Source organism: Fulmarus glacialis, unplaced genomic scaffold (assembly GCF_000690835.1).
Source record: "Fulmarus glacialis isolate BGI_N327 unplaced genomic scaffold, ASM69083v1 scaffold11573, whole genome shotgun sequence".
Taxonomy (NCBI): Eukaryota; Metazoa; Chordata; class Aves; order Procellariiformes; family Procellariidae; genus Fulmarus; species Fulmarus glacialis.
Genome location: NW_009201064.1, coordinates 1 through 70,825, shown reverse-complemented (window position 1 = coordinate 70,825; position 70,825 = coordinate 1). Strand labels below are relative to the sequence as shown.

Here is a 70,825-nt window from a genome sequence, read left to right as displayed (position 1 = left end):
TAACTTTCTTCTCCCATGTATCTACATAAAACCCTTGCCTCTATTCATGCCCCTTATCTCCCTCCATTTCCTCTTCTCCTGCTTCCTAGCACTTATTCCCCAGCCCTATCTGTATTTGCTCTTGCTCTTTTTACCCCACACCCTGCAATAGCAATGCACTGACACTGGGCTTTTCACTGGTGCCAGGAAAAGCTGGGCACCTTGCTCCAATGGCATTTTGGATACGTAGTTGCCCTCAGGCTCCTTTGAAATAAAAAGTTAGGCTTAGCGGATCAATGACAGCCCTGCAAATGCTGCTGGACAGAAAGCCAGGCCCTTCCTACAGCAGTACCAGAATGGTAAAGCAAAAAAAGTCTTGCTTGTCTACAGCTCTTGGCAAAGCAAATGTCAAAGCCCTGATACTCTCAGCATTTAAAGCCACTGTCTTTGTTATAATTTATGAAACATGTTTGTCCTGGCTCCTGGTCCTGTTTGTACATGCAGGCATGTGGAATTGGCTGGCTTTTGCTTACCTGGGCTTCCTTGGGCATAGAGACATCTCCCAAGGTCTTGAACTGGAACAGGTTGGAGCCTGGTACTCTGTATTAACATACGGATCTGAAGGAAGCAGAGATTTGTTGCTTTTGACACCCAGTCCCACTTGAGTCATTTGGGCAATTAGAGAAAGTCTCTTTGTTTTTGTTTTTGTAACTAGGTCAAAGCAAATCCCCTTTCATGCTCCCACTCTGCGTGTGATGAATGATCTGCTCCAGGGCAGTTGTTTTGTTTTTCTTTTCTGTCTTTTTTTTCCTAACATCCACAAAAGAATTCTCATAGTAGAGAGAGAACTTGGTTCTTCCAGCAGAAGAGAGGGGGGCCTGCCAAGGTAAACATACTGGCACAAGACGCAGTGGTTTGTCATACATTGTTCTAAACAGGCTCAGGTTTTCATTTCGTTTTCTTTTTCCTGCTAGTACGTTTACTCCCGCAAAGCAACGTCTATTTTGTGCAAAGGGCCAGAACAGGCTGATGAATGACTTGATCATGGTGTTATGAACTTAAGTAGCACATGGACCTGGATCTGACCCACAGCAGGAAAAACAGATTTCTTCCCCAAATCATTGCAAAATGATCCCTCCACAAAGAGCAAGGAACTTACTTCCAGCTCAAATGACCCCCAAGACAAGTGACTAGTTTCCACTGTGACTAGTTTTAGTGACAGAAAACTGTTCTCAAGTGATACTGGAGCATCATAAGGTTAAATACTTGCCCTTGTTAAACAATTACAGTAAGGAGAGAATCCAGCCTGGCCTGTGAAAGCTGGGCTGCAAATTCTGCAGGAGCCTACCTTGATCAGTTTATTGCCTGTATGTTCCCACTCCATTTGACACTATAAAATGTGTGAAGTTGTGTCTGGCTAGAATGGTGTTACAAACAATCCCCAAAAATCCAGGGTCAAGGAGGAGCACATTGGCACCTTCTATCGTTTTTCCTTACTTTTCCTACTTGAGAACAAACAGACAAGACGTACAGTCTCCTGCTACTTGCCATGACTGCTGCTGGGAAGCAGACTGGCCCTGGCAGAGATACAGAGGCAGCCATCTCAATGAAAGCAGTTGTGCTCAGGAGCTTTTCTGATGCCATCCCCAACCCCTTTCCAGGGCAGGGTCTAATTTGAGAAGCTTTGTCCTGTGCAGACACATCCACCTGTGTATCTACGGGAGCTGCAGCTTTAATGCAGCTGCGTGGGAATGAGCTAACCTCAATTACGGTATCTTTCATGGCAAGGATGCTAGTTTGAGTTTGACAGCCACCAAAAGCTTGCTGCTGTACGATGACTACTTTGTGGTTAGAGTGAAGTAGGTTAGGAAGGACAGTGCAGTTCTAACATTACAAAAACTCATCTTCATTTTTGGATAGCAAAGGCTGAAAAGGGCCCTAGAGCCTCAGACCCAGGTCTGAACGCTGCTCTTCACATGGGAAATTACTACCAAGGGAGATCTCTGCGCTCAGGGTTGAGAAGGAGCCAAAGAATTAAAGAATAACATCAAGGCAGACGTTTGACCATTCCATTGTAAAAGAATTAAGAGCTGAACACAACAAAAATCGTACAACATTTAGATTAAAAAGAAAACAATTTAGTAGCTGGCAAAATAGAGAGTCTGCATCACATCAGTCAGGACTTTGAGTTGAAAAATTTTTCAAATCAAAGATTTGAAGTAAATAGCTATTATTATTATTTGAAATAAATAGCTATTAACTATTTATTTGCTGTAAATAGCTTTGAAATAGTGCATTAAAAAAAACCTACAGCTTTTCTTTCTTAAACAGCAGCTATTTTTAAAAAGTGTTCCAAAAGGTTTGTCTTTCATAAGTCTTGGAGGCCTGAGCTAACTAAGCCATTACAACCAAACAGGATGCATTACACTTATTTCAATTGTATGTAATAAACAACAAACAAAAAATTAAGCTGGAGACAGTCCACAGCAGCTAGCTTAGCGTTGTTCTTCAAAAGGTCTAATTTCCTACTTACTCCTTCAGGCCAGAATTTTTAACTTCCCTGTGACACTCACCCACCAGTCTCTCCCCTTCGCTTCCAGCTAGGCAGAAAATACTGGTTGCTCTCAACAGAATGATGTTTGTGTCCATCCATTATATTGTGACTCCATGCCAAGTGCTGCATTTTGTAGCTCTCTTTTTTGGATGCTGCCACAAATATTTGGACAGCATCTGTTTTGAAATTTCAGACTGGAGAGGGGGGAAGCTGCTTTGGGTGCAGCTTGGATGTTGGGTACATATGCACAGCATATTAATGCTAAAAACACAACCATGCGTTCTGACTGCTGTCAACTTTAATTGTATTTTTCCATTTGTTAAGGCCAGATATTATGTCTTCAGAGCTGAGGAAAACTGAGAGGAACTCCATGATTGTTCTGGGGCAAAATACAAAGAATGAAAACATATGGCCTTTCTGATAACCCAAGTCAAATGGAACAAGGTAAAATAAGTAAAGCAGCATGTGTTTCTTTGTGGGTTGGGGGGCGGGGGGGGTGTTTGCCTCTTCTTAGCACAGAAAGGAGACAGTCTTGTTCCTTTATCCAGACACGCTCCAACATGCAAAGACAGGAACAGGTCTGATTTTTGAAGTTCGAATTATATGGATTTATGCCAGCTGAGGACTGGCCCATGTACCTTCATTTTAACAGTCCCCCACTTGTTTTTTTTTAAAAACCCCAAAATTTAAAGGCAGCTGTAGTCATATAGGTTACATCATGCAGCCTTTTTACAAAAAGTACAGCAGCAAATTCATTTATCTGCAGTCAGTCAAAAGACTCCCAAATAATAGGCCAACCAGATGTCTTAGGAAAGAGACAATCTGCCCATAATCAAGACTAAAAGAGAACCAGGCTCAGCCTCATCTTCCACCTTCCCAACTCAGCGCACGGGTTAAATGCAGAGAAACCCTTTCTAATCTCTCACATTCACTGCATGTTTCTGTTTCAGAAAGGCAAAGTGGGAACACCAATGGACACAAAACCAAGAACCCCGTGGTTACTTTGTGCAACCTGCATCCTACAGTTGTCAACAGAGCAACTCCGATATGATTAGGGAAGGGGGAGGTTGAGAAGGGTCTGTGGACAGATGCGTGCTCAGCTATGTACGGCTTCGCTCCTGAATTACAAAAGTCCAGCCACAGATGAAAATTGCTGTTAGCATCTTGGCAACATAATCAACAGAGAATTTTAAGTAAGATTTGGAAATTCTTCCTCCTCTCTGGGTTAGGAACAGAATTACCTGAAACACTGAGGCTTTTAAATTATCATTGCTTTCTGGGGACCTTCTCCAGCTGAAATAAACTTCAGCTTTATGGGAACAGCAGCATCTAGAAGAGTGCCAGGGACTCCTTGCCTGGCGCAGAAGTGGCTGTTGGAAGGACAGCCTCCTCCCTCTGGGGGGGCTGAGTTGCAGTCTCTGCTTGTTCCCAACACAGCTCCTCCTTTCAGAGCAGCATCTGGCCAGCTGTGCCATTTTACTGGAATCCAACAGGAAAAGCAAGTCAGTAAAGCCAAGCCTTCCTACAAGGCCACTCCTGAATCCACCACTAGCTTCTAATCTTGTGGGTCTGCTCCTTCTGCAGAGGCCCCTCAACTCCAATGCTACCCTACGCAGAAGTTGGCATCGTGCAGGTTCACTGCAGAGACCAGAGCGAGGGGCACTGCGGGAATCAGCCTTTCGAGAGACTGGAGGGTGCACCCGAGGCAACACCTCAGCTTCACCAGGCAGCCCCGCTCTTGTGCTATCAATCTTTTGGCGGGGAACCAGGCTTGAATTCCTACTTTTAAGTTACAAGTTAAGTCCTCTGGCTGTGCAGGTGGGGTGGTCATGCTGCTGTATGGCTCAGCCTGTGCTCTCTCTGCTGGGAAAAAGCAAGAGGGAGAGCAGAGCTGCAAGGAAGAGTTATTCAAATACATACATCCTTTATAAGCTGCTGCTTTTTTGGGCCACATTAACAACTGTGTAACACTATGGCCATGTTTGGTGGCTGGCTTACTGCCACATGTCCACTGATTCCAGACTCAAGGGACAGGCAGCGCATGCTTCTGAAGGTCTCGTGGTTGCAGTGGTCTCTGCACACCAGCTCTTACTGGTACTAGCACAGTAATTAATGCACATGGAGAAAAGATTCAAATAAACCAACTTTGCCTCTTGTTAAAAGATTATTCTACCCCCTAAATTACAATATAATTGCAAGTCAAACAATTGCTGTTTAAAAAACCCTCCCCAACCCAAACTTGCCTGGGAACCAAGATTTCAGAAGCTGGCAGGAATGGATCAACTTCAGCAGGTTTAGCCTTTCAGTAACAGATGCTTCCCCCTTGCTCACCCAGATCAGCTGGAGCCCTTGGAGTCCTCAAAACCAGAGCAGGATCCTTTCTGAGATTCAAAGCACCCCAGCTATGCTGTCCCAGGGCAGCTGTAGTTTGCAGGGGGGAGCAAAGGCAGCAGCCCAGGCCTGGTTCTCCAAGTACTCAGAAGGGTTGTTACTGTTGTTACTTAGCACCTGAAAAAAAAACCCCAAACCCAATTAAAAAAAAAAGTCCGTGCTGACTCAAAGTTAGCACCCCAAAATAGGTGCTGTGTTTAATGTTTCAGTTGTAGCTGCTGCTGCAGGACTTGGTTATTCACTGTGTATCTTGCTAGCTTCATCCAAAGCTAGAAAGACTTAAAACTTGATTATTCTGTGAATAGTCTGTATATCTCCATAAATACAGGGGACTAAAATCCTGCATTAACTTACACCCTCCATTATCCCTCCAGCTTTACAGAGACTGTAAAGAATGTGAATCAGTGCAACTGAATTTAAAGTGTTTTAAGACGTAGCATTATGAACTGGTATTCCCCACCATCAACCACCTCCATTCACATTGTAGGTTTTGTTTTTTTTTTTTTTTTAAACTAAAATGAACTAGCACTCTTTTTTATTACAGCATTATATGAAATATATTCATGTATTTTCAGAAATAAAATATATTTATAACATGTAACATACTGTATAGTTCTCCACTCCAGGATGCATTGTAATACAAGCATAAGAAATTTAATAAAGGCATCACTATTAGGATAATGGTTTTCAGATATTTTATTAATGAACACCTGGGTTGTAGTATAACAACTTACACACCTTTAAGGTTTCAGGTGAGCATAGCTGGTTAAGAAAGGAATTGTTACCTCCAAGCTTTTAAAGAACTTTAGCTCTGGCAAAGAAGCAAGTTTGTTCTTTTGAGGCTTGTGCTGTTCTTGAAGATCCAGAGAGTGAGGAGAGCCTTTGGAAAGTTCAGATAGGGCCAAGTGTGGATGTTCATTTTGAGCAGCCCTGTGTTAGGTGCTGTGGCGGGGCTCTGCTTCCAAAGCTGCAGAGCAGGCAGACAGGGCAGGGCAGCACACACCATTTCCAGAGGAAAGGGTGAAGGCACTGGGGACAAAGTACGCTGATGCTCAGCATCGGGGTTTCTTTCTGAAAATCTGGGTTCATAAGCAGCACCGCACAACAGCCTCAACTGACAGGTGCCGGCTGGCCTCAGAGCTGCTTTTCCTCAGCTTCTGCTTCATTCACAGCCCACTCTGTGGCATCATCCTGGACAGAGCAGCTTTCCTTCACCTGCAGGAGTCTAAGCCAATGTCTACAGCAACCCACAGCACCAGCTGCATAACCAGGCAGTACACAGTGAAGCTAAAGAGGGTGCTGACACAAGAAGTCACATGCAGTTACTCAAAAGAAGGGAGAAAAGTCAGTGAGACCCAACTAAAGAAAGTAGAGGCCTAGGAAAAAAAAAAAAGCCAGAAATCCGCCTGTGAAGGTAGAAGGAAAAGAGTACATTTCTGCAGGAGGGGAAACTGCAGAACAAAGCAGCAATGAAAGCCACTAACACCCCAGGGGAGAAGGAGAACAGGCTAGGAAGAGGGGGACAATGCACCAGAGGACGAAGCCTCCACGTTGCCTAGCTCTCACCCTGTGCCAGTGCTTCACACAGACAACTCGCATCCCACTGCTGCTCGTGCCCTTCCCCTCCTCCTGCTAGGGACCAAGTAGCAAGCCTTAAGCACAGAAGACTTCCCCCAGAGTGGATAAGGGAATTAAGTTCACTTCTCTGCTCACCCACCTCCGCTTATCACTACATGTGCCCTACGCTAAGCAGCAGGTCCATTACAGCAAGATCCAGCTCTGCACCAGAAGGGATGGCCCCCGCTGGGGAATCTACCTGATCCCAGAGACTACATGCCCAGAGCTCTCTGCCACTTCGGGACAGTTCAAGCAACCCCACGGAGGGCAGCAGGGAGCAGCAGGGCAGGGACGCTCCTCTGCTAGCCCCTTCAGCCTCCACACAGGCATCAACTCTCTAAGCAAATATTTTTGACTTCCTTACTGAGGCACGGGAAGACTCCAGCAGCAGCCAGGAAGGTGTTTAGACCTTGGCTAGCACACACAGTTAAGGGCAGTGCCAGAGCACCCTGCCTGGTGTACTGAAGAGGTGTGGTCTATATTACTCCTGTAATTGCCCAGTTAATTAACATTAGACAGCTGCTAAAGACTTCTCAAAAGGCACATTATGAGTTTACACTCTGCTTTCCCAGACAGAGCTCCACCTGTACCAAGGCCATTTAGTTGCCAGAGGCACTCCCTAAAGGAGGAGGCTCTTTGACCTATCTCCAAGCTGATGATTTCTCCAGCCTGTGATCTCCTTCACCCTCCCACCATACGACTTGGAGGAGTCTTATCTTCTCCTGATTAGATTTTAAAAGCAAGCAAGACTAAGAGCACTGGTTATCCTGGAAGTAGTAGGGAAGAGCAGTTCTGCTAGAAAAATAAAAACATTGTAAGATGATTCCTGCAATTTTTTGTTGGAGTAAGAAAGGAATTAAAAAGCAGTTCCCACCACCTGTTAACACCTTCCAATCACACGGTATTGGCAGAAGCCAATTAAATGGAACAATATCTGCTACCTCAAGCAAGATATTGTTCAGTTCTTTGCTTCCATGTATATAAGAGCTGCTCTTCCCTTTTAAAGGCCCCTAAGCAGCATGATTAAGACTAGTCCCCTACTACAGGGGGAATTTCTAATCAAGCCAGGGCAGGGGGGAAGAAAAAAATATTTTTCCTTCCCCTCAAGTGTACTTGCTCAAGGACTACTCCATCAGCTGTAAGTGTGAGTGCAACCACCAGAGCTCCCCCAGCCTGGGTAGGAAGGGGGGTGGTGGAGTCCCTTTCCCACTCCACCATGAGAAGAGGTTTGCTGGACTGTTTTTTGCCCAGGACCTCAGGAAGCACCACACTGAACTGTTCCTGATGCTCAGGAACAGCAAGTTTTATTTCTCATCTCAAAAAGGTACATCCATGGCACTGTTATGCCAACAGTGGTGTCAAATTAGCTTTAATCTGAGAAGACGACTTTGAAGACTCTTAATTGTCTGCTCTCACATGAAGGTTTAAGATTAATCTTTAAATCAAGTTTGATTTTTTTTTCCTTAAGTTCAAACCAACTAGGCTCTTTGATTTTTTTTTCAGTTGGAATGAAGTTTCCCTGATGTCATCCTCCAGAAAAAAAAAAATCCCACCTGCCCTTTTTTGTTTCCAGAGCAAGAGAGGCAGGTTCACATACAGCATCATTAGGAAGGCCCATTTGTGTAGTGCTTTGCCATCCCTGCCTCTGAGTCCTGCCACATGAGCACAGCCCTGACTTAGTGAGCTCAGGGGCAAGTGGGCAATTCCCAGCTCCTCTGTGAATACCAGCTCTGCATCCCCAAAGGAGAAGCAGCGGCAGGATTTGTTTTTAATTAATTTTGCTGCTTCTACCCTATGTTTGAGAGGAGCCAGGATAACTACTTTTGAAGGCCACCTTAGCCACTGACAGAAATGCAGACACCACCCAGCATCACTCATGTCTCAGTCTGCAGTTTCCCAGCAGCCCAGGCCATGACAAGGGCTCCCTCTCAACAGCAGCAGACAGTTAACACTAATCCCAGAGCAGAGTAATAGCCAGAAAAGTGAGATGGATTCAGACAAACAGCATTTGGAAAGCGCTGTCGCAGCCATCAGGATAATTTTTGTCTTGCAAACAAAGGCTTACAGCCAGGGTCCCCGAGACACACTCCTGTTCAACCCTGTGTGCTCTGGGCACGGGAGAAGGAGTCCCACAGCCCAAGTGGGTTTGACAGCCACTTTATTGCAATACATTGGTTTCATGCATTACAGGCATCTTCTTTTGCCACAGCACAGCAGCCACCAGCACCAAGCACAGAGCTGCCCCGGTTGCCACAGCAGCAAACCCCAGAGCCCAGGGGGCTGCAGCATGCACAGCGGCACCTGTGGGGGGAGAGAGGCCCCAGTTAACACTCCCCCAGTAAGGCACAGGGATGTGCCTTAGGGGCTCAGTCTTTCCGCAGGAAAGACTTAGACCAACCCCCTTTCCCAGCCTGGCTACGCTGGGCTGGCACACTTACCAAGGCCATCCTTGGCTGTGTCCCATCTTAGCTCATCCTGGAGGAAAATCACAGGGCCTTTGCTAGAGACCTGGGAGGCACCATCCTGAAGAGGATGTTCAGCACTCCTTTTGCCCCCTACAGAGCAATATGAAGGTTTTAGGTGAGAAGATGTATATCCCTAAAGGTCAGCAAACTTTGTCCAGGTCAGCTTCTCAACACATGAGAAGCTCTGAAGGCCAAGCTTTTCATGTGAAACACAGAATTAAGAGCCTATGAAGACCTCTGCCTTTTAGGAAGGGCCCTTGCCCTTATGCCACAGGAAAGGAGCAGGAAATGCCTTGTCAAGCTGTCCATGGCTCAGAGGAACTAGTCCATAAACTACATGTCCTCCTACCCCCAGCTTGGAGGCTAGACCTTTGTTGCCCCTTTGGATGGGGAAGCAGGAAAGCTAGGATACTTACTGGCTCTAGCAGGACAAGTGGTGGTGCAGGACTCCTGTACAGACCGGTGGCACACAGAAGCACTGCAGTGCAGGTACACCTAGAAAGAATGGGACACAGCCTGGAATCACTCAAGCAGTATCTGTAGACAGGCGATATCCTGGTGTGGTGCATTGACCCTAGCCAGCAACTAAGCCACTTCCTCACTCCCCCTACCCTGCCCCAGCAGGGTGGGGAGAGAATGGGAAGAGCAAAACCAAGAAAACCCATGGCTGGACAGATAAAGACAGTTTGATAAGTGAAGGAGAGAGGGAGAGGGAAGAACAAAACCAAAGCACAAGTGATGCAAAGGCAAGTCACCCACCCTGATCCCACAAGCAGAATGATGCCCAGCCAGTCTCTGAGCATCAGCCACATTGGAAGACAAAATCCTTCAGTGTTTATTGCTGAGCATGACATCACATAGCATAGAATAACCCTTTGGCCTATTTGGGTCAGCTATCCCAGCTATGCTGCCTTCCAGCTTCTAGCCTACCCCATGCCTACTCACTTGGGGTTGAGAAAGAACAGAGCAAGGAGAAAAAGCCTTCATGATGTGCAAGCACTATTCAGCAAATAGCTAGAACATTGGTGTGTTATCAATGCTGTTTTAGCCACAAATCCAAAACCACAGCACCATAAGGGGTGCTGCGAGTATAGTTAACTCCATCCCACCCAGACCCAGTGCACCTGCTCTCAGAAGGGAGAAGGCAGAAAGATTGCTTTGGCCTGCTTCGCATACAGGCTGTAGCCTTGGAGCCCTCTGCTGCCTGCTGCAAGGCAGCTTTGATACCTTTGCCACACACCTTCAAAGTCAGTCAGATCTGGCATTACAGCACTTCTCCCTGACACCTGGGACAGAGCTGTCCAAGCAACACTACACTGTGACCTCTGCTAGGTACAGCTGGGACCAGTTTTGAGTATTAATTGATCCCAGGAGCACTAAGCAAACAGTATAAGGTATGATGAACTTCATGTGACTTAACTGCTCATGAGATTCAGAACCCAGATACTTCCCAGGTACCAAAAGCTATTTCCAAATCATTTTCACCAAGACATTTAGTTTAGAGAATATTGATTAGCATAGTTAGAGCACACACCCTAAGTTAGTTCAACAGAACAACTTAGGCAGAAGCTAGCACTTGCTTAAGTAGACCTACCCTTTCAGTAGTCTCATTTTCTGTCACATCCCTCCAGTGATGCATCTTACCTCTACCACATTTGTCTCAGGGAATAAAGAGTTTCTTGCATCAACCTCTCCCCGCCTGTTTCAGGAGGGGGCTTTCCTTGTCTTTGGACTAGCCCCCCTCCCCGAAGAAGGCCAAGAGTCTCACAGTTATGAAGTGTTTCTTATTGCTCACACATGGTACTTGTCTTCACTAGGAAGCTAGGCAACCAGGACAGGATCTTACCAGCCCAGAGAGCATCTCTTGGGAAGTGGAGTCCACAAAGGTGAACGTGTAGAGGGTAAAACGCTGGTAATGAGAGGGGAACAGTAGTCCTGAGGCAAGGCCCAGAGGCACCAGCTGTGTCTGATAGTTGTCCCCAGCATAAGGGCACCTGAGAAGGAGAGGCCAGCAGTGAAAAAAGTGTAAGTCATTCCCCTGACCTAAAGCTATTTACAAGTCACTTACCCATCCACCAAAACAGGCCACTGAAGCTGTTGCTGGGGATTGATACTTGGTGTGGCCCAGCAGTGGTGCAGGACCAAAACCAGGTCTGGGTCTGTTCTCTGAAGGATCTTGACTTCTGCATAAACGGGGTCTCTCAAAGTCTTCACAACAGGATAGTCACTGTCAGTATAGTAGGAAGTATAGCTTCCGTCTGGGACAGAAGAAACCCAAGAGGCATTTTAGAGCAGGAACAAACAGAAAGAGGCAACCTGAGAGCATCCTTTATAGCCATGTCAGTAAGTTCTCACCATGGCAGGGAAGAAGCAGTGCCGGGTTCACCCATCAACACTCTCTTATTACTCAGCAGAGACCAGAGCCCTGCACCGATGCTCGAGCAAGTCCTGCAAACCTCTCATACCTGAGGCAACACGCAGCTCCAAGGACAGAGGACCTGGCTGGGACACAGCAGGGAGCGGTGGCAGTGTGAAGACCTGAACACTCAAGGGAATGAAGCTCCCAGTAACGGAGTAACTACAGCGGACATGTAACCTGGTGGGACAGGAAAACCCCAAATCAGGGAGATAAGAAGGGTCACTCTGATATCTCCTTTCTCTAAGATGGCAACGTAATATCTGCGTTAATTAGTCATATCCCCAGTCTTTCCTCCAACACTTCCTTTTAACAAGTACTTGAAATTCTCTTCAGAGTTCAGATTTGAGTCTGCGGAGCGTCACTGACCAGCACCAGCTTTATTCCCACTAACTAGAGACATACCAGTCCTCAGCTTACTCCAGTGCCCTGTTGTGAATTCAGAGCTTGTGACAAACAAATTTCTCTAGTGACATTGAACACAATGGCACCCAGCAATACCAGCCCCAGGGTATTACCTGAAAGTGCTATCCCTAGTGACAGAGCCAAGGCTCCCGGTCTTCACATTCCTGGATGCCACCAACTCATTCTCATATATGGCCTGGTCTCCAGTCACCTGGAATGACAGACCAGGCACTGTCACTGCAGTAAAGTCAAACTGGATTAATGCCAGGCTGGAGAACAGCATTTGGCCTCTGGAAATCTGTAGGGTGCTCATTAAATAGCCAAAGCCACGTCAGGTTATTCCAGGTCTGCAAGCTCCTGCTATTCCAGCCTAGTGCCAGCTGCAGCTCTTACCTGAAAAGTGGTGCCACAGGCAGAGAGCGGGAACTGGTACACAACAAAGGCATTGTTTTTCACAACAGGGACACAGCCAGTACTGTGTCCACTGGCCAGTTGCACAGAGTCCAGGATAACAGGTGGCAGGGTCACATCCCGAGAGACAGCAATGGAAAACTGGCCATCTGGTGTGCAATGAGCTGTCACTGGAGAAAAAGATATAATCAGTCTCGAGCTCAGGGAGAAAAAGGAGGAAAAGGAGGCTCAAACACCGCAGCAAAGACAAGGCCAGCAAGTCCTGCAAGTTCTCCTGCCTGTAACTCCCAAAGCGAGTGCTAAGCACAGCAAGACAAGTGCAACCAGCTCTAACAGCAACACTGATTCTGGCCAGAAACCCAGGTCTGTTGCAATACACATGAAAGGGCTGGACACTTCAATGGGACAGAGTACTTTTGACAGCCAAAAACATAGCCCTAAGCCACCTGCAGGACTGGTACACACCAATCCTGCTCTGCCAGGGAAGTGAGGAATCCCAGTTTGCAGCTCCTCCAGGAGGCAGGGAGGACAGTTGCTCACACTTACCTGTGTTACCAAAGTAACAAGGCTTCACCCTGTCCCTAGGGTCATAGCAGCAGCCTCGCACTTTACAGTCTCCCTGGCTGATAGGCAAGGAGGCACATGGCAGCCGGTCTTGGCTGAGGACAACAGAACAGACACTACTGCTTGGAGCATCCAGGGCTGGAAGAAAACAGCAGGAGTTTGCAGCTAAAGCACAAGAGCAGGGGGGACAAAGACACAGAGGACACTGGTGGAAGGTGTCCTGGTGACTCTGCATACAAATCAAGTGAAGTTAGACTCAGGTGAGGGTCAAACACATAGCCCGGAGCTGGCATGGAAGCCTGCTCAGAAGGGACCTGCATTTCCCTGGACTCCCCCTGAACCCATGTACAGGAGACTGGACTGCATGGGATCTGTCAAGATAAAGTGTTCAGGATCAGCTCTGGTAATTAGGAAAATCATTGTACCTAGTCTCTGGCTCAATCCCTGAACTTGCAGTGATTCATGCAGTCAGAATATGGCTAGGAGGCACACAGAATATTCATCTGCTGACCTTGCAAAGGAGGCACAAGTCCCCAGCAAGCTGGTGGCTCTGTGTCCAAACCCTTCTCCAGGGAGTCTTCTGCATAGCAATAAGTCCCCTCTCCCAGCCTCCAGACCGACTAGGAATAGCCATCCAAAAGGAAGGGCATTCATCGCCACAAGATACAAGCAGGGTTTCCCAAGGAGCTGTCAGAGTCTTACCAGGAAGATCCACAGGGCACCTGAGCAGCTTCTCTTCATGAAGAGCCTTTTGTCCAGCAGCATCTGTTCCTTCAAGCCCAACCAGCATGAGGTAATTGCCATCCTGGGGGAGAGCCACACCAGTCAGGGCAGCCAGAGCAGCAGTAGCCACAGTCCCAGCAGAACCCCTAAGGTCACTCACCCATTCAAAGACATAACAGCCAGTATAGGAGACTGACACTTTCCTGGAGCCATCTGGAGTCCCAGTTACCAAGAGCCCACAATCAGAGTCATTCTGCAGAGCATGTGCCTTCCCCTCAGTTTTTTTGGGGCTTCAGCATCCCACATTGAAGATGGGGTCCACTACAATCCTACCTTTCTGTAGGAAACAAGGTCCTAGCCAGTATTAGGGTCTGAGCCAGCACGGGTGTGTGAGGGAACCCAGCAGGCAAGGCCATTTAGATCCAGGCACAGCACTCCACCAAAACCCTTGACTGCTAGGTCATATAAACAGCCCCCTAGTTACACAAGATGCACTGAAGCTGTTAGACAACACTTCACATCAAAACCTGCCCCCTTCTCCTCATTCCAGGCATACCTCTGCACTGTGCAAAGATACAGCAGTAAGAAAGCCTCTTGACACCACCCTCACTTACCCCAAGTAGTCAGCACAAAGGAAGCATTCCCTTCCCAACCTGGAGGTAAGGTGAGCTGCAGGCTTTCTTGGCCACAAGCCAGCAGGGTGGGATCAGAAAAAACACTACTCTGAACCCCCACAACCAAAGCAAGGGGACAAAGAAACCCCCACAAGAGCATAGCTCCAAATGCAGTCCTAGACTGCCCTGCAACACCCATCCTGCTCTCTTGCTAAGGACCATAAAGCAGCTGCTCTTAGCCTACCCCTTTTAAATTGTGGAGCCAGCTGGGATCAGAAATTCCTGAGGTGTCCAGGTGGACCCAGCCCAGCAGTTTAACACCTCCCATTGCCCTCACCTGGCTCTGAACCCATCACAGTCTGCTTGCACCCTTTAAAGAAAACCACAGGGCAGGAGCTGAACTTATGTCAAGAGATGGGTCTGTATTCATATCACTAAGCTGAGAGGAGCTCATCTGTGCAATTTAGTGTAGAGCCCCAGGAGGGTCTTCAAACTCTTTTTTCTCACCCTGAGTTCTTCCCACCCCTGGCCCACCCAGGAGATCCACCTGCTTTTCCCCATGTACCCTACTGCTGCTCTAATTGCTCATTACATGGCATGAGTGCAAGAAGCAGCGTGACAATGCTCTTTTGCTCTTTTAAAGGTGCCACCGCTTCAAATGCCAGACACAGGGCATATATAAGCACAGAAATAGCCTTCCACATGAAATGTGATGGAGCTCAGGAGGCTTTGCACGCCTCAACTTGGTGTTTGTACTTGTACAGTACTTGGACCAGTAGTGTTTAATATCTTCATCAATGACATAGACAGTGGGATCAAGTGCACCCTCAGCAAGTTTGCAAATGACACCAAACTGAGTGGTGCGGTCGACATGCCTGAGGGACGGGATGCCATCCAGAGGGACCTGGACAAGCTCGAGAAGTGGGCCCCTGTCAACCTCATGAGGTTCAAAAAGGCCAAGTGCAGGGTCCTGCACCTGGGTCAGGGCAACCCCCGGTATCAATACAGGCTGGGGCACGAAGGGATTGAGAGCAGCCCTGCCGAGAAGGATCATACGCTGTAAGGGACCCCCACCCCCAAAAGCTGACAGGTGGGCCCCTAGGATGGGCCTGAAACACAGATAAGGGGAGCCTCTGTGATCCCAGAGAAAGCTCTGCCTGCCAGCACCCATCGCCTGCCTGTAACTGCAACGTGTCTCATGTAGAGTCTTCTCCCTAGCCACACATCAGGCCACAGCACCCACACTGAGTAAAAGCCTTATTGTCCATCCTTCCATACAGATGTTTCTGCATTCATGCAATGGAGGTGTGAATTTCTTTACACTGTTGCAGAGGTGATGTACATATAGTTTGTGCATGCCCTTTTGTGCCCTACTTTTTGCAGCGGGAGCACTGGCATAGCCTGTGCCATCATGTTCTTTTGTAATCTGCTTATTTCTTTGGGACTAGATCGTCACACACATCCCAGCACGGTGTGTGGGTTAGATGAGTAGGATTTCTAATCTTGACCCTTAATAATGCACTTCCATTGGTAGCCACCCACACTTCTGCTCTCAGCAGACCCTCCAGCTCCTGGATGTCTGCACAGCACCATGCAGCAGGCAGCAGCTTGCCCCTCCAGCCAGCCCTCATCAACAGGCATGATCAGTAGCCGAGTCCAAGGGAGGTGTTTCCTCTGCTTTTCCACCTTAGCCCACAGCATGTCTTTCCTCTACAGCTGTACAGGACGCCGTGATCCCAGCCAGCTGGGTGAAGAACGTCACTGTGCCTACCCTGCACACTGCTTATCTCATGCACCAACCAGGAGGGCTGTTCCACAAAGTACAGACCTTTTCAGCTGCTCTGCACAGCAGGGACTGAAGCAAATGGATCTCGACATGCTGCCTGCGTGGCTGCTGTTTGAGCAGCGCTCATGAACCAAATGTGCTCGTCCCAGCGCCTGCCGGGGCACTGGGCAGCCACAGTGGAGAGGCACCCGGGGAAAACATTTGGACTTTGGCAGGGAGGGAGCCTTCATCTCTGTAGAAGCTGAGTGTTGTGCCAAGACAGCTTACCCAACTCTCACAGCCACTGTGTGACTGCTGAATGCTTCATTTGATTGTGTTACCTGCTGATAATTGGGCAAACAATAACAAATAAACAAAGTACTTTGGAGCTATAGAGAGATAGTTTTCATTACACTCTAACACACCAATACTTTTTTTATGTTGACAGGAAAAATATCTACAGGTCCTTGAAGAATAACTCTATGTGAAACAACACCGGGAGTGCTGTAGATCCACCAAGCAATACCCATGCTGAGGACGGTTTCAGGTAAGCGCCCTTTCCTAATTTCTACACACACGTGACAGCTGTATTAGATGATGTGGAGACAGGAGGCAAGTGAAATGAGCCTGAAATTCATGGAGATGAAATGCTTTGTTTGGAAGAAGTTGTTATAGGCAGCGGAAAGCAGCCTGGCTGAGAGCAAACAGGCAAGTCTCTCTTCCTCGCAAATCTCTTCTTCATCCATTCAATAGTTCTAACGCATTACAATGACCCAGCTTTAAGCACCAATTTAGCTAGCACCCAAGACCACCACAAACAGGACATGCAGAGGATGAAGACAGGTGAGGCAAATGTCTCTGTAGGCCACTAGCCTGAAGCTGATCGTGACCCCAGCAAACTAAAACCTTCCTGGGATGTCCATCAAGAAAATCTTCTCCTCCTAACAATTTTGAGCCTGGGAGACTGGGGCAGACATAGCGGCAGTGCAGGGGTTGCCCTGGCTGTAGAAAGCTCTCTAGAGACCTGTGGGAATAAAAGGCTGTATTAAACACCACCACCAAGAAGAGCCGGGAAGAGGAGTACAAAATGTCCTGTGCATTGTGGGACTGCCTCCGATGAGATCGCTCTGTGTCTGGCCTGTACCATGCACCGTATGCGGTACAAAATGGCAGTGCATGGAGGAGTGACTCAGTCAAAACACTCCTCCACAGAAGCTGAACAGCATTTGCAGACAGCAGGGATATCCCTACCAAGCGTCCCGAGCATGAGGGGTGCTGGCTGCACAGTGGGCAGAAGTCGCATTTTGCAATGCCACCTTCTGAACTGAGGTCCAAAAAGAGAAGGTGCAGGCAGCAAGCCTGCAGGAGATTCTACACAACGATGACAGATTTTCTTCAAGCTTGTGCTTTATTTTAGAAAAAAAGAGGCAAAGCTACAACACTGGTAGCCTTTTCTTTGAATATCCTTAATACGTGCCTCCAATGAACTTAAAACCAAAGTTCCTGGGGAAGATGGAGAGGAGGGGATTTCATTCTGGCCTTCCTGGACTTTCACATGGACGGAGAGGACAGACCAGCCCTGCCTACTCTTAGCGTCTGCAAACAGAAGCAAGTATTCAGAAAACTCTTGGACACTACTGTGACTTGAAAAGGCCCATAGCTTCCTGCAGGGAAAGGTCTGAGTGACTAGTCTGATGGGTCTTCCTCCCTTGTAAATGTGTGTCTGCCAGGGTGGTGGGAATATTTGGAATATAATGATTTTATCCTGATAAAAATGAGAAATCTTGAAAGTATTCCTAGTTCCAGGGCTTTTGCCCAAAGTATGTCTCAAACTGTAAGGCAGAGCTGAGAAGTGAGCCCTTGTCCCCAGGAACGAGGGAACTCTACAGGGAAGGTGGTAAGGTCATGAACGCTGGCAGCAGAGAGACCTCTCTGCTGTAGCAGTGCAAACTCCCACAAACTCCACTTTCACCAGGTGGAAATCCCTAGAGCTATATGAACTTCCATGAACTACCCTGGCAACACCTAGGCTGATGCAGGTGTTTAGGCCAGCAGATCAGCAACTAGCACAAACTTGTTGGCAATTCAGTTTTTCCACCGAAGTATAAAGTACGGGTCTTTAAGAAGTGAAATGAGATTAAAAAAGAACAACTAGCAAATTATCGCGCCTATGCGAGAGAGCGAGGATGACTTAAGAACTCATAGGGAAGCTACAGAAACTTTTGCAAGGGATGGAGACCTTCACTGGCACCTCTGAGCAAAGGGGAAACTCACATTAACACACTGCTGCACAGCAAACCCAGCACACTCCAACCAAGCACCTGGTTCACCCAGGCCCCTCACTAATTCCCACATCCCCCATCCTCGCAACATCTTCTGCTCAGTTGGATGAGATCTGTCTGCCTGCGAAAGTGTCACAGCTCAGGACAGAAAGAGGCATATGGTCAGACTGAGCAAGCTGAGCACAGGCAGTGCCACAGCCCTGAGGGTCCTTTCTGCCTGTGATTGCCACTGCTGTTGGAACCTCACACGTACACAGCCCCTGGAGGAATCTTGGGCAGGAAGCCTCCAGGTCTTTTTGAAGTCCTCACAACACACCAGGCATGCTCTGCAGTGTCCTAGAGCACCTCTGGCCCTTCCAGGGGAACAATTCCTCATATCGGAGTCAGACATCGACAAAACAGGAACTCGTGCGTGCCAGCTTCCAGCAGTAGGTTGACTGGGCTTCTTTGGTCATTGCAAGTGCAAGGACCAGTTGCCAGGTTGCACTAACCTATACCCAGCCTCTCACAAGTGCAGCTCTGTCTCAGCTCAGGAAGCCATTCCCCAGAGACCCTCTCAAGTTCTTGATTTCTCTCTTCTCTACCTCCTTCTCTCACTCTTTCTCTCCTCTAGGAGACCTTGAAGAGGTCTAGTTCCGTTTTCTTATGTCTTTATCTTATCTCTCTCAGCAAGTCCTTTCTTGTCTTTTGTGATGTCTAGAGACCTTTCTGCCCTTGATAGATGGATATTTTATACTTTCCTTTCTTGTGAGGCCAGACACCCTTAGGGAGAGCTGTGCACTGAGGAGAACAGTCAGTATGTTCTCTGGCACATCACATGCAGCGCGGACTCCACTGATAATGTCAGGAAGACTTCAGGAACAAGCAAGGATGGCTCACCCCACTGAGAGCTTGTACAGTCAATACTGAAGAATAGAAAATCCAAATGGCACTGAAGTACTTGGAAGATGCTCTCATGACAGTGAATTTCTGGGAGCGCCTCAGTAGAAGAGTGTGCCCCTAGTGTGATCTCTTTAACAATGAACTTTAGGTGAAACAAAACAAGTTTTATGAGCACGTTATAAATTTCTTAACCTCTATTGGCCTCTGCAGTTGTTTAAGATAAGGTGTGTCTTCAATGACCAATTAACACCGAGAGAAGTCATAACATAGGGCAGTCTAACAAATGATTGACTAGTAACATTGACTAACTCAGCCACGTGATCCAAAACCTGCTCTTGAGCTAACATAGCTAACATAGCCCTTCAGTATATAAACTTGGGCTCCGGTAGCCAGAGTCACTCCTTCCTGAGCCACAGAAGCAAATGGAGCTCCTAAGAGCAGCCACTGTTTTGTGTTGCTTGCCTGCTGTCCTTCGCAGCATGGAGAGGGAGGTCTGGAAAGGGGGAGATGCCTCCAAGACAGGTTCCCATTCCCATCCTAGGTAACGTGCTGCAGGTGAAACCAAAGAATTCAGTGAAAACCCTCCAGAAGGTAAGGCCACTTTCTCATTCTCTCTTACTTTCTTCTTCTCTCTTACTTTCTTCTGTGGGCGAGAAATGTGTGGGACCTGTGCATGGGGACAACCTGTGGCCATGGCTTGATGAGTGGCAATCCCAGAGTAGCAGAAAAATCATGGGCATCTCAGCTGCTCCCCCTCACTGCTGTTGCCATTGTTGTTCAGGGCCTGATACTGGGAACCCTCTCCACACCCACGTTTACCATGAGACGACCAAATCTTGAAGTTGCTGCTCTGTGAGGCTCCGCTGCCCGCAGTGGGATGCAGCAGCAAGGCCACTTTTCAACTCCTCCTCCCTATCTGCTCCACGGCCATGTTCTCTCTTGCATTTTGACAGCTCAGTGAAGAGTATGGACCAGTGTTCACAGTGCACCTGGGCTCTGACCCCGTGGTGGTGCTGCACGGACATGATGTGGTGAAAGAAGCCTTGGTTGATAGCACAGACGAGTTTGCTGCCAGAGGACACATGCCAATAGGAGGGCTAACAATGGATTAGGTATGTTTGCTGACTGAGCTCCTTCTGAGGAGAAGGGAAGGGTCGAGGGTGCGTTTGGCAGATTAGAGCTGGAAGGGAAGACTGCGGGGAGTGGGTGGGTCCCACCTGGAGAAGGGAAGGCAGAGTGGGCTGTGATTGCTGGCTTCCACCACCCAAAGAGGGTAGCAGAGAAATGGAACCGGATTGATCTCGGCAACGGGCAGTGAAAGGGCAAGCAGCAACAGCCACCAGCTGCAGCAAGGGAAATTATGTGCAGATATGAGTGATGACTTGTTCACAAGAAGGATGGGTATGTGGTGGAGAAGGCCAAAAGCAGGCAGTTGGACTACAGGACCTCCAGAGATTGTTCCAAACCACAGTACTCTATGACACTATCATGTCAGTGCTCTCCCAGGGACAGGATTCACTGTCAACGTGAGCCTCTGTTCATCTCACACCCAGCACGCCCAAGCCAGGTCTTCCCTCTTCCTTCTTCCTCTCCAGGGATTGATTTTAGCAACAACGAGGAGCGGTTACAAGTCCGGCAGTTTGCTCTCGGCACTCTGCGCAACTTTGGAATGGGGAAGAGGAGTGTTGAAGAGAGGATCCAGGAGGAAACTGAGTACTTGCTGGAAGAGATCAACAAAACAAAGGGTATGGTCCATTTTTAATATAGCTTATGTTTGCAAAAAAAGGACTGTATTAAGGGATCCCAGGCCTTTAGCACAGAATTGAAGTTCCCAAGTGTTTGGTCCCTGCACCAGCTACCCCTCATTACAAAGCAGTAAATAATTCTATGATCACATACTGTTCTTTTTGGAGAACCCTTCTGTGTCACTCAGAGACTGTGATCTGATATTTCCACTAACAACCAGAGCTCAGGTTACCCACAGTAGCCATAAGTAGCCATAGTTTTGGGGTTTTTTTATGGTTTGTAACTTTTCTGAAATCATTGAACCAACCTTCATGCTGAGCTGTGCTGTCTCCAATGTCATATGCTCCATCGTCTTTGGGAAACGATACGACTATAAAGACAAGAAGTTCCTGGCTCTGATGAACAACATGAACAACATCTTTAAGATGATGAACTCCCACTGGGGACATGTACATTCAGTAGCCATTTCACAGTGGCAACATTCTCCCAAGGGAGCAGGAGGCCTCCCTCCCAATGAAGTCCCATTTCAGTCTTCTATGCTCTGCTGCACAGGAGGGAATTTATTCAAGAGCAAGAAGTATCCTCACCAATGGAGTTAGCTTTGCTACCTAAGTGCAGCTTCCCCCTAGTCCTGAACACCCTTCTTCTCCACCTCTGAGGTTCCCACTACTACTACTACTAAGCAAGTCCGTACCGCCCTGTCAGATTGCCCAGCCTCATAGCCCTTCTGCTTGGCTCAGTTGAGAGGGTTGTGGCCTTCCTAGGCTTTTGCAAATATCAAAGGATGGGGCAATGATCATGCTAGGGACCTTCCTCTTTCTTTCGTTCCAGCTCTACCAGATGTTCTCAAAGATCCTGGATTACTTGCCTGGCCCACACAACAAAATATTCACAGAATTTATGTTCTAAAAGACTTTGTGTCAAAGGAGGTGAAAATACACCAAGCCTCCCTAGATCCCAGCTCCTCTCAGGATTTCATCGACTGCTTCCTAAGCAAAATGCAGGAGGAGACAGCATACAGCCCCAGCTCATCCCCAAACAGACCTACGCTGAGCTTCTTCCCTCTCCTAAGTAACACAGACATTGGGATGACCCCTTCCCAGGCAGCTGGGCTGTGCCGTGGGAAGACACCAACAATACCTCAGATACTGCCTGTGCTAGAGCTTATAGCTCTGGGACTGCACACACACCAGTCACTACCTACAGCTGCTTGGACAGCAAGACCTTCATCTGCTCTCACCGAAACACAGGGACATTTGCAGTCTGGTCTTGCAGTTCTTTCACTGGAAAGCAGTTGGCACAGCAAGGGCAAACAGGCAGCTACGTGCCATTCGGTGCACAGCTTGAAAGAAGGTTGCTCCAGGGTTGAGCTTACTGCACAAAGATAGCATCGCAATGTCCCAGATGGCTGCTGCGCCTTAGCAGAGAAATGCAACAGCTCTAGATGAAAATGAAGGCCTGGGATGACACAACAAAGGGCCACTTTTCTCAGCTCAGCCAGAGAAACAGCCCAGTCTTTTCCCTAGGAGAAAGAGCATCCCAATTCCAGATTCCACATGAAGAACCCGATAACATGCACATTCAACTTGTTCATTGCCGGAACTGAGACAACTAGCACCACCGTAAAATATGGGCTTCTGCTTCTTCTCAAATACCCGAAGATACAAGGTACCAGTCTGTGCCCTCTTCCTCTCTAGCTATTACCCCTGGGCTGGGCATGTGTCTAACACCACACCCTTCTCCCAACTTTTCTCCTCTCTCTCTCATATTTTACCCAAATGGGCAGTCATTCCCCAGGGTGGCCATTAGAGATCCCTCAGCTTCACTGCCATCATCATCAGCTGCGGTCCCCTCCCAGCCAGGGACTTAACTGTATCCACATCTTTATCTCCCAGTACTCCTATTTAGCCCAGTCACCAGGAGGACATTCTTTGCATGGGCCACAGTGGAGCTGTGTTCTAGTCAACACCAAAACCAACATCAATGCTCCTGTCATCTGTGATCTGTGATTTGTGGACAGCTTAGGGAAACCTGTTTAGGTAGGTTTTGTGTTATTTACTGATTTTATGGTTTGTGCCTCTCATCACAGAGAAAGTTCAAGAGATCGACCAGGTAGTAGGATGATCACGAAGACCTTGTGTGGCTGACTGGACCCAGATGCCCTACACTGATGCGGTCGTCCATGAAATCCAGCACTCCATCTCTCTCATCTCCCTGGGTCTCCCTCACACTGTGACCAAAGACACACGCTTCAGAGAGTATGTCATTCCCAAGGTTGGTGGGCAAGCTCCCTCAAGTTCAACAACAAGGTGGCAGCACATTTGCTCTTAGGCTGTCAGTTACAAGCCAGAAGCTAGAAATGCTGTGGCCTGACCTCGTTGTCACCCAGCCCTTCATGAAGGTTTTATCCTCAGGCTCCTGTAGCTCACTTGCAATCCCTTGTTGCCACTCCATGGGCCAAGACAGGAACAGTAGCTCTGCTCAACACCTTTGCTCACTTGCTCTGCAGCTTTACTTATCTGCAGAAACACAGTGGGTTCACAAAAAAACAGAGCAGCGACTCCACACAAAAGGCAGCAAAGCTGTGGAACTGCTCACTACCATCCAGGAGAGCCTGTGCACGTGCTCGGAAGCAAAGTCAGTCGCTGGTTACTGAGCACAGAAAGCCCCTGAGCACAAAGTGCTGGAGGCTATGTTTGCATTCAAGGGAACAAGCAAAACCTGTTTGCCCTGTTCTTACACGCTTATTGAGACAGTCACTGCTGGCCACTGCCAGAGGCAGGCTGATGGGCTAGAGCAACCCATGGCCTGGCCTGGCCCGCTGCAGCAATGCTCACTGCTCTTCTGGGTGACTGTGTACGGCAGGGGAACAGCTTCCAGCAGAGGGCACTTGTGTCATCGCTGGATTATTCATCCCACCCCCCCACCAATGGCTGGTCAGGAAGAGGGAAGGAAGAGGATCCTGGCAGGAGAAATTTGTCAGGAGAAGGGAAGAGAGTTTCATTTCCACAACCTTGTGTGCTTTTGCTTTTCGGGGCTTGCAGAAAAGAAGGAATATAGTGCATCTACAAGCTCATTATTGTGAAACACTAGGAAAGAGGAAGAATTAGGTGAGGTATCCCCAGACCACAGCAAGGTGAGGATAAATGGTCTGAAGGTTAGAGGGAGCATTCAGGAAGAGCAGCCAACAACTGTCCCTGCCACGACATCTAGCAGGTTCTCCCTAAAGCTGCCTCCCCAAAAGAAGGGTCCCCAAAGGGAAACCAAAGGCACTCGTAGGGCTGTGCTGGGAAGCTCAGTCTTAACTTAGCAGGCAGTTGGATTAAGTGATCTAACTCACCTCCCCTTCATGTTGTTCTCTTCTCCTTGTGTTACCTCAGGCACCACAATCTTTCTCATCCTCAGTTCTGTCCTCCATGACCGTAAAGAGTTTCCAAACCCAAATGAGTTCAACCCTGGACATTTCTTGAACGAGAATGGCACCTTTAGGGAGACCAAGTTCTTCATGCCCTTCTCAGCAGGTAGAGCAGAGGCTTTCTCTCTCTTCCTCTCTCTGTTGATCTCCTCCTCTGGGGACCACCCTGCCTTTCCCTGTAACACACACTTCCTCTTCCCAGCATGGTCCCTCTGGTGCTTCCCCAGGGCTCACTGCTCTCTGGATAACTCCTCCCTGCTGCTGCCTTCCTCAGCTGCATCTACCATCTTGTTTGAGCCTGGTGGCTTCTCAAACCTCCTACTAGGAGTTGCCGACGTAATGACGTGAATGGGACCCGCTGACACTTCCTAAAATACCTGTCACCTTCCTACACAACCACCAAAGTCATCCTTAACCAAAGTCAGCCTGTCTTTCTGTGGTAGCTCCACTTTTCCCCAGCACCTTTTAAGTACCTCTCAGGCTACACGCAACCACTCACCTACCAATACACCCAACCCTCCACTTTCTCACCCATGCTTTACATCACCTTGCTCTCTCTCACCTTGCCTCCTGTGATGCCCCCTCCATGTTTAAGACTTCTCTTGCTCCTGTTCTGCCTTCACACACCCAACCAAACTGCCAAGGGTCTTTCTCCAACAAACTCTTCTTTCGCAAATGTCCTTAGTAATCCTGATAGTCATCTCACTGCTGCAGCTGTATCTGGTAAATAAAGCTGCGCAACACATCTGCTTAGTACAAACTCTGGTCTAGTCAGCAATACCTGTTGAGCACTATTTGCTGTTTTCACTTCCAGGGAAGTGAATATGCCCTGGAGAGGGCCTGGCACGCACGGAGATATTCTTACTCATGGCCACCATCTTGCAGAACTTTACCTTAAAGCCTGTCGTCGACCCCCAGGAACTCTGCATAACCCCAGCACTGAGTGGGACAGGCAACGTACCTCCTGCCTACCAGCTCCGTGCTTTCCCCCACTGAAAAGCACAAAACCTCTGTCCGTGGTGTCCTGAGCCTGGCTGCTCCTTTACATCTCCCTTACTAAAACCAACAGTAGGAGCATTGGCCCACCCTCCCAAGGCCTCCAGGAAGGCAGCCCAAACACAGGTGCATGTACAGAGTAGACACCTTCAAAGCCTCCCAGAACTCGCAGGGAGGCCCTGGGTGACATTACAGCCTGTTGCACTGACATTCTGTCCATTGAGCGCAGTGGCCGCATGAAACAGCTGACTTTCTCACAAACACGGCTCCCCTGGCTGCCCACGACCTGCTTCTCCTGCAGCACGTGTCCCACCAAGAGCAGCATGCTTTGCAGATGGATAGTGCTGCATATGTGTATGTTAATGACCCAATAAAGAAAAATCTATTTATGAGGATTTGAGCTGTTATTTTCTTTCAGGTGGGGCAGCACCTACATCTGCTGCTCCGCTGCAGAGCAGGTCTGCAGTGCCTGTGGCCAGCGCCCTGTGGGAAGTGCTGTCCCTCCTGGGGCAAGGGTTCTGCCTGCTTCAGTCAGTGGACCCACTGCTGCTGCCTGCAAGGAGCCCCTGGCCAGTTGCAGCAGAACACAAGTTGGAAAGGCTAACAGTGTGGGAGAGAAAGGGTGTCCTGTGGCCTGGGGGCTATCAGCAGCTCTGTCTGCCATTCTTGGCGCTGCCAATCCTGCTGCCCGCAGCTGGATGAAGGATAGCTGCAACATCCCTCCTGGAGGAGAGCGCTCCCTGCCCCAGTTCAGAGGCTGAAGCTCCAGCTGCCTTCATCCCCTCAGTGGGACCTCTGGCTGCTCCTGAGGGCTCCTCTCATTTCTCGGACACTCTGTGGCCCAGCCTCTCCACAAGCTGCGAGCACCTTCTCTATGGTTCCTCCCTGTCCTCATCCTACCATCTTCCCCAGGCCTTCTGCTCTCCTCGAGGTGTTTGCCAGCACAACCCCGCCTGTCATTGTGGCCACACGGCACCACCACATGAATCAAGATGGGGCTACTAAGGAGATCATTTCTCTGGATGGTGTCTCCTGCCTGAATCACACTTCCACCCCACCTCCCAGCTGAAATGCCAAGGTACAGAGGAGAGAACAGCGTGAGTGAGAGGCCATTGCAGATAAGGAACAGCTGAGAACTAAGGGAAGTTGCCATTATGAGGGCTAAGTTCTGCAGCTGGAGTTGCATTCTCTTTCCAGTTTTCTGGGGCATATCACTTCATCTCACTTATGGTCTGGACTCCTTCTGTGAAAAGAAGAGTGCATCCCTGTCTTTGCAGGCTGTTGCAAGGAGCTCAGGCACTTGGGTGATAAGGACTCCAACCAACTCTCTGGCTGCTCTTTTCTACCATCAGTATCACTGCAAGGATTTAGATGTTCTTTATTAAAATGAATTAACTTAAATTTAGGAGGACAGCAAAACCATCTCTCCCAGAGAGCTTGGGTACTCCAGGGGAATCTCATTTTGCTTCTGCATCTGAGAAGCATCATTGCAAACAAGTTCTTTCCCCATCCAAAGTCTCTTTGTCCTGTCTTCCGTAGAATTTAATGTATGCACAAACAGAAAACTCTCTTGTTCATAAACTGCAATCGTGTGACCCCTGGTATCCAGGAAAAGGATTGTGTCTGTTATTTCTGGTCGCAGCCACTATTTGGTGCTTTTCTTTCAGTGATAGGGCGGATGGTTTTCATAAACAGATTCCACCACAGATGGCTCTCTTCTGGGCTTCTTCATCCTCATGGGCTTTAGTTGTGTTTGGAAGTCTCGTTTGCAGTGTTTGTCTGGATCTTCATTTACATAGATATTTGTTGTCCCCTGCATCATGGTCATATAAAAGTCCTAGAAACAAAATATAATTTCTGTGACAGTTGTCACACGGTACTCAGAGACCTTGTGAGTACTGCAGAGAATAGAGTATGCAAGAATTCCCGCCTCTCTTTAGAAATGTTTGGCTGTATTTTGAAGAAAATATCGTATTTGCTCACTTTTCAGGCTCATCCCTCCTTCTCCCTCCATTTTTGCCCATGCAGGATGCAGCTGTAATGCCCATGTACTCTAGAACTATGGCAAACCATTGCTGGCCTCTCATCTGGGATTGCATCAAATGGACAAACATACAACCAGAAACAGCAGTCACGTAGGAGCCCCAGGCAAGCATGGGGAGAGAGCTTACTGTGAGCTCTCTATTAGTCTAGGCTACCCTTAAAGACAGTTCTGCATTTAGTAACTCAGCAGCATGTGTGCTATGTTGAGAATCAGTTAATAGATGACTTACATCTGGAGGTCTAGGAGAGGATGATTCATATGCATGTTCTTCCTGCCCATCGGGATGTTGATTCGTCTGAAGCAATGAACAAAACAGTGGCAAACAACATCTATCTATAATTCACAAACAACTGCGTAAGAAGCACAGGGCAGTGAGAAAATGTTCTCAGGACATACTCAGGGGAAAAATAACCACACAGGGGATAATATCAAGGATAATATCCAACATATTCTAAGTCTCTTTCATTTGGAACAATCATAGAGCCCACTTGATGCCTGCCCATGAGAACGACCTTGCAGAGGGGAAACCTCAAAGCCTGAGCATTGCCTTTACTGGAACATCCAAAATTTGTCTGGTCCTTTAATACAGGGGAAAACCCTCACTTCCACATTTACATCCACGGGGAAAAAAAACCAAAAAGATGTTTACCAACAACAATTACCATGAAATTGCCTCCCTCAGTACTGTTACACCTTTCTTTCTGAAGTAAGGAAACATAAAGATCCATGCAAGTACTAGAGCTGGTTAAAAACATCTGTAAAGTGGCAGGGGAAGGAAAGGGCCCTTTTAGGTAGAACTGACAATGTTTGGCTGCCAGAGTGCTTCATGGCTTCCTTCCTCCATGGGCAGGTTGACTGTCTCTTTGGTGGTGTGGGTGCTTTTTCACCTCAGAGGAGGGAAGTGTGGTGCTACAGAAACTCCTGACTCTAACCCAGCAGTAAGGAGGTAGGCAAGGTGCGAAGACCTACCCACCCCATAAGCTGGAACACAGAAAAAAAAGGTGACCAAGCTATAGATACTATGAAACACCCTGGCAGCATTTCTGGAGCTTAGTAACACCATTTTGGAGTAAAAGGATCCCTAAATGAATGATTTCCTGTGGGAAATGACAGAGAAATCCACTGAAGAACAGTGGTGATAGATTTTTTTTTTAATTTCCTGCTAGTTAACAGATGACTTGGAGGTGCCCCTTCAGTATTTTCATATGAATTTCTCTTTTATCCTTATGAACCTGCAACTCTTAAGCTGAGGTCCAGCTTTTGAGAGTCAGAGCAGAGACAGTTTGAGTGCCTAGGGATGTGGTCCTGAACTTCCTGAGAGCTTCAGAAGGTGTTGAATCAGGTTTCTGATGTGGAGGTCTAGGCTGGGAAGAAGCAAGGCACCCAGGAGATGGAAGGTAGTCACCTGATTCCAGCTGTAGTTCTTCCACTGGAGTACACAGACCACCGCCAAGATGACTGCAAGGACCAAGACCAGGAAGCTGGGTATCCCTGCGGCTACTCCAATCACCCAGGGCTCATACTAACTCACAGAGAAAGACAGTCAGGTCAATCGCATGCAGTGGGATCCTTTAACTCTGTGCTTAGTAGCTGAGCGAGTGGCTTCCATACAACAGCAAGAAAAGCCAATGCGAGGAACAAAACTGCAGCCCTGGATCAAAACAGGGGTGTTCAGCCCAGCTGTACTGCACACTGAGACAGACAGGGGAAGCAGAGATTTGATTTCACAGGAAAAACATTCCACACAATTAATCAAATTAAATAACAAAATGAACTCTTACCCCAGAAGAACAATCTGCCTGGACAGCCGTGCTTCCAGATGTATGTGCAGAAGTCTAGAAATAAGATGGTTATACAACATTTACAAAAAAGTGTTTCATGCAAAACAAGCAAGGAGAGAGGCTAAGTGAGCAGTTGCAAGACTTCAACAACTGCATGTTGTTGGTAACACATGGAGCACCCAGCTGCACCCTGAGGTCGTGGCCTCTACTTGCCAGTCATAAACAAGAACCCAAACTGATCCTTCCAACAATGGCTCTGATTGAATGGAAGGAATATAAGTTTTTCCTCAAAAAGGGGCTTGAGGCTGGAAAAAAGCATACACAAGAAATAAGCACACATACATGCCAGAGAAAGCTGGATGCAGAAGGAAAAGCGGCACAAAGGGGAGAGGGAAGCCCCAAGAACAGATGTGCTTTTGCAACAGTCCGCTCTCTGTCCTTGCAAAATGCTAGAGGCAGCTGCCTGCACGGCCTTGCCTGGAGGATCGATCGGTGCCTTGGCTCGCAGATGCAAGGCACGCAGTGCAGGGCACTGGCAAACCTGGTGTACCCCAAACCAAAACCATCTGGTTTTTTCTAGCCGTTGCAAAATGTCACACTCAGCTCCAAATGACAAGGCAGCTCCAGCAAGAAGGAAGTCCATCACACAGGCAGTGATGATGACAGGTACCTCACTTGTTACTCCTCCACCAGGCTGACCCACCATCTCAAGCTGACGTTGCTTCAGCTGAGAGCCACAGGACCCAGCGTCCACCCCAGACAGCTGCGGGGAGCAGCCTCTGGGTACAGACTAGAGCTTAAGAGCTGTACGTGCCTCCTCAAAGGCCACAGGTCAGCCAGATCTCCTCTGGCCCCTGCAGCTAACAGATGCTCTGTTTAGTCAAGAACAACCATGATCAATACTCACATCTACATCCATTTTTCAGTAACTCAGTAGCCAGAAAAATTGCCCTTCCCCATTCTAAGGCAGGTTGTGGCTGGACTGATTGTCCTCAATGCCTATAATTCAGCAGAAAAATGCAATTGATCCCTGGCTGGGAAGACGCAAAACCAAAAAGGGTCTGTGTGTCAGAACAGAGACTATATTTCACAGTACAGCAAGTGGGAAGGTAGGATTAGAAAGCCCGGATCTTTGCATGCCCACAACTTTTTGTGGGAAGAGAGAAGAACCCCATGCCTTTTAGCGAAGAATTAGCAGTGATGCATATCTTAATTGAGTGGCAGGACATGTAAAGAACCCTCTGGTAACTGCTGCGATGGCTAATGGCCTGATCCCCTCTTTACCCCTTCTTTCACGGGGAGCGAACAGAAATGAAATCTGAAATCAGATTTGGTGAAAAGGAGCAGGAAGAAAGTTCAGCTGCATTACAGGCTTAGCAAACTCACCTCTCGCTGGATTTGCTTATTTCTAAATAAACAGGAAAACAGGCACAAATGCAGGAATCTGGATACTTTAAGCATCTCACCTGTCTTTATTGCTACAATATAATGTCAGCAGCATTAGGACAGTCTGTCAGATGATCCGCATCAACACTCACCTATAAAAGCAGCAATTTCTCTTCCAGAATCCCACCCCCCGGCTCCTACAGATAACATGATGGTGAGTAGTCAGTTGATCTTCATCCTATGCAATGTACTTACTGAATTTACAGTTGTGTTGTAAAAAGGTGAGAAAGATGTTGTTGTCTCCTGCAGAGACGTAAAAAAAAAAAAGAAGAAAACCAGAACTGAGTATTAGCAATTGAGAGATGCCCCTGGCCAGGTGTGGGAGTGGGGAGGGGTGCTTCTGAAGTGACTGGAGATGATGGCATGAGAATATACTCATTTGAGCTGAACAGGGAAGTCATGCTAGTTACTCCAGAGAAAACAAAAACCATGCCATGCTACTGAACAAGGTGATATAAGGTAACATGAACTGGTTTGCCTGAATTGTTTATACCATGCAGGGCCTCTGAGTAGTCAGGGCCTTATCATTTAATGCATTTACCCTGACAGCTCCCCAGTGAGAGAGGGTAAGGCTGTTTAACCCCACTGTCAGGCTGGGGAGCTGAAGTACAGTGGCAGCTTGTAAAATAGCAAGGACTTGCACCTGCAGCAGTTGAGCCCCAAACTAATCACATGTGCCTGCTCCTGTTGATTCAAGGACAGCTGAAAATGATAGAAACACATTAACTCCTTCCTGACTAAATCGTTTCCACACAGAGAGAGGGAGGTATTCAGAAGAGTCTCTGCTAGATGTGCTGTCTGTCTGCTTGGCTATAGAGACTCTGCCATCCGGGAGGAATGCAGAAAGAGTGCTTGGAGACAGTTGAAAGCTGCTCTTAACCTCTCTTGCTGGTGCAGCTCTGCTGCTGGAAGCAATACTGGATCCATTACGTGGTGAGTTCTGTGGGCAGCTGGGGCTGCCTGTAGGGATCGGTGCTCTTGACAGTGTTGGGAGTGGAACTGCAGAGAGGCTTAGCTTCAGAGGGGGTTATCAGGACTAGCAGTGCAGGAGCCTTTCCTTCCCTATAATCCAGGGGCAAGTAGTATGCACATCTGTAGGAAACAGCTCTTTTAAGACACTTAGGTTCAGTATTATTCCTGAACCCCAGCCAGTCCCAGAAACATGTAAGAATTAAGTAAACTGGAGTGAAAGAGCAAAGCTGCTGAGTTTTCCCTTGGAACTGAAACTCTGGTACTCTGGAAGGTGACCAGGAGAAGGCTGAAAGACAGCTTTGCTCTGCATCCACTAGTAGATGAGGGAGCTGGCAGAAAGTTGTCCTTTTTCTCATTGCGGGAAGTTCTGCTGCCATGCACTGAGCAGGGCCTTCTTCCTTCAGAACAGGGAGGTCAATGGAGTGAAACCTTGCCAATAAAACCTTGCAGGTTATGGAGAAGGAAGGCTCAGAATGCAAGCAAGCTATGAGAGACTTGGCTCAGCCAAAGTCCTGCAGTCTAGGAGCGCGGCACATCACTGGGCGTCGAAGACCATAACCCACAGTAAAGTCAAAGAGGGCATGAGTTATTGAAATATCCCGAAGTCATCCTCCCATTACAAACTCCAGCTGGAGGCTTGTTTAGAAGTGTGGTCTTTATACACAAGCTGTGGACATTGTACTGGAAGTGTAACCTTTGAACAGCTTCGCTTAGAGGACCACAGATGTTGGGAAATGCCTCTGAGGATGCAGGCACAGCTAGCAATCAGTCACCGAGTGAAAAGGATCTCTTTCAAACTCCTTAGAGGTCCAGGTATTGCTGCACCCAGGCTGCCAGCTGGGAATGAAATATAGCAGAAACAAATTTTCTACTGTGCCTTCCTTGAACTTCCTCACGGAAACACACGTTTGTGAACAGCTGACCTGTTAATGTTTGAGCTTGGATTTTCATATCTGCCTCTTCTCTGAAGCTGTAAATTTATTTTATTTCCTTCTTCTTAGTTAAAGACATTGATGAACTTCATGATTATTTCCAGGACTCTGCATACAGGTTAAATAGAAGTCTGAATAGGAGGAGCCACATAAAGAGCACATTTACAGATGGTCACCTTTCTGTGCTCAAGTTATTTGTGAAACTGTATTTGTGGGTTTTTTTTTTTGTATTTGTGTATTATTTTGTGTATTTGTGTGCAACTGCCTATTTACAAATTTAAGTTGCCACATAGGAATAGATCATAACTTCATTGGTAGCCCTTGATTTGCGTAGAAATGTTTTTCCTAGCTTATTCAATCACAGTTCCAGACCAGGGTTAAATACTTAGTTTCTTAAGGTGGGACACTAGCAGACAGACTCTATGAAGTAAGCCCTTATTTAAAGAAAAAGTCTGGTTCTGCACTTAAATCTCTAACAGGTGACTTTCAGGGCACTGGGCATTTGTGCTCTCCTCTGAGCTGCCTTTATTTACAAAATGCAGGATTCAGGGTATATTACCACGACTGTTGTATTTGGAAACGAAAGTGTCTAATCTGCTAGCAAGCAAATACAGAAAACTCGAGCAAGACACTGAGAAATAGGCTGTTTCTCTCAGTTGTACACTGGTTTAAAGCCATTGTCTCAAGTCACTTGCAAAAATGGATCAGTATGCAAGTTTGTACGCTAGCCATGTCAGGAGAGACAAGGCTGTCCTTTACGTGAAAATTACTATTGACTTCCAATTTATTTAGTTCAAAACAGAAAGAAGAGGACACTTCTAATCCTCCCGATTAAAACTTCTGACCATTGCTCTGAAATTTCTAAATGTAAAGTGAATGTAATTCAATATTGTGATATCTTTCTATGCCTGCAGTGCCCCTGCTTTTGCTCATAGATTGCCCTGACTACTCTGGAGTGATGTTTACAGGGCTCTGGGTATCAGTGACCCTGATGAGAGTCAAGCAGATTTCCCAGCAGCATTAACTACAGCAGCTACTGCCTGCCAAGAGCACATCTTGGGTGAAAGAAAGCCTTATACTGCAGCTGAGGCAAAAATAACTGCTGCAACCTCTCCCTCTCCCTTTTTGCCACTCAGTAACTCATAGCAGCCTACAGTCTGGGAAACTGATGGAGACAGACCTCTTCCCTAACCAAAATCAGCATCACTGGGCCCCTGCGGCTCTGTACAGAGAGCTTCTCACTGAAGGGAGCAGAGGGGAGATGGACGAACGCAGTTAACACACATATCCAGCAATCAGATGCTCTGGATTTACTTCTCAGATTTACGACAGATGCTTCCACCTCTCAGCATGAACTCTCCAGCATATGGATGACACTCCCTTTCCCCTAGCTGTTCTTTGCACTTGCTCCAACTGTGCTTGTTCATGGGCAGGGACCATCTCCTCTTCTGGAGCCTATACAGCTCCAGGGGTAACACCTGGCCAGCTCTTGGACGGACCCAGGACAGACTACATGCCATTCACTGGGTAGGGCTGTGGAAGAGAGAGACAAAGGGAGATCCCAAGGGAACCAATATGGGGAAATGAAAGAAGATCAAGAGAGGTTAGAGAGACCAAAGCCACTAATCTATTTCTGTTTGTATGCCATTTAAAGTAACTTTGTGCTGCACTCCCCTAGCTCTGCTGTCAATCCAAGATGCTTTGAGAACATGTTTTCAGTTCTCGGGGAATTAATTAATTATTAAATTTCAGAGGAGAATGTTGCTTTAGCCTCAGAGCTAGCTAGCTGCTGGGAGGAAGGAGGTTTCGCTCCCAGCCACTCTCACCTGGCCATTTCTAAACCGACAATGTGTGATTCAGCAGGTCCCATCTCCCAGGACAGGAAATCTCCTTAAGAAGGATCCACTGCATGATCCAGGGCACAAGCCTCCTCTTTGCTCCAACTGCTCTAACACCACACAATACCTCCAGGACAGAAAGGCTGTGGTAGACATGAAAATCCAAGCAGGTGTCTGAAACTGCTGGTTGCACTGTAAGCAAATGCAGAGCTAACAAAGGGGCCAGCTTGATCGATCTGGTTGGGGCAGAGAACAGGAGGGTTAAACACTCCCAGGGAGCTTTCCATCCAACAGCTAAGCAGTCCCATGGCCTCACCTCTCCTGTACGCTGACCTCCCCGTGCTACTTCTATCCAAACAAGACACAACGGACTCAACAGGTCAACTCCCACTCACCATTTTGCTCTCCTCCCCGAGAAATCCCTGCATGCATTAACAGCAGACTGCCTGACGCCAGGGTTAGCGCTCCTTTTAGGATGACTTTCTCTTCCTGCAAAAAAATGAACTGCGGACCTGCAAAGAGGAAGAGACAATGGCATTTCTCTTGGGCTGACTCAGGCAACCTGGCTGGGTCCCAGGACACCTGGCAGAGCCAGGTCCCTGCCAGGGGCAGGGTCTGGCACATGCCTGGGAAGCTGGGCTTCAGGGTGCGGGGGACTCCGCCTCTTCTGTGCCGGCCCCATGGCAAATAAACCCGCTCCTGGCTCTGAGACAGTGTTTAATATGTACCACAGATCAGCCTGAGGGGAATCCTGCTTTTGCTTTCTAAGGCTCGCACCTCATCTGCCAGAGCACGTTCGCTGGAAACGCCAGGACAGAGTGGAGAATTTCTGCTGGTTTGAGGCATCGTTCTGTGTCTGAAGTGCTGCACCACCGGGTACTTGTGTTTTTAAAAGATGAAGAATCTCCTGGCAGACAATGGATATTCCCTTCAGCATCTCACAGGTGGTGACTGGATGGTCCTTGGCGCTTTCTGGAAAATTAAGTCCTGTTTCTAGAAATAAGCAGAGAAAATGAGGACTGGCCACATCACACAGCACTGGTGGCAGCCAATCAGTGTGGAAAGAGTCATTAAGGGAACATGCTAGTTGAACAGCAGGGAAGATATAAGCCTGCAAAAGATCTTTACACATACAACAGATAGATCATGCACACAGTAAGAACCTATCTCGCTGCAATTGCAAACATCTGTGTGTTTCTCTAACAGCTGTGACTACAGTCCATATTCCACCTTCTATTTTACCTCCTATTTCCCCCTGGCTTCACTTGGGCTGCATCATTTATAATGTTTCAACATCATTTTGGACTGTAACTCTCTGTGTGACTGAAGGCTTCCTGGCCCTTCTAAAATGGGAAATGATGGTGACTTAACTGTCAGCCTCCAGGGTCATACTGTGTCATGATACTCTGGTGCAGGAGGCTGCACGGGGATGCTTATTCCTTACTTCATCTCTGTTGCTGCTTTGCCTTTGGGAGCAGCTGGGAGGAAATTCAGTCACCATAAAGGTTTGAGTGGCTGTGACACACACCACAGGAAATGTTCTGGGTGGTGGGACATGCATGAACTGGTTATGTGTTGGGGAAAGAACACAGACATGATCCTTAGCAAGCAGGGTAGACATCAAGCAGAGGACAGAATGAGGAAGAAAAGCATTTTAGGTGCTGCCTAACTACTGGACATTTTGCTGCCACAGTGAGAGTGCGGACCACAACTTTGCAGTAAGGAGCATCTGCCTCATGCTCATCTTGCTGTCCTTTGCACAGGAGTTTCATGTCCCAGGGTCTTTGGGACCTGCTGATGAAGGCCATACCCTATAGTGTAGTAAATGAGCCTCCTCTTTTGAAGTCTACTTATGGACTAATTCCCAGATCCCTAATGTTTATCACTGCAGATCTGCATCTCAGTCCACTAAAGCATGAGTGCAGAACATGAAACACAATGATGTAGCCCTTTGGCTGACCAATTTGTTCCTCCGCCCCACTTCCTAAATGCTCTCTTGATTGCAAAAGCCAAGACAAAGCTAAAGGCTCAAGGGAAAGTTGCTTCCTGCAGAGAGTAAATCCCACCCGGTATTAGCAGTAGACACAAACAACAGTTGGCAGAACAAGGAATGTATTAAGAAGTTTCCTCCCCTTGAGGAAGTGGTAAATGCATGCACACAACAGAACGTGCAACTGAATCCACAGTCTTTAATGAATGCAGAGACTCGTTCTGGGCACAGGTACATTTGTGATTGCCCCCACACCCTCCTCTCCTCCCCTTCTTAAAAAATTATTTTAGTTAGTGAAATGTGAAACAACACACAAGGCCAGAATACGTATACACACCTTAGAGGGTCTGACATTTTTTTCTTTTTTTCTTAAGAAACTTTCACATATTTAGAATTATTGACTGTTAAGCCCAGTCAGTACAGCAGAAATATGCTACATAGATCATTGGTTGAAATGCACAGTACAACAGTTGTGAGCACACTGTCACAAGAGACGCCTGCGTGAATGCTAACAAGTGTAGTAGATCCATCAAACCACATTGCAAGCATCTGCAGCGAACCAGTCTGGGGAAGATGGGAAATTACGAAAACATGGAACAGAGATGTTAAAGTACATGGGAAGCTGCTACAGTCACTTCTCTCCAGAGTCATTGCTCCCATTTAGAGAGCCAGGAAACCTGAACCACTGCTTGCCACCTGAAATTTTCCTTCTGTTTCACGGGGATCGGTGTCATGCTTTTATTTCCAGATCTGAGTCACTGCAATTTTGCTTGAATGGGGGCAAGGAAGAGAAGGACAAACGCAGACCCCATCTAGCAGAGCTCACTCCCCCAGACCTGCATGGTCAAACAGCTTGAGATCAGAGGTCTTGCCTGTAAAAAGGCCACAAAATTTGAAAAGAGGAACAAAACAGAGCTAGAAATAACATGGTTTTATACAGCCTGCAATAAAGCTATAGTCAACGGTATAGTATTGTTCACATGACACTTATTAAGGCTTTGACTACTGGTCTTCTACATGCACATTTTATATACATATAATCGTGTGTGTGTGTGTGTATAAATTACTTTATTTTTCTCATTCTAAGCAAGAAAATATTTTCATGCATTTGCTTCTCCTAGTATTCACAATACTTGGACCATATTCTGTTCAAGGACTTCTGGAGAGGGCTGGGTCTATTTATTATCCACGTGGAAATGCCCTCCTCTCCAGCAATGTGGTTTGTGCCTGACAGTGGCACTGGCCCCACACTTCTTGACAGTCATACACCAGAGAGGAGGTATCACCCTGGAGCCTGACAGTATATTGGTTATGTAAACATAGTAATCCTTGGATTATAAATACTTTATTAAAGCTAACATACCTCAGCTTTTAGCTCATAATTGCCCATGAGTGCCTTAATGAAATATCATCCAGAATAAAGTCTTTTTTTTTTTCCTTCTCTTTTTTTTCTTCCCATATCAACAGCTCAATTACAGTGGTCCCTCCAAAAGCATAGTTTTCCCTCCTTTTTCCCCAAGAAGTGCCAAAGTACCTGTTAATTCTGCAAGCCTATGGCTTGGTAGCTTCCATGTACATAAATAACTGCAACACAGAACATGTCTGAGCCTCACAGCTCAAAGTGCTTAAGTCACCATCTTGCTTGCACCCCTGCCATGAAGCTAAGAGACTGGGCCATGGGCCAGCAAGGAATGGGGAGGAAGCAGAAACCAGCAGAGCTCTTCTGTTCCTAGTCCCATGCCTGGAGCTTGCACGTGTTTGACAAGTTCCCAGAGCTCACCAGAGCTGACCTGTAGCATGGCCTGTATCCCTCTGCCTCAGGGACACCCTGACTATCTCTGGCCCGACATTTCCTTCGGTGAGGCGCTCCAGCTAGCTGATGTTGCAGAGCACTCCTAGGTTGCAGTGGGGAGCCCCGGGGGGAGCAGCTCAGCTGCAAAAAGGAAGGGCTCACAGGGAAGTGGTACTAAGGAAAGGAAGCAGCGTAAAGGTGGCTGACAAAGCAAATGTGGGTAGAGTGAGGAGGAGAGACTCCTCATTTAAGGCCTGGACTGCTGCCACAGCCCTCTGAGCTGCCTTGCCTGGTGGTGTAGCCGGAGCACGCTGTCATCACTCCAGTTGCTAAGCTTTGCCACCATCACACATTCATGCCTTGCATCCCACTACAGCACTTCCCTGTCGGCCACCTTTCCCTTGGCCTCCGCATCCATTCAACATACACCATGACAATTACTGCAAATCAGGCACTGGGCCCTTCTCGTTCTCCGTGATCCAAGTAGCTAGCAGCCCTAAAGAGACTGTCCCTGTGCCCCTGCCTAGCTCTCAACCCACAATAACCAAGACAATAAATAGACGGGACAGAAGGAATGATGGAGTTCCAGCCATCTGGTTGTTCACTTATTGCACAGAGTATTTTGGGCTGGTAGGGGAGAGTGGGTGGCTCCCAAAGTCCTTTGAGAAAATCCCACTGGGTGACTGTCCACATTACCTGCTCCAGAAAATGTGTTCAGACAGCTCATGTGTACAGGATGCTTGGGAAATGTCACCTAGAAACAGGATACACAAGAGACGAAGGCTTTTCTCAATTCAAGCTCAGTCTTCACTCAGCCCCATGGCAAGCTGTGCAAAATACAACGTTTGTGCCCTTGCAGGTATGATTAGAAGACAATTTTTGGTCCTGGGTATGTTAACAAGAAAGGGTCATGCTAATAATTGCAGAGGCAAACCTTTGAGAATGGATTTAGTTTTAGTTACAGAAAATACTGTACACTGCTTTTGGCCAGGTGCACAGAAGCTTTAAAAAAAAAAACAAGACAAAGATCACGGTTAAATGTCTCAATCTTCAGATGGGGAATGTCTGTGAGGAGCAGTCAAACTACTTTCTCATGTGCAATGCATCCTGAAATTTGGTACTTATGTATTGGGCGTGAAAGCCTTTCTTGTTGATGGTGTCGTCTGTATGGAATCGAATCATGATGGAATCGCCTGCAGAGTAGATTTCTTCCAGAGGCTGCAGAAAAGGAAAGAAGACAGCACAGAGTCGTCAAGTCTGCAGGCTAAATAACTGCGCTATGATGCTAGAGTTTAAGCTCACAGTGAAGACAGACTGGCCAGTAAACACGAAGACTGAGCGCTCAGTACATCCTGCCTTGCTCTGACTTCCTGAGCATGTTCCCTTGCTCTTTGCATACTTGCCTTTTCTGTTTGAAGACTGATGCCAGTCCACTCTACAATCCCAGTTCTTCCAGTTGTTTTTTCACAGGACTCCCTGGATATTCTTGTCCAATCTTCTGAGTTTGCTCTAACTTGACGTTATCTTTTCAGGAAATGACACAATCCAAACTGGAACCCTGTTTGGCAGCTGAGGCTCTCTCAGGGTTCATTAGCAGCAAAGTAACTTAGCCACTTATCTTACACAATAACTCTGGTTATCTCCCCTGATGTTGTGACCTGCTACAACTTCCCTGTGCTTCTCTGCAGCACCAACACTTTCCCAGCCATTCTCCATTTGTCAGTGTGCAGGTAGGTAGATTACTATTCTACTGTCCTGAACTTCTTCACACCAAGCTGCTATCCCTTTGTTTATTTTCCAGACCATTTCCCCAATTTGCAAGGACTGCTTCCACACACCTGCTGCCTGGTTGTCTCTCTTTAAATTCAATAAGAACCTTCTCCATTTCATTGCTGAAGTCCTAGAGAAATCAAACATAGACCCTCTGATTTTAAATACCACACACCATTGCTCACGCTAACAGAGTCACTCCTGTTAATGGGGACACAGATAACAGTTTAGGAGACAGCACGCCACCCTGGAGTCAACAAGCAGCTCTGCAAGTCCCTCCACCCTTCGCCCTCGCCATAGCGTGGCCGCAACGTGACTTGGCTCCCGGCAGGAAGTGACTAAGGGTGAACTGGCCTTTGGAAGCCGTTTCCCACATTTACACAACGCTTTCGTGGCAGGGCTGGGGCACAGCAGCGCGGCAATCCCGTGCTGCTGCACATGGCTCTGGGCTAACAAGGGAAAGTCAGTCGGCAAGGTTTTCAGACCAACTCTGTGCATCAGATAAAATGGCTGTGATCTCTAGCAACAGGAGAAGAAGCAAAACCCAGACACATAAGGCATTCTCATCACCAGTTTGTGAGAGCTGCCCCTGTCCAAAAAGGGACACCTCCAGTTATGCCTATAAAATCTCCACCACCACGGCTTACCCCTGAGCCACAGAAGCGTCCCAGGCGGGGTGCAGTGCTGTCGTAACCATCATAAATCTCCATGTAGTCGTACCCACAGTCAGCCTCCTCTTCGATCTCAAATGTCTGGAATATCAGCTCCACCCCATAACCATCTTCAGCTACAATCACCCATTCACAGTTGGTTTGACCTGGGTAGTTGTTGTCCCCAAACTGAGCATGGGAATACAGCTCCTTAGTTCGTATTTCAGCCTTTAAGAGCCCGCCACACTCTGGAGGAAGAAAAGGGCACAAAACAGTCTCTCAAAGGCCTTACCTCACAACAAAGACCACCATCCCACTTTTGGGCCAGCTGTGAGGAGAGAAGACCTTCAGCTTGAAGTGCATGTACAACACAGAAGGTAATTAACCACTGCACCAACTACCACAAACCAGTGAATTCTCCAGTCATCCATGAATCCAATGACCCACATAGTGTAGAGGAGCTTGGTTCTTTTGGTACAGAACATGCATGGAAAGAGGCGACCAGTTAAAACCGGCAGGATGGGGTTCCTGCCACGTTATAGTCTGAAAAAATGTGTTATTTTAGAAAGCAATTGCTTAAAGGAAGACTTAACATGTTCTTTGCATTTGTCCTGTAGCTGAAATTCTGACCCGAAGTATTTTGCCAGCAGGAAGTTGAAGCATGTTAAAAAACTGGGGACCAAAACAATCCTTTTCTGCCCACACAATATGCAAAAGCAGCCCTATGCTTGTGCAAAACGCATGTGCTTTGGTGCAGTTTCCCTGCAGACAATCAGGAAGACGCCTCTTCACCAGTCTCTCATGCACTGCCACTCAAAGCACATTTTACCTGTTTACAGTGGCAGGGATTTCAAAAAAGTGAACCTTGGTACAACACGCTCACTTCTGGGCTGCCACAGATAAGAGGATCAAGCTGTGTCTGTCCACAGCACATCTCTGCTTCCACCATAATCAATCTCATATGGGCCTGTTCCGTGTGGGGGCCAATATACGAGCTAAGTTGCATCACCTCCTTTTCTGAGGGTTGATGAGGAACAGAAGGGGTTGCTACTCAACCAAACACCTCCAATTTAATGGAATGTCTGACATCAAGAGACCTCTGAGCTGATAAGGAAGCTGGCATTTATGGTATGGTGCCAACAATGGTCTGGAAACTGGTTAGTACAATATGCAACCACTTAAAATTCAGGCTAAGCTTATTTGGGAGAAAAGCGTGTCTGGTTTTGCCTGGTAAAAAATGCAGTGAGACTTGATGACATCTTATCGCACTGGGGTATTGGCAGGCAACCAGCTTACCTGTGCTGTGCTTTGCCTGGAAACCTTTTCTTTGCACAGAAGCATCAGAGTAAAACCTGAGGAACATCTTGTTGGTAGAAGCCACTACAGGGTCTGGTTTCTTGCTGCCACAGAAGCGGCCGAGGATAGGTGACTTGCTGTTGGGCCCATCATACATTTCTAAGTGGTCATAGGCACATTCTTGGTGCTGTTCAATCTCAAACTCATTGAAGGTCTACAGAAAGAATAAGGAGAATTAAGACAGACATTTGTAAATCTGAGCATGCAATTTAGCAGAGGATAAAATGCCAAGTGAGAAACAGGTCAAACGGTATGCCTGTCCCATTCCTCCTGCAAACTAAAATAGAAGAGTGTGGTTTCAGACAAGAGTGATCTCCCAGTGGCAAAGCTCAGAAGTTCATATGAAAGTGCTGTGTAGCCTTAGCTTTGCTGCCTCATGTGGGTGCATGACAACAGTTTTCAACTGCAAGCCTTATATGCTCTTATTTTTCCTGCTGGGAACCCTTTCTAGCAGACTGAATGGGCAGTTCTTCAATATTACTTCCACTGAGCACAGGGGATCCAGGCATTATTTCCCCCCGTGCATGGGCCATCTGCACAGCTTTGGGCATGTCCTGCCATATGCATCAGGCCATGCTGTAAAATGGGCCTGAAACTTCTCCCTCAGTGAGGCTGGGGACTGGCCCTGCCACCACCTTACGCAGATATGGTCCCAACAGAGTGGCTCACAAGGAGGGGTAGGGGTGGGAGGGCATGTTATACCTTCTGTTAACAGAGAGAGCAATGCTCCACGGTTGTCATCTGCTGGAGTCTCCTCCAAGCTGCCTCACCCCTGCCTCGTGTCCGTCTGAGACCTTCCGCCCTTTTGCAGGCCAGGGGCAGCCTCCTGGGACACCCTCCTCCGAGCACCCCACCCAGGACCTATGGGGATCAACCTCCCACTCACAGTGGCGGGGGGAAGTCACTTCAGCTCCTCACAATCCAGCCCATTTCTCCCCTCGCACTCCCGCTCACTGGTTACTCACGACTTTCACCCGGTGGCCAGGCGTTGCAGAGATGTCCCATTTCTGGGGTACTTGTCAGGCCAGTTTGGACTGCTCATGGTTCCCTCCGCACCACTCAGCTTGTGCTCGCAACCAGCTTGAGAGAGAGAGATCATAAGATGGAGGCATTGAGGCAGGTCTCATGTGGGAACCATGTAATGTCCTACATGCTCCTCTCTGCCCATCGAGCCCCTCAACAGGGCAGAAACAGGGAAGGCTTCAGTCACTGAACAGTATCTTTTAGGATTACTGCATAGTTCTGGTGGGTGTTTCTTCAGAAAGGCCTATACTTTTTTGAGCTAACTTGGCCGCTGGTGAAATGGACCATCTTATTCCCCTGGGCCTCATTAACATCATTCACCTCTTCACTCCCAAACGTATTCTCCTGCTCCTCCATCTTGTCTGCCCTGCTCCCCAGTGACATGGTCTCCAACCCCTCCACCGTGTTGACACTGGACTCTCAGCCTTGAGTTGTTCGTTTACTGACTTGGAAAGCTGAATCAGCTCATGGAGAGATCAGACGAGGACCAGAGACGATACACAGAAAGGCCATGCAGCACACAGCAGGGGTGAGGGTAAAGGAAAAGAGGTATTTCTGGCAGCAGCAAATAGTTAGATCAGGTCAGCCTTTCTCTTCTATCTCAACCCAATAATTAAATGAAGCAGCAGTGACCAGTGTAATGGTGGTGTCCCACAACTGCCCCTTTCGCTAGCCCAGCTTCTTGTCCCCACCCTGTCCATCCCCATGGCCATATGGAGGGCCAGACAGGGGAACAGATCCAGCTGAAAACAAGCCCTCTTCTTCCTTTTCCTAGGTAGTTTTTCAGCTAGCTGGGGCTTTTTCAGTGCCCCAGCCTGGTACACTGTACAAACACCCTTCCAGCACTGGGCAGGAGGCACCCTGGCTCAAACTGTGTTTGAGGCATCTTGTCTTTCCTGAGGGCAGAGAGTGGGGACCTTACCTTCTTTACAATCATGGCCATTTTCATGCAGCATGAAGCCGTTTCTGCACTGGCATACGTAGCTCCCAAAGGTGTTGATACATTCGTGCTGGCAACCACCATTGTCCTTGGAGCATTCGTCTTTGTCTGGGAAGCATCAAACCGACAAACACTGAGTTGCCATTGAGAAACAGACTACCACAGTTGCCAGCGGGGAGACCCATACCCAGACTGGCAGATACCAGTGCAAACCTTCAACCTCTGCTGCTGGATTAGTCCAGTCAGCTTTTTAGCCCAGATACAATTCTCCTCAATTGTCTTTCATTCCATAAAATGCATCACAAATCTGTTTTATTATATAACGTAGGTTTTGAATTATTAAAGACTCCTACCTAAAAGAAACCTATAGCAATGTCTCATTCTTTTAGAATAGGGTCCAGGAAAACTATCACATAAATTCACTAGCCTAGGCAAAGAAATCCACTGGCCAATCTTTATATTTTCAGGTTCCTACATGCTCTGATGAGCCTCCGTCTTTAAACAGCTCTGTCCAAGAGCACAAACAGCCAGATGGAGGAGAAGATCTAAGGTAAGAGCTGCTCTCTGAAGCTGAAATATGCCCCAGTGGATATTCACTCCTGTGTATTCAGGGCTATATATTCCTGAATCTCGCTGTTCTGAGCATAGGATCTGCTCCTGGTTTCCAGTCCAATTTAATTTATGAGCAGTTTATCTCCGCTTTTTCTTGGGCCAATGCTCTCCCTGGACCTCATTAACCTCACCTGTCTCCTCAATCCTGAAAGTATTTCTCAATGAAACAGACCCCACCTCATCCTTCCTCTTGTTAGATTTAATAAGCTGAACCCCCAGCCCCGATTCTACTCTGCAACTGTCTTAATTCAAGGTCGTTTTGCCTGATCATCCTCAAAAATATTAATACTCCTTGATCTCTGCTGAAAACACAGAATGGAACTGAATTTCCACTTCCATACAATGTACAGTTAACCTCTGGAACTGCCTGTTAGCAAGTTGCATCACTGACACCAAGACCTACGAAGCATTCAGAACAGAAGATTAGAAACTTCCACCAGCATGCACTGCTTTGATGGGAAGGATTGCTATAGAAAATTTCCAGAAGTCTTCTGTTTCAGAGGATCTGAAAACAGTTCTGTTTTCAGAAGACTCCTAGTTTCAGAGGAAAAAGCTATTCTCTAATGACGCCAGGGACAGAAATAACTTCTAGGATCGGGTTCCCCACTGCTTCCTGCTGTGGAAAGACCAGAGGCATTGATGGAATCCATGCATCTTGCTGACACCACACTATGACACTGGACCATACGCTGCACCGAGAAACCAAGACGAAAGGTGACACAGCATAGAGCAACCATGCTTTTTAGATGTAACTAACCATGTCAGGCTCTGCCTGATTTGACAGGAGGTTGAAGAAAATTCACCAAAACCAAGAGGTTCAGTCAGAGGAAACAGCTAAGCAAGTGAAAGAATACAGCCACGTACCAGAGAAGTAGTGAACTTTAAAGCCTTTCTTGGAGACCGTGTTGTCCGATTTGAACTCCAGTCTCATGTTGTTGCCATACGACGTGATTACTTCAGGCTTCTCTGAGCCACAGAATTTGCCATGCAGCTTGGAGTCAGAAGCCAACCCACTACGAACCTCAACATAGTCATATTTACAGACCTGCCAAGACACGAGGAGATTTCTCAGTTCCGTGGACTTGGAAAAGAGCATTTCAGAGGAAGGGGACAGAGGCTTGACTGAGAAGGAACAGAAACAGCCTTAGACTCAAACACAGTCCTAACTTCCCCAAGTTCTCCTCTGTCAGTGTTCTCACCCCCTTCTCTTGCTGCCCTGGTCCTAAAGCATGGGTGTGTTTATCAGAATAGCAAAGGTTCCATTTAATTTAGCTAAAATAATTACTCCCACCTTATCCAAGAGCCTGACAGTGTTGAATGAACTTCAGTAGCCTGCTGAATTAAGGAAGAACCACTGCCCCCATTTACAGTGGGGAAAGTGAGACCTGAATGCTTTGTTCAAATTCCACCCTGCCCTTGGCAGGGCAGAGAACAGACTCTTTTACTGGTTATTTTGTTTATTCTTGAAGAACGGTACTTCATTGTTCATTTCCAATTATTTTCCTACAAAGGCAGCTCTGGGGAAGGGGGAGGGATGGGACACCTATTAGGGACGGAGAACACCTACAATTATGCAGAACTGGTAGAGAAAAGAAGCCCATTTACAACAGAACAGCTTTAATCCTTCCACTCCGTAGAGAAAGCAGATACAGACTTCAAGGAAAACAATCATTGTTATTGGCTTATTACATCAAGGGTGGGGAAATAACCAGAAGCTCCACCAGTAAGACAGAGTCTCCTCTTCTTTGTACCCCAAGGGTTTATCCAGTCCTGAGTTAGCCAATAGTCACACCTCTGAGATGCAGGGACGGGTTACGTACATCATTGCCTTCCAGCTCAAACACTTCGAACTGCAGAGAGATCCGGTACTGGGCTGGAGCTACCACCTGCCAGACGCAGTTTTTGTTAGTAGGATATTCCTTGGGCCATCCAGGGCTAGTAATGGTCCCATTGAGCTTGGTGATGAAGCCCCCACAGGCAGCTGGAGAGGCAATAAATGAACACATGTTTTACTTGGTTCTGTTCAGACACACAGATTGGGCCACACTCTTAGCTAGGAAATGAATCAGATCCTGGTTGGTGGCACATTTCAAATCCTGGCCTCCAGAACAAGTTTAAAATGCTGGGAGCTGCAAGGAAGACAGAAACCTCACCTGCTATAAATCACGAGTGAAACACACACAGCCAGGCTATGGCCCTGAGAACCACTTAAACCGTGTAAGATTGATCTCCTTTTTACTCTATAGCCTTGGGCGTACTGTGGATCAGTTGACTTGACACGCACAATACATGCACAAGAAAGGCCAGCTTGGTAAATTCACCCACACTCAGTCCTACAAACCTCATTATTTCAAGTTTATCAGTAATGGAAAAATTAGAAGATAATGGAATCCTAGGGAAGCCATCCCGTCAACTCTTCAGCGGCTTATTACATGCAGACTGCATCTTCCCTATGGAAAATTGAAGACAAAGCCAAAGACTTAGCTTTATTATTCCATTTTCTTTAAAAATTTAGGACATCTCATCTTCATCCTCTTGTGGGAGGGCATGGCTTTTACCTCAAAGGAATCAACCTCAGTTTGCTCTTTTGCTGCAAAATTCTATTTGCAGTGAAGCAATTTTTTCTTGCGGTTTCTTGGGAGTAATGACATACGGCCACATCTTCAAAACCCACAGGGATAAAAGCCTCCTGCACCTTGTTCCCAGCATCATTTTGCATTAAGAGAACTAAGGCAAGGGAGCAGCTTCAATACAAAAAGTGTAGCAAGCATGTCTGGAGAAACAAAAGCGATTTACTCTGATGTGCATCGCTACAATTTCAAAGACTATCCTTCCTGTATTGCCCACAAATGAAGTTTAAAATAGGAGGTTAAAAGTGACGTTTAAAAAATGCTTGCCAGATTATACCAACTGGCTTGCTCAAAATTGCAAGAAATTATTTAAAAAAACTAAAGCTAAGCTTCCAAAAGCCTTTTGCATGCACCTAACTCTGCCCTGACCAAGCTGATAGCGGCCTTCCCCAAACAGTTTGACAAAAGCAGAAGTCAGGGCAAACCAGGTGACTTTGAGAGCACCACTCACAGTATGTGGAGTTCCTACACGTCTCAGCTGAAAGGCAGAGCTACCAGACAAGAACAATGGGTGGATTCTCACCACATCAACAGCTGTATCAGCTGTATTGTTGGTGGGAGCAAACACTTGTTGCAAGAGATTAACTGTATAAATAGAAAGCTGAAAGAAACAGTTTCTATCAAAGACATGGGGTTTTTTTCCCCCATAACCGAAGAAGGGAATTGACTCCTCAGTATGGAGAACGTCTATTCTCCATGCAGGCAAAACATTGATATTTTAGTCTACAAAAGAAATTTCTTTAAAAAAAAATAAATTCAGCCTTAGATTGAAATACTTTTGGGCCACTCAACGGTTAGGTTGTAATGCCCGCCCTCCCTTATGCTGCACCGTGGGAGATCTGGTCTGAACAGGGATCTCTGGCCATGAAGAACAACTAGTTTTAGAAATGTTTAGCAGTACAGAATCAGAGTATTTTCAGTTTTTGAACCAAAACTTGTTTTCCAATGAAAGATGTTGACAAAAAGAAATTTTTCAGGTGGGGTAAGATAAACAGAAACAAAGAAGATGTAGGGTCAAGGAGAATCATCTCCAAGATTGTTCAATTTCATTATTAGCTGTAGTACCCATCCTATAGACAGATGCCTCAACCTGTAGGTTACTCACCTTCACAGCTCTTTTTATCAGCTGTCAACTCATAGCCAGGCTCGCAGGTGCATTTGTAACTGCCCAGTGTGTTCTCACAGTGCTGCTCACACCCACCGTTGTCCGGCAGAGAACATTCATCCATCTCTGTCAGGAGAAAACCAGAACAAGTCACACTTTCCTGACCACCCAAACCCCATCATATTCCTCATGCAACACTTCTGGACAGAAGGACGAGCTGATGAGCCGAGCCCATGGAGCAGGCACTGCAGCAAACCTCACAAGTGTTAAAGCACTCCTACCACCAAAACCGTAAAGGACTACAATTGCTGTTACTAGTCAAGAGTGCTTTTTCTAGACAGGAGCAGGAAAACATGGTCTCCTGTAAAGACTTCACTGCATTTTGTTCTCATTTGCCCATTTTTTGGTTTTGTTTTGTTTTTTAAATTCCTCATGCTCTTCAGTGATTTGAGCTACCAGGAACCAGCCCATTATGGTGCCCACAGTAATGGAGCTGCGGGAGGCCATACTCCACTGAACGGGGTGCAGCAAAGGAGCTGCAAGTAGTTCTTCCTTTTCATAGACACATGAAGTCTTGCTACCCTAGACTTTGAAGTCAGGTTCTTCCAATCACATCTCAGCAACCGAACTGACATTTTAATACACAGATAGCCAGATGTACTGGCTTCTCACCCTGACCCCTGATTCCATGTGCATCCCTTAATAGATGGTTTTATTAACACGGTTGTGGTAGGTTGGCCTCAGCTAGCAGCCAAACTCCCACCCAGTTGCTTGCTCACTCCCCAGCCCCTCACTCCAGTGGAATGGGGGAGAAAATAGGAAGAACAGGAGCAAGAAAGCTCCTAGGTTGAGACGGGGAAATTACCCTCCAATTACTGTTGTGGGCAAAACAAACTTGACTTTGGGGAATTTAACTTAATTTGTTGCCAACTAATATAAATATTTGAGTACTGATTTAGGTATTGGGAAACAAACACTGAAAAAAAAAAAACCCAAACATTAAAATACTTAGGGAAAACACCTTTCCGCCCCCCTTTCCCAGGCCCAATTTCACTCCAGACTCCTCTCCCCCTGTCTTGTACCACTGCAGCTTATACTTAGTCCCTTCAGCAAAGCCGTGAGCATGCAAAGGCAGGAGGGGATGGGGAACTACAGTCAGTACATGACGCTGCCACTCCTTCCTTCTCATACTTCCCCTCTGCTCCAGCATGGGTCCTCCACAGGGACTATCTGCAGGGAATATCTGCTCTGCCATGAAGCACCTCCACCTTCTCCTCCTCTGACCTTGGCGTTACCTCTCCTGTTTCGCACTTTTTGTTCCCTCCTCCTCTCTCTCCCCGTCATTTTTGACCTTTCTTAAACACGTTTTCACAGAGGCGCCACCAGCTCAGCTGATGGGCTCAGCTGTGTCCGGCGGTGGGTCCACTGCAGAGCCAGCTTGAACCATCTGTCTGGCACAGTGCAGCCCCTGCAGCCTCCCACTGCCACCACCTTGACACCTACGCCTAATATAATGCTCCCGTAACAGTTACTGCTATGGAGATCAAATAGGAACAGTCTTGACAAGATGATCACTGTAGGTCCCTTCCAACTGAAATATTCTGTTCTCTTCTGTTGAGAACATTGTCTTCCTGCAAAGCCTTCCCACAGACAGGAACCCTCCACTGCAACAGTTCCAGTCCAAACAGATTTTATTTTCTGGTTTCTGCTTGTGGATTCATTATGAAGAAAGTAGAGTATTTCTTTGCTGCTCCATGCTTGGGTACAGGTTTAATAGCTTCTAATCTGGCTGTTAAATCACTTGCTTGAGAGAAAAGAGAGGCTGCAACTCCTACGATCATCAAAAATCCCTGTCATCAGTCTTTACCACGGGAGGGACACGTCCTGCCTATGGGCAGGTATATTTTGCAAAGTATCGTCTTTCCTCTAATGTTTGCCGTGAAGAAGAAAGGTACAACAATGTGAGTGTAAGACAAGCACATCACTACTAACACTTCAACCATATACAAACTAGGCTTCAGTGATACAAACGGTTTGTTACCAAAATGAAGGTAAGTAATAAAGAATAATCCTAGAGCTTTCCCTTGAGATATACATGATGGGATGGACCTGAGGTAATTGCTCTTCATATCTTCCTGACACTGTCTCTTGGATGTGACCAATGGCTTACCCTCTCTGAGCTGTCTTACGCTCTCTGAGCTGTTTGCAGGTTTATTTTCTCTGAAAAGTTAGAAGTTACCACTGTAAGTTCTCACAAAGCATAACTTTCAATTCCATCCTTAACTCTGTTTTTTTTTTAAGCTGATTTATTTTCTTACAGTGTTGTAAGACATGTAATTGAAGCTCTATTCCTTTCATAATTCATTAAGGCAAAGCTGACCTATTGCTCAATCAGCTATGGGTGGCAGTCTGAAGAGTGCCTGCAGAGCCATCTAATTTGTTCTTTTACTTTGTTCATGGAGAGGCTGGTAGTCACAATCCCTCTGGATATGGAGGTAAAGGCTGCAGACTTCAGATCCCAGCTTGAAACTCCACATGTAGCCTGCAGCTACGTCTACCCAGCTTTTGCAGACTGACATCAGCTCTGCCCACAATGCAAGCTGGCTAGAAATTGTGTAGCTATGGCTACTGTGGTGCTTGGTCCAAGCAAATACACTTTGCTCCTCAGCTGGACTTACTGGCATGGACTTAACAACACCCTAATCATCCATGAGCTACATGGTTTCTGGTTCAAACGTGAAGTCTGAGCAGACACTGCAAAATCTAGTCTGCCAGCAAAAACTCCACAGACAATACCTGTGTCTGCAATTGTACTAGCAGTGCGTGTTTATGCATTTTTTACATAAAAAGAAATAGATTTATTTCTGACTATCTGTATCACAAGGAAAGCATCCCAGGTTCAGCTGTGTAACTTTCTTCCCCTACAAACTCACAGGAGAACCTCAGATTCTACAGAATGACTTGCTGCAGGCCAAGAAGTCTCCATGTAGTACTAATCCCTGGAAGACATCTCTGCCAGAGTCAGCCTGCACTATCAGCTCCTGAAAGAAGCCAAAATGTCTTTAAGAGGAAGTATTCTCTGTGACTTTATGGAACCTGAGAAATTTAAACAAGGAAGTCTAGGCACTGTGACAGTTGTTCAGGGACTGGAATTAAACATCACAGTATGTGCCAGTGATCTTGCAATCACCTTTTGTCATGGTCCGTTTGGATCTCTCAAATTTACAGGACAACGTACTTATTTAACTAATTCTTTTTTTTTTTTTTTGCACATAAGTGCACAGATTAAGAATTATGGGTTATAAGTTATGAAACCTTATGACTTGAATGGTGAGTAAGTGAATTCACGTGATAGACTAGTCTGAGCAAAAGGGATTGAGTCCTGCCGTGTTTGTTTGTTGTATTTCTTAATGAGCTCATGAAATGAAGTTTAATTCACAGAGTCCTGTAAATTGTCCTGTAAATTTGAGAGATCCAAACAGACCATGACACCCTTAATGCAAGAGAAAAGTTAAAATAGAAATAAATAAAGGACTTACGCAATCCAAATATTGGCATTGCAGCTATTACTTCTGCACAACTGTCACTGAACCTAAGAGAAACATGACTATCTACCTCACAGCAGCTCTGCAGGTATTATCCCAAGCAGTAAAGGATGCTGGTAAAGGACCATGGCTTGGGTTCAGCTCTTAAGAAGAATTTTAGCCTTCATTCGCATCTTCCTGAAGAGGATCTCAGTTTAGGAACACATTTGTCTCCTAAAGCACTCTGAAATTTTCCCTGGCATTCTACTTGCAATCAAATTTACTCTCTCTCCAGAAGTTTCTTTTGGAATAGAATTTAAGCAGAGAGTTGTTTTTAACACTCTTTGTACAGTACCTTCTTCGAAAATGTCAATGTCCCCTGGCATGGATAAATGGAGGTCACATTCCATCCAGCTGTGCAACACAAAGTGTTAGTGTCTATGCTGGTACTGACCCAGTAGGCTTTCCTTCTGTCTTAATCAGGGAGGTGATGTTCATGCCTCAGCATCAAACTCCTCTACATTCTTAAAGCAATTTGTATATAAACTTGATATTGCCTAAGAGCTCTTAACTACAAGTAGATACAATGGTAACTGATCACTTTGGAATGGCAGTAAGTTAAGGGATGAATGGTCCTCAACTTTGACCTTGAGAGGTACTAGCTCACGTACCTTTAAAGAAATGTGCTGCAAAGCCTGCTTTATTGATGGTTGCATCAGACGCAAACTTCATCCATACTTTATTTGAGCTGGATTTGATATCTTCTGGCTTCTCGTAGCCACAGAAGTGACCGATCAGTGGGCTGTATTCAGTGAGGCCATCTCGGATCTCCAGGTAGTCATAAGAACATGTGTCGTGCCATTCAATCTGCAATGGGAAAAGGGTATGCCTGTAGTTCACTAGTATGAGTGCTAAGTCAGGCTAGCTAACCAGTTAGACTTTGGCCAGAGATCAGCTTCCAAAGGAGCATCCCAAACAACTGGTCACAAGCAGGTACCTGCCTCATGGCTGCCACTGAACTCTCCTGCAGTTGAAATTGCATTCAAGCCCAGGCACATCTTAGTTCTACTGCTACTTCATGGCTACCCTCAGGTGAAATCTGGTCCCTGACTATCTACAAGCTGCTTTTCCATGAGAAGCTGTAAGGAACAGAGCAGAACAAACAAAAAGGTTCAAGGAATAGCTGTGGGGTCACAACTAGGAGGTAGGGGTGTCAGCCCTTTCCAGGACAAGCACAGTAAGTGTGCACAAGCCACAGGAGCCTATGGGATAGATGGGATTTATGCACCAACCCAGGTCCTGTCCACTCCTGTCTGTGATTTATACATCAGTAGTCAGAAACAGATCATTGGGCACCTAGCTAGGAGTGTAAGACATCCTATTACCAGTAGGAGAAAACCTTTTCTGAGCTTTTCAAAGCCTGAATGCCATCTGGGAACATGATGTTTCTTTGGAGAGTCACAAACATCCTGCAATCTGCCAAGCCCCAGTGACACCAACAGCAGTTTTTTGCCTGGATTGTGACCATACAATTTCATTTGACCAGAGTGAAAATTTAAGGGCTCATAAGTCCCTACTTAACATCATCAGCAATTCTGTGCCCCTTCTAATTCTTTCTGTCTAGAGTAACAGTTTTTGAAAACTCATCATATTTAAAACTTGGCTTCAAAATCTCTGAGAAAACTTCTGGTGAGGAGAAATGATGTTCTGAAGTATTCAAAAAATTTTTTAAAAATTATTATTTACATCCCCTCCTTCTTAATTTTAGAGGATCTACAGAGGCAAAATAATATCCATAATATAATACACAATGACATTTCTCACCTCAAAGGCTTGGAATGTGATTCCTATGTGAAAGCCCTCAGAAACTGTGATCCTCCAGATGCACTCTTTGGAAGGTCTGTAGTCATCTGGGTAATTGGGAGATTGGATCTGGCCAGCATCTTTGTGAATTTCTCCACCACAAATAGCTTCATAAAAAACAAACAGCAAAACCACCAGACTGCAGGTTTTTCCTTAGGTAAAGCCTGCTCTATACATAGCCTTCTTCCTCATTCAAATCTGTATTAATACCACCTGTTCCACAAAGGCCACACACAAGTCATGGAAGTTTTTACAAACCTAAGATTTTGTCTTAGTGACAGCATCTCCCGTCTCGCTGTGCCAACCACCTTAGAAGGTGAACTCACTAGCACAGAGAATTCTTATGGATTTGTGTGTTTCACACTCCTGGTCACCTTCATAACTGCTTAAAACCTCCTACCAGGACTAAGGACCAAGAAAAGCTGGCAAAAAAACCCAAATAAAAAACAGTTGCAAATCTAATCCAGCCACACGATGGCAATATTAACAAGCACGAGTTGAGCTGTTCACTAGGAGACGGTCAGGCTGACTGCTGTGCATGAAAAATTAAGGTTTGTGGTAAATGTAAGAATGAGTAAGTTTAAAGACCAAGAACAGAAAGTTTAGTGAAAAATCTAGTTTAGTACAAAACTAGCAGAGACCTCAAAGACAATAGCAGTTCAGCATAATTGTCTGCAAGACTCTGTAACAAATGAAAGTAAGATCACAGGCTAAAACCTTTGTTACCCCATGATGCAAGACACACACGTCTAAAGAAGGCATATGAATGTTTTGGCTGCGTTTAAAGTCAAGCAAACAAAAGCACTGACAACAAGCACAAGAGAGATAGCACTGCAATGACACCTGCCAGACATCAACCATCTTCACACTCGGGGTCTCCCCAGAACGCGTTGCATTAGCAATTCAGATGTGGGTCTCCCTGTAGTGTCCTGGAAATTGCTTGTATAGGGTAACATTGTCTTAGGTTTGCCTTGTAAGCTGCTAATGTTTAACTGCAACCTAGTTAAAAGCACTGTTTCACTAGTGCAGTGCCAACTTCTTTCTTAGAGAATCAGTGCTAAGGCACCACCAAATAGTTGCACTCAAAATTCAGCTGCAGAGGACAATTTAGATTGTAGTTTGAGTTCATATATTCAGAGCTACAAATGGTGCTAGAGAGAACCTCTGAGGGACCCTTTAGAGAACTGTCTCCCCCACCTAACAGAAAGAGGACTACAAGAGCAGAGAACTGACCATTTTTTTTAACAGTCATAAAACTGTCAGCCAGCAATCTATCCTCTGCAGTAGTTCACACTGAAATTCAGTTGAGCAGCTAAGTATACTGGAAGAGCTTTACTGCAAAATGGAAAGAACATCTGCTGATAGAGCCTGAGAAGGCAATAACAATGACAAATTTGGGGCTGCCAGCAGTGCTATAGGGCAAAACTATCAGCATCTTCCCATCTTGAATCTCATGAAAGAAAAAGAACAATATGACTGAACTATGAGGACACTTTCACTACGTTAACTGTCATTTAGTATCAAGTAATTCTCCCACCATGTGGCTATATGCTCTGCCTCTTTCCTCCCACCTACTGAAAACTTTAGGGCCAAGACCTGGAGGAATCCAAATCTAAAAATCAGTCCTCACCCACAGAGCTCCCAGCAAACTTCAGATGCACGAGCGACTAAATGCACTCTCACTAAAGCAGAGGACAGAGAAGCAGTGGTAAAACCCACTTTGGTTTTTTAGTACGTGAGGGGAAGAGTTCAAAAGAAAAAAAAGGAACTAACAGCAACACAGAGAGCTTTTGGACAAAAACTGATAGAAAATTAAACATTTACGGGCTCCTGGAAATAAAAATTATCCTTATTGCCTAGACACAGAAGTCACAAAACAGCTGAGCAAACTACCTGACAACGGAGGAAAGAAACAAGCCACTACCAGAGCTTGCATCAGAGGGAAATAGGAACTAAGGAAGATTTTTGGCAACTCTCCCATTTCAGCAAATAAATTATGGAGATAGATGCAGATAATCTCACTACCTGCTGCTCTGACAAGAGGAGGCTGAGCTAAGAAAAGAGCTATGCAATGGGTCATCACTGTTTCTGCGGTACAAGCTGGCTTCCACCAGTAATACTCTGTGCTTGCTCTTAGCAAGCTTAGCAATAGATTTCCTACCTTCCCAAAAGGAAATTTCTTGCAGGAAAGGGTTACATAAAAAGCCAGAGCCTTGAAGAGGCAGGAAAATACGAACAGTCAGATGGATACAAAGTTTGACCACTAGATGCACATTCCACTTTCATTTGCTCTCCTCAAAAGTCAAGTGAAGCAAGTATTGGTCATGTTTACTGAACCTTTAGGGGTCATTTATTAATCAACAGGAAATAAGGAAAATTATCAAGAGAAAAGAAAGTTTTGCAAACTGACTTCGGTATGTAGCCAATGTAAAAAAAAATTTTCTTTCAATATCGTTTAGCAATATGAAGCATGATGCCATATTAATACACATGATGAAGAACAGAGAAGTTGCTTCCCAAAAAACATTCCTCACCTTGCTTTTTTTTCTTTTTCTTTTCAAGTTGGAGCAGATATCACTGGGCAATAACCCACTGTAAGAATTAAGCTGATTAGCCCACCAAAGCAATAAGCCAAAATAAAACAGTCTATTAGAGACACACTAGTTTGATCACTTCTAATTCCAACCAACTACCGTAAAAGGGATGTTACAAACCACATGGTCCAGGCAATAGCTGCTTCTCAGGAGAGACGTAAAAAAAAAAAAAATCAGGCAAGCTACCTCTGTCTCTGGGGCAACAATTCCTGCAGAAACCAGGTATTTCTCCTGTGAAACAGATTTGTTAGCCCCACACTATTGTGAAATCCTCATATACATTATTGGCACTTCCCCAACAGTCCCATGTTTTCTTCACTTCCCTCTGTTAGTGTCATTATTCCAATGACAATATGAGTATATTGAACATTTGGGCACTGGGTTTCCAGTGTCACGCTTATTCTTGTGGCTGCAGAAAGATGATGATGCAACATCAGTACCAACACAGTCAACCTCAATACTGTTGACAACACTGGTACTTCTAAGAAAACGCCTGTTGCCCAGAGAACGATGAAGGCTTTTAATGCATTTTAGAGTCATTATTGTGAAAAATAAGCATATATGGAGAAGGGATGTTACTGATTTGTTAGTGACTCTGGTAGCATTGCTCCTCCTCTGAAGTAGTTTCAGCATCCCAGTGCCATGCAAGTTTCCAAAGTACCTGACCTGCAGAAGATCTGACATGCTAATTTCTGATCTTCTGTAAGTAAAACATACACGGGAGAAACCAAAGAACAATCTTTGCATTTGAGCAAAAAAAAAACCAAACCAAAATAAGTTGCATTAAGTGGTATAGAATGTATGATCCAAAACAGAACTTTGCCTGTTAAATTACTGGAAGGAACTTCCACTACATGCAGCACTGCTGCTTGCAGGGGCTGGTTAGGGCAAACAGAACCTGGCCTATAAATGGAAACTATTGCTCAGTGCTGCCATCCTGTTGTCCCCCAAAAAATGTAATGATGATCTACTTGAAGATCCATGCCTTGTCTGCTGAAACAGCCCACAAAATCTGCCAATTCCCATAAAAACAAGAGCGTGGGCTGTGTCTAGCCATACAATGAACTCCTACTGATCCCATAAATCCCTGCATGCTGCCCTGGCTGCTCCGTGCGATGCGACAGACTTCTAGCTAAAGGCTGTACCTTCATAGACCACAAAGAAGCCTTTGCCCAGGATGTTACTGCTGCTCCGGAACTCGATCCACAGTCTGCTGTCCGTGGAGATTACCGGTTCAGGGATCTTGTCGCCACAAAATCTACCTGGAAGGCAGGAAAGAGACGATCAAGATCTCCTGACTGACAGGCAGCACAGCGTAGCAGGCACCTGTGGCTCCAGGAAGCAAAGAGTCTGTGGTTAAAGGAGCTGTGCTTGTGTAAAACACCCTTTCACGCTCACCACTTGTACTTTTGAATGAGTTTCTGTTCTTTTTCCCCCACTAATTCATATTCTCTTAAATTATTGAATTAATAAAGGTTTTCTTCAGCTGGGAGCGGAATCCAGTAGTCACAGACACAGCCTCTGTTGCCCTGGTAAATTTAAACGGGCTCTTGTTTTTATCACCTGATTGGGCAAATGAGCTGCAAGGGTGGGGAACCACGCCCTGTCCTTCTAGAGATGTGACATTAGGGAACATCCTTTCCACCTGCTAGGCCTCGGAAATGCCTTCGCTTCTTTGCACCCAAGAGCAAAGCGTCCAAGTCAAACTGAGGGCAGGATGTGGCCATGGTGATGAGAAAACACCTCTTACCTCGTCCTCTGCTCTCACTCCCCTGGTAAAGAGGTAGATTTAAGAGTTAAGCCTCTTCAGTCATTCAATCTCTTTCAAGAGCTTTGTGACCAAGAGCCTTGTTGCTCCATGGTTCACCCAGCTCTGAGCTCTCTGGCATGCACCAGCACTGGTAAATACCCGAATCCTGCCAGCAAGGGAGAATCCTGAAACAGAACAGCTGCAGATGGCATTGCCAGAGCAGCCCAAACCTCAACAACCCTAACTTGGTGCTCCTCTACCTGCTCCAGCCAGAAGCTCCTCATGGAAGGAGAGCAAGCACCAAGTATGCACTGAGAACACACAGTGCAAATGTGGTTTTTCACTTCAGCTGACACCAGCAAGGCTATATACTGAATTCAGCATGGCCTTGGTACCCTGTGCAACTGAATCCCCAGTGGGAATGTGACAGCAGCAGAAAGTAGTTCCTCAGGTTGAATTCAGTCAGGACAGCAGTGATAGGGGATCCTGGCCTTGCAACACCAAGGCAAAGGCTTCTTTGAACAACCTCCACTGGGCACAAACCTGGCTAATGCCTTACCTGCAAGACAGCACCTTAGTTCCCATTAGCAGGCTTCATTGGTAGTTCCCTACCCTGGATAAGGCCTGTTGACTGGCAGGCAGAGAAGGCTGTTGCTTTTCCTGTGTATGGGAGGTAGAGTAGTTGGCATGAATCCTGTGCATTAAAAGCCTAGGGGCCCCCTGCTTAGGCAGCTGCCCACAGTCAGCTACTGCCACTTTTGGCTCTGTCTGCCCCACCTTCACCACTTGGGCAGCCTCGGGCTATGACCTTCAAGGATGCAAGAGCTATGCCTCTGTGACAGGCCAGTCAGTGCAAACGAGGCTGCATGGAAGGTGAGCTGTCAACATCCTTTCTCTTCACTGGCAGTTTCACCACCAGCGTTTTCCCCTTGCGGAGTTCCCCATCCAAATATTAGCGCAGACCCTAGCTTTATTCGACTATTCAATCCTGAGCCCCTGTGCCCCAAAGCTGCCCAGTGCTGTCGGGGCAGTGTGACAGCCCTGCAGTGTACCAATAGCATCTCCCACCTCCACTCCCAAAGGGGACGCTAACAAACAGCATCAGGGCTGCAAAGCTCCTTCCTCTAGGGTCACTGAGCAACTGCCTCCTGGATTGAGTCTGGGAGTTTAACAAGGGTGTCGAGGAGAGGAAACGCAGATGAGGAACAAGAATGAGCAAACTCCTCAGAGTGTGATAAAGGGCCCATTCATAAAAAGTTATACACCATTTAAAGGCTGGGTTTTCACACACTTCCCTGGGAAAATATGCAGCACACATGTATTTTTTTTCTCTCCGCAAGAAGCCCGTGCTTTCACAATTCACACTAATCCCCCTCCCCGCCCCCTGCTGAATTGCCGTCTGTCTGCCTCTTCCGAGCTAATTTCATGGGCTCAGCCCCTTGCGGGAGCCGTGGCCACTCATGCAGTGTCTCCTTCCAGATGGAAACACTCAGAAGTCCACCTGCACTAGCGGGACGGGGAGGTGCTTGGCTTCTGAAATACCTTTAAATTACTCAGCAGAAAAAATAAATAACGAGGAGCTAAGCTGCAGCTGCTGGAGCAATGTTACCTGACGCATGTGCAACAGAAAACAGCAATAAATGCTGCCAACCCCAAAACAGGCAGGAAGCAGTAAAACCGGCTGCCAACTCTGCACTGAAAGGCAGGCCCACAGAAACCTCTGGAGAGCAGCACGGCTCCAGCCTCAGCACACTGTCTGGTACCAGGGCTGGGATGTCCAGTGGGGCCAAGGCGAGCACCCAGACCTCCCTAAACCCACTGACCCCATGCTGACCAGCCCAGACCCGTGCTGCAGCACAGGGCACAGGACGTCTAACACAGCTGGTGATGCTACACAACCTGATTGCTTCTTTCCTTTCGGGCAGAAGGGGCTGTTTGCAGTGCAGCATTTTACATGTCAGGACACAGAGGTTAGAGGATGGAGACAGGATCAGAGCCTGTGGCAAAGCAGGTGGGACTCCTGACTCCCACTCAGGGTGACAGCAGATTTGCAGTTACGATAGCAGGAGGCAGAGGAATAGGGAGGACACAGAGGAGCTGTGCTTCCTTGAGATATTTGGGAGCAGGAGCAGAGTAGAACCCTTGCACAGTCTGACATCCTACGCATGGTCTAGCAAGTTCCCTGCTAGAAGTACAGACGACCAAAGTACAGACTACTGTGTATTGTAAACACAAATACTTGAGAAATAATGCCAGGAGCTTGGACCAGGAGCTGTGTGGCTGCTTCATTCTGACTGTCTGACAGTTCCACTGAGGTCTTAGGAAAAAGTGATAATAAAACTCCAGAGACCACATTTTTAATCCCGGCCATGCCCCCAACTCACTTCCCTCTCTGCATCAGTTCTCAAGTTGGAATAGGAAGGAATAAAGTCTTTGCTACCAAAGGACTTGGAGCATGGATCATTTGGTGTGAATACAGCACACTGACATCTGTGGATGGAAACATTAATGGATGGCCAGTGCACTGGCTGGACATAGGCTCCTTCCAGGTAAAGGAATTATCTGTATCTGTTTGGGTTTTTCCCCCCAATAAGCTTCAAGAACATCATACGAAATGCAATTAAAATGAAACAGCTGCTCACCCAGTAATGGAGCCTTCCTCCAGTAGCCATCACGCACCTCCACATAATCATACCAGCAAAGGCGACTTTTAAACAGGTCCATTGATGTGAAGTTTAACATAATCTGAAAGGAGAGAGTGCACACTTCTCTTTGGGAAGGGAGCTACTTCAAAAAGATGACCCTACAGGTTACATGCTTCACCTCTGCTACAGCGCTGCCTAAGTGAGTATGCAGGAAAAGACAGTTGGACAGTTACTTGGATTGAGCTTTCCTCAAAAAGAAAAGGCTTCTCAAGGTATTTTAATGAAACCATGAAAGTACATGACAGCAGACAGCACTTTACTATCCATTCTGTAATTCATAGCCTCTGCTCCTCAGTTACTTAGATGCTACTTAAAAAAAGCCCCATTCGGGTTTTTTAAAATTAAAAATTGAATCTTTGGTTTTGATTAATGTGAACATCATAGAGAAACACATTGCCCCAAAATACAGGTGTTTGGGGTCTATACCCTTATATAAACGACGCTTGTAAGAAATAGCTAGTTTTGCTGACAAGTTTCCACATTCTGACAATGACACTCACACCATCACCATGATGCAAGTGTGTTCAGTGACTTTAATGATCAGAGCTTAGCATTAAAATTTTATCCTTCTGTAACAAGAATTACAGGCCTTGCTCTGGGCTGTGGAAGTCACTGATGGGGTGTACTTGTGGCATTTTTGTCCTTGCAAGATTTGACCTATGTATTAATTTACATCTATAGCCTGCCACAGAAACGTCATTAGATTAACATCATTAGATTAACGTCATTAGATTAATGTAATTACATTAAAATAGATATAGATACAACCCTTCTGTAGAGGCTGAGAGACAAAAGGAGAATTCACAGCAAGATTTACACCGCAAAACTCCCAGTGCCATAGTTTCAAAACCTGGATGATTCTTGGCACCTCTGCCTCTGGGCGAAGCTCTCCCTGCAGCTAATGGCGGGCGCTTAGCACTGCATGGGACGGGGCTTGCAGGGGACAGAACCGGATCCCAGAGCAAAACGGCTGCTGCAAAACAAGCAAGCTCTGCTCTTCTTTGTTCGAGTCCGGTTCCTGAGTTCGAGTCTTAAGTGAGTCTTGAGGGTGGTCCTCAGCAAAGCTGCTCTGCCGAGGAGCTCCCAAGCCAGGCTGCGCATTCTTGCAGCCTGGTACGGCATGAAAGGCCTGAAGGGCTGGTGTTAGTGGATTAAGGAAAGATTTCATTTCCACAGGAAGATCAATAAAACAAAAGGAGCTGGGAAGAAAGTGGACAGGGTGGCTGACTGATGCGCAGCGGGGCTCGGCATTTCAAGGCGGGGAAGCGAGAGTCCCCTGACAGGGACATTATGCCTGCGTGACAGGGGCAGGCCGCTGATGTCACTCACAGCTCCTCAGCTCCCTTGGGGACCCCAGCTTGCTGGCACATTTTATCTAACTCATCTAACTGGCACCTGGCTTTGAAAGGCGATTCCCCCAGCTCCCAGCTCAGCCAGAGCTAGCGGGTGGCAGGAGACTGTCCAGGTAGGGTTTAGTCTCGAATCAAGAGGAAGGATCAGAGATGAACACACAGTCCAGACCTGTGAGGGGGTTCTGCTCCAGGGTTACCTTTTCTCTCCTCAGGACCGTATATTCCTGACCCCAACTCTGGAAGGACAGTGATGGTGCTCAGAAACCTTTTCAGGCTCCATCCCTGCACTCCGAGCACGCAGAGATCTACAGCACAATCTTTTGGCAGCTGCTAACACTGTCATCACAGGCAAAACCAAACACAAGAGTACACCTCAGGCTGGTGCTGACCCCTACCTTCTCCCCTGGGGTCACCGAGATCCTCCAGACACAGTGGGAATAGGAGGGGTAGCCATTTGGAAAGCCAGGGGCTGAGAAATTCCCTGTTGAGTCCTGCAAGGTCTCTCCACAAGCTGCAAGAGAGGGGAAAAAAAACAAGAAGGAGTGACCCTCTGAAAGATACCAAGGTCTATCAAAACATTTGCACGTGGCTGCTGTGTGCAGGTTGGTGGCTGGTACTCTAAGGATGTTCATTCATGGTACTGGCCAAAGGTCATTGACCACCTGCGACCTTGCCAAAGAGGGGATGTGAAATTTGTCAGAATTCCCAGGATAGAAGATGATCAGTGCAAGGACACAGGGAAAACAGGTTTTAAAAAGGCACCTTTCTTCCTTCATCTTCCTTCCACAGGCCAGCACTTTTAGGTTTCAACCCTACTGAGGAATATCGCTCCACTAATCAAATGCAAAATATTAACCCCAACCCACCTCGCAACCCCAAGACTGTTAGTAAATCTGTTTTCCCTTCATTACAAGCTGCTCAATGAAGTTCTCCTTAGTTACCATTGTTAAGTGTCTTTTTTTTTTGAGCTAAAACATCCTAACAAAAGCAGGGCAAGCCCCACTGCCCTCAGGCTTCAGCTGTCCAGCACCTACCCTGCTGTCACACTGTGCAGGATAAAACATGAGCACTGCAGCTCGCTCTGCTCTCCACCCTCCCGTTTCTGTGGCCTGCTGCAGTTGATGAAATGTAGATCCCAGAGCGACTTCTGGGAAGCAAGTAATATGCACACGCATACACTCCTTTAGGGAACCGCAGCTTCCAACATCTGGGAAAGCTGCAACTACTGTAGTTCCTGCTCTCTGAGCCAGGAGGACTGAGCTGGAACAAGGAGTGACCATCTACATCTGCAGAGCAGCTGACTGGCTAGGTTGGAGGATCACAAATATTAAAGCTCCCATTTCCTTCAGAGTGCACACTAGACACATGCAGATACCCATGCCAAGGAGCAGGGACCTTGACTTGCCTGCTTTCCAGTTGTTTCTTCTAATTTCACAACCCACGGATGTTACAAAGCTGCCCTTGACCTGCAACTTGGTTTCCTCAGCGACGGTAAGGCAGCTCCCAAAAATCCCTCATCAAGCAGCAGTGCTTTGAAAGATCTGACAAGGCCGAACATCTAGCTCCCCTTCTCATGGAAATGCCAAGGGATGTTCCTCTGCCTGATGCTATCACACACTCACTAATTTTTCAGCCATGGTTACATTTAGATGGGTGGGTCAGAAGTTGGAGGCGAAAAGAGACTGGTCCTATTCAAAAAGTTTAATATCTTCAAAAAGAGGAGAGGGAGTCACCTAGGCCAGAATTTCTTAATTTCCCTGAAGTTGTTTGATCCACAGCTTGGCAGATCAGACTAGATGAACAATAGGCGGGGACATAGAAAGGGGTTTTGCCCAACCAAACAGCTCATAGGGGTGCTCTGGAAGGTGGAGTCACTCCTAGGAAAAAGTTGCATGTATTTCAAGGCACAGGTCAGCATGGGATCCGGCAAAGTGATTCCTGTCAGGAAAGCCAGAGGAATTTTAAACTACTGGAAAAAAGCGCCACTGAGCAAAACCAGCAGGTAAATGCACACATCTGCCCCAGAGGAATGAAGAAAATAAATGAAAGGTCAAAACCTCTACATTGCTCCTTCCTTCTCAAGCAGTTTTGAGCCCTGAGAACGCCCCCTACCATTATGCAACTACAAAAGAGCATTGCACAGCAAGTTTTAGTTTCAATTCTGCAGAAATAGCTAATATCCTCCCACCTCTCCCAAAATGTTTGGCAGGTGATGCTGTCTGTATTCTTCAGGTGGGCAGAGAGAGATGCTTGTAAAAGCTGATCACCTGCATGAACTGGAGAAGAAATCTGGACTTCTACTTGCAGAATAAACACCTTTCTTCCTTTCTACCTCTTGCAAAGACGCCTTGCCTTGTTATTTGTGTCAGAACCTGTTAGGATAATTCCAGCTCCCAGGATGCTCCTAGGACCCTCAACCAGGAAATGCACGCTGCCCCAGCAGATAAACATCTCAAAGAAGCTGAGTCCCAGCCATACTTATTCTGAGGACAGCAAGCCATTCTTCAGCTGATCCTCTGGCATCACCACTGGTCAATCCATGGTCTGGAGTGGCCACCACCATAGGATGGCTCTAGGAATGCCAACATCTGACAAGGTGTCCCAGTAAAGAGGGGATTCCAATCCATAACTCACCAAGATAAAGAAATGTTCTTTTTCTCTGCTCAAAAATCTATTTAAACAAATATGAAATGATAAAGAGAGCTTTAAATCACTGGGAACACGTTACATATGATCATAAAGACACAGAACAAAGAGGATTACCACCCTCAGCTGAACCACAGCGAAGGTTTCCGACAGCCCAGACTTAAATCTCCTAAGTGTAATTACACAGTTCCTGGCAAGACTGTGTAATTATGGAACAGGTACTAACGTATCTACTACCAAACACTACTCTGCTAACATGGCATGAAAGGAGACCTAGCTAACTATCCAAACCTTGTAGAGGAAACTCTCCAGACACACTGGGAGAGGCTGGCCTTTCAGCGCAGAGGAGAGCCATTGCTTGCACGTGCAGGGGGAAGCACAATAATAATGAGCAATGCATATTTGTGCGTAGAGCACAATCTCTTGCAGAGCACACCAAAAAGCAATACAACTGTACTCCACTTAGTAGCAAAGAAGCCAACAGGTCCAATAAGACTAGTGTTTGGTACTTCTGGGATCCAAGAAACTGAGCTGAGGTAGTTTTCACCCATGGTGAAGAGGCTGTTGCACATGTAAGCAGCTAGAAAGGAGAAGAGGCGAAACACAAAGTAGAAAAGGTGAATGCTTCAGAAGTTATTTCTAAATGAAGTAGTTGAGTGACAGGCACTTACTGCTCACCAGCTGGTTACTGGTACATTACATCTTTTTGAAAACGCACAGAGAATTGGATGGGATGATACAATGCAGGACCATTCACAGTTTATAATTTAACCATTCCTGCACAGTTAGCACAGCCACACAGGCCTGTTTCTTTTAGCACAGCACAAGACAGCAGGACTTGCTGTTTTAAACTCTTTTGTAGTGACTATACTCATCAAATCCTCAACCTTGCAGCCATATAAAATCTAGCATTTACTACTATGTAGCAGAACACATCTTGCCTTCCAGAAATTCCTTCAGCAAATTTCATTTGATTTTACCTGGCTTGGCACTAACTTTAACCCAGCAGGTATAAGCTTTGGGGAATTAAGAGCAATTTAAAACAGCAGGGTTTTAGAATGGAAAAGCTAAGCCAGCCCTAACTGTAGCAGCCACAAGAGCTCCAGTCTAATGAGTTGGAGAGCCCTGTTTCTTACAATAGACACAGCAGTCGTTCTGGCTTGTACAAGTGCATGCTTGCAACTCATCCTCCACCATGCTAGCTCTTTTTTGGGGGGATTTTCTCAGGCATTCTTAGATGCAGACTCTCTTTCTAAAAGATAAACTATCTGCCATTCAACTTCTGGATTATGTTGTTGTATTTTACGTAAAAATCCTCAGCTTGACTACTGAACAAAGCTGTCCTCAACCTAAAGTCTCATTCAGAACTTGCTTGAAGATACAACTGAAGTCCTTTGGTTTTTAACTCCTGTGCTTTGCATTTTGCAGAGAGAACTTTTCAAGCTACAGATTCAAATAGCAGCTGAAACTGTTAATTTCATTAAATACACTGCACCCCTTCTCTTCACATGCAACCCACGTATAAATTTTGATGCAAAGAAAAAAAGAAAACCAAACCAAAACAATAGATATTTGAAGGAAATTTGTTTAGTAGGCTTAAAGCTCTAATCACTCTGCTGCCAAATATGTTCTGAACTGCAATAACCTCTGCTAAAGTTTTGTGGGGAAAAAAAAAACCCACCCTAGAAAAGTTCTACTTTGCAAGTGGAAAACTTGAGATTCAGAAGGGTCCTCATTTTAAAGAAAGTTGCTTTGTAGCTCTTAGTTTGACTTTAACCTCAGGCCAAAGTAGCTTTTCAGCTTGCCTCGAGAAATCTGAATCTGTAGTCGACGCTTCCAGCTATGGGAATGAAAAGCCTCCTTGGATTAAGTCTGACTCAATCAAAAAACGCGGTGCAAGATATCCCTAATTTTTTTTTTTTTTTTTTAGTATTCAAACGAACCAATCCCTAAACTAGAACCAATCCCTAAACTAATCCATGAGATAATTTTTCAAGACCTACATCTTGTTCAAGCAAAAGTGAATTAGAGAAAATTACAAGTGGTAAAAAGGAAAAGAAGTAGTTAATTACAACTAGTACACTTAAAAAAGTTATATCACTCACTATAAGCTAAGCAGTGGTCCGCAAACATCACAGACCCTGAAGTCCTCAGAATTTATTTTAGACCCTTATGAACCCATACTCTCTGACCTGTAGCTGGATACAGAGAAGCAGCGGATTTGCACAGCAGTTATCAACTATTTTCCATGGCCTCATGCATGTTTCACAGAGCAGTGCTAGCTCGCCACTCACTTAAGATGTGACTGTATACTGGTAGAACATATTCCTCCTCCCCACCTTCTCCCCTCTCTCTGTGATACGCTTATTCCAAGAGGATTAATCATTTATGATCATATTAGGTTTATGATCAGTCAAAGCCACTCTCAACTGGACCAATATGCTGGCCAGACCAATCCACTTAGATAAACCCCTGGGCCATGCTTGCAGAAGTCCTTTTTTTCCTGCCTGCATTATTACAAATGTTACAGAGTCATTCTGCAAAATTAGGGCAACTCTCTCATTCTCCAGTATCTTCTCATGGATGTTTCATTACCTGCAAATTCAACAGAGCTTGTTAAATTTTCTACCTCCGAGCATCACACCTCCCATGCTATCTCCCTGTCGCAGCAGTCCATGCTACAGGCACCAGACTGGGTGCCATCTTTGCCTGAAGCCTCTCTTTACATCCTCACATTCAACCTGTCCTTAAGTCCAGCAGATTGCTTCTCTGAAATTTGGTTTTCTCTATTAACCTATTCAGCTAAAACTGTTGCATAATCTTTCACTAACATCTCCACTTCAAAAGGATTCTTTTGTTCTGATGGGTAAATTTAGTCTCCCAGTCATATCTGTGACTCCAATGCTCTTTTTGCCAACCTCTTCAGACCCCACATAAAACAGGACCCAGACTATTGGTCTTTAGTATGTCACACATACGTAGATGGGTTCCCTATCAAAGTTGTTCCCAGTCTATCAATCCTTTGGCAGCAGAAAGAGGGATACAGCCCTGCCCTGAACAGCCCAAAGCACTTCCAGCACCCGCTTGTTTCACAAATCAGCACCTTTGAGCTTTCTTCAATGTTATCTCCCAAGCCTCAGTGCAACACACCATAATCACAGGGATACACTTACAGTTTCCTTAAGGCTCATCTCTGGGACAACAACTATATAAATAACTCAAGAAGTTTGATGGTTGGTGTGTAGAGACCCCAGTCTACCAGATATCCCTCTTCCACTTTGCTAACTCCGAGTCCCCACTCTGTCCATGGTCTTGTACATCGATTTCATTTTTTATGAACAGAGCCTACACTGGACTAACCTGAAGCCCTAAAGCAGAGCGGAATACTGGCAAAGTACTAATAAGAGACACATGTTAGGCAAGTTCAATTCTCAGCTCCAGCCTGAAGCATTTGATGGTTTACATTTCCTGAGTCTCTTTCATCAAAGGGATTGTTAAGGTGCTCTTTAACTCCAGTGCCTTCCAGATAAACCATATGTCTACAATAAAGCTGGAGACATCTCCACAAGCCATATTTACCTGGGCATTTGTACAACTTCCTTGCCTGAGCGATGTCTCCCTGACTCAGGCGAATACGCTGACCAATAGTTGGCCGGACCCCGTTATCATCACGACGGGGAAGGATGGTGTCGAGGAAAACCCCTCTAAAGGGAAGAACAGAGAGTGGAAAGTGACACGATGCACAGAAAGCCATCCTGGCAGGCCTCCCACACCATCCCCTTGACCATATATCCCATGTTAACAAGCAAGAGTAATGCAGATTGTGATAACTGCATGTCTTGAGGTGGCCTTCCTGCTATAGCAGATAGCTTCCAAATGTACAGGCAAGTCTGCCAAGCCAGTAAATTCCTCTTTTGATATATCAAGATTGCTGCTGCCTCTGTTTGAGTGGACACATTCCTTGCCATAAATCAGGAAAGACAATGAAATATTCTTGCAGAAAGTTCATGGCATATCTGGCTCAGCAGGAGCACAGACCGGACACTTAAGCCAAAGGAGCAGAGGGAAGGGGAGTTTGTTCAGCAGCAGATGGGGTTGGGCTGGCAGTGACTGTGGTTGCCACAGACAAGAGAAATAGATCAAGTGCCTACCTTTGTTCCGCAAGAGTTTCCAAGCTAATAACTCCACTTGTCTCCACCTTTTTTTCCTCACTACTATTTCTTCCATGTGGTACTTCATACCCAGGAGCTCTCTACTGCACTTCTGATCTCGGTCCAGTAATGGATTTAAGCTCAGGCCTCACTTCCATCAAAATGCAAAGTCCGTGCATCCAAGCAAGAGCTTGTACGCAAGAGAGACCCCAAGGCAGTATTAGGACTGCAGGGCTAAAGTGGGAGGGAGGAATCAGAAACCTGAACTCCAAGTTGGTATAGTCCAAGCTCTCACAGCCTGGCTGTCCAGTCCACAGGAACCATTTCACTGCACCCCTGAATGCCTAACAGGCTCGGAGGTGCCAAGGCTAACAGTGAGCTTGCAAATTCAGCATCAGCTCAGACTTCTGTTTCTGAAGGACAGGATACAACTGTCCATAGAGTCCGATGGGAAATCAGGGCAGAAGCAATAATTTTAGTGCTGCCTAGTCCTGATACAAGAGTCTTCAAGTATGGGTTAAGCTCTACGTACAGAAGTAATTCTGTTCATTGGGCTGCTCAGCTGCGTAAGAGCCTTGGGAAGGAGTTTGAGAGGGTTTTTTTGTATTTGTTTTAATTTTAAATAAATACTGCAAGCAGAGTATTTGGATCACAGCTGTGCAGAACTGCAGCCAATATTATTGAACAGAAAATATCATTCTATTAAACACATTTCAGGGGGGGAAATTCTTCTGTAAATATTCAAACTAAAGGAAGAAATAGAGGGGAAGGAATTTAATCTGTTTTAAAAACGAGAATCAAATCTTGCATGGGGGATGTTGGGTTTTTTTCAGCGGTAGGAAAATTCCTGATCAGCAATAAAATCAGTGCTTACAAGCTCTGAGGTGAGCCCATCAAACTTTGATTGACAAATTCAGGCTGGCATTCTGCATGCCAGCTGCATGCCTCGGGCTGAATTTATTTAAGTTTATGTATCAAAAATAAATCCTCCAATTCCAGAAACACCATGAACAGAGAAACAGGTCAGTTTGCTCACAGTAAGTTTTTAAGCCTCCTCAGGAGTTCACAGAAGAACTCGGCATTTGGCAGGGATATACTTCTGTGGCCAGTGAAATGCTTTCTGCAGATCTTCAGGCTCAACCAGGGAAGAATGACGAAGTTTAGTAGAGAAACCACCTCTTGCACATGCAAACTTTTGATTCTTTTTCCCATTCCAGCCCTCACGATTGTGTACTCACAGCCCCCAGACTCCAGCACGTAGCATGCACCTAGGGCATTGCTCACACAACACAACCAACCTACAGCTTCAAATTATGTTGTGATCCCTTATTACCTGCCAAACACATTTTCTTCCAGAAGGCTGTACCCTTGGTGGGGCCAGTAAGATTTCTGGTTTTGCTTTTTCCACCAACTGAACTTTGTGCTTCTTTGACATGCATTGCTGAACATGACTCCAAATTAATTAAGGCAGTAAGCATAGTTCCTCTCATTTTACAATCAAAGGAACTGAGAGTCTTTCTGGCCTAAGCCACACAGGTCCTAGCAGCCCCATGCTGTCCACCCAAATCCCATCTGCTTAACAACACTTATGATGTTAAGTTGCACGTTTAGTGAGCATCTCTAAGAGCACCGATACTTTGGCTCACAAACTAATAAACAACAAGCAGACATCATTAAACAGAGCATTTCAGGCACTCTAACACCAGAACTGTTCTTGAGTGAGATACCGAACCTCTCCTCCCAGAGGTAGGAAAAGAACCCAGGAATCCCACTGGATGCCCCATTCTCCTGCTGTCCAGGCACAGCATGCATTAGCTGCCCAATGCAGTGGTAAGTCAAGCACAACAACTCACCATTGCTACTAGCTAAGAACGACAGAGTTTGATGCTCTCAAGAGTCATTAGCACCTGCACAGTACCCTGAATGTGTAGTGTTACATAAACATTATGAAATTATCAACTGATCTTGAGAAATGCTGAATATTCACCAACCCATCTGAAGGCAACAGATACAGGTGCTTTAAATACCACTCAAAGAAGCAGGTGTTCAGCTGCAGGTAGCTACATTTTGTCCCAACTCTGTATTTATATCCCCATCTGCAGAGGAGTCAACGGAGTTCAATCCAGTTGGCGGC

At 46.4% G+C, this 70,825-nt stretch overlaps 4 protein-coding genes across 4 annotated transcripts in view; 2 read left to right on the top strand and 2 right to left on the bottom strand.

Moving 5' to 3' along the window:
• LOC104073870 overlaps positions 1–3,585 on the top strand; it is a 19,980-nt gene extending 16,395 nt beyond the window's left edge. The window contains exons 7-8 of the mRNA XM_009573802.1: positions 2,858–3,000; positions 3,484–3,585. Of these exons, the coding sequence (XP_009572097.1) occupies positions 2,858–2,954 (97 nt within the window). The 3' untranslated portion in view covers positions 2,955–3,000; positions 3,484–3,585. The remainder of the gene's footprint in view (positions 1–2,857; positions 3,001–3,483) is intronic.
• A 5,114-nt stretch (positions 3,586–8,699) lies between these two features.
• Positions 8,700–14,338, bottom strand: ZP4 (zona pellucida glycoprotein 4). The gene is made up of 12 exons (XM_009573805.1): positions 14,136–14,338; positions 13,686–13,815; positions 13,505–13,607; positions 12,785–12,940; positions 12,221–12,408; positions 11,941–12,038; positions 11,472–11,602; positions 11,075–11,264; positions 10,853–11,000; positions 9,423–9,501; positions 8,980–9,096; positions 8,700–8,842 (listed from the first exon to the last, which is right to left on the bottom strand). The coding sequence occupies exons 1-12, from the start codon at positions 14,336–14,338 to the stop codon at positions 8,700–8,702; spliced, it is 1,686 nt and encodes a 561-aa protein (XP_009572100.1).
• Positions 14,339–19,575: 5,237 nt separating this feature from the next.
• Positions 19,576–25,225, top strand: LOC104073873 (cytochrome P450 2C8-like). Its single transcript, XM_009573804.1, is given in 11 exon segments — positions 19,576–19,659; positions 20,022–20,160; positions 20,163–20,180; positions 20,664–20,814; positions 21,104–21,263; positions 21,646–21,712; positions 21,715–21,827; positions 22,341–22,482; positions 22,904–23,092; positions 24,195–24,335; positions 25,044–25,225. Coding segments are annotated over 11 exon segments (1,386 nt in total).
• Positions 25,226–38,618: 13,393 nt separating this feature from the next.
• On the bottom strand, positions 38,619–68,244 carry LOC104073872 (tolloid-like protein 2; the record flags this gene model as incomplete). Its single annotated transcript, XM_009573803.1, is given in 15 exon segments — positions 38,619–39,238; positions 40,438–40,688; positions 41,737–41,950; positions 42,762–42,805; positions 42,808–42,876; positions 43,742–43,867; positions 45,236–45,416; positions 46,192–46,352; positions 48,107–48,232; positions 52,302–52,497; positions 53,455–53,600; positions 57,233–57,349; positions 60,480–60,582; positions 62,290–62,405; positions 68,120–68,244. Coding segments are annotated over 15 exon segments (2,110 nt in total), but the record flags the coding sequence as incomplete, so codon positions are not given.
• Positions 68,245–70,825: the final 2,581 nt, after the last annotated feature.

What these genes read in the sequence shown, in the direction of transcription:
- ZP4 (XM_009573805.1), bottom strand. Translation starts at nt 14,338, where the DNA reads ATGGGTGTTGCAGGGCAGTCTAGGACTGCATTTGGAGCTATGCTCTTG. An exon ending in TTGTTACTTTGGTAACACAG is followed by an intron (nt 12,409 to 12,784) that starts GTAAGTGTGAGC and finishes CTTTTTCTCCAG; the next exon opens with TGACAGCTCATTGCACACCA. An exon ending in CACAGCCAAGGATGGCCTTG is followed by an intron (nt 8,843 to 8,979) that starts GTAAGTGTGCCA and finishes CTCCCCCCACAG; the next exon opens with GTGCCGCTGTGCATGCTGCA.